The sequence below is a fragment of the Folsomia candida genome, unplaced genomic scaffold, assembly GCF_002217175.1.
Source record: "Folsomia candida strain VU population unplaced genomic scaffold, ASM221717v1 Fcan01_Sc016, whole genome shotgun sequence".
NCBI lineage: Eukaryota > Metazoa > Arthropoda > Collembola > Entomobryomorpha > Isotomidae > Folsomia > Folsomia candida.
The window spans coordinates 594,516-666,604 of NW_019091208.1; the positions used below are offsets into that span (position 1 = coordinate 594,516).

General features: G+C 36.2%; 4 protein-coding genes and 2 long non-coding RNA genes across 6 annotated transcripts in view; 3 read left to right on the forward strand and 3 right to left on the reverse strand.

The window, feature by feature from the left end:
- The first annotated feature begins 4,220 nt into the window (after positions 1-4,220).
- Positions 4,221-5,575, forward strand: LOC110856612. The gene is made up of 2 exons (XM_022105105.2): positions 4,221-4,394; positions 4,791-5,575. Exons 1-2 carry the CDS (start codon positions 4,340-4,342, stop codon positions 5,339-5,341), a joined length of 606 nt encoding a protein of 201 aa, XP_021960797.1. The 5' UTR covers positions 4,221-4,339; the 3' UTR covers positions 5,342-5,575.
- A 23,290-nt stretch (positions 5,576-28,865) lies between these two features.
- On the reverse strand, positions 28,866-38,277 carry LOC118437850. Its single transcript, XR_004836422.1, has 3 exons — positions 38,137-38,277; positions 29,910-30,008; positions 28,866-29,138 (listed from the first exon to the last, which is right to left on the reverse strand). It is a non-coding gene; the product is annotated as an uncharacterized LOC118437850 (long non-coding RNA).
- On the reverse strand, positions 32,620-34,432 carry LOC118437849. The gene is made up of 2 exons (XR_004836421.1): positions 32,929-34,432; positions 32,620-32,870 (listed from the first exon to the last, which is right to left on the reverse strand). It is a non-coding gene; the product is annotated as an uncharacterized LOC118437849 (long non-coding RNA).
- A 1,816-nt stretch (positions 38,278-40,093) lies between the features above and the next one.
- On the forward strand, positions 40,094-41,419 carry LOC110856450 (ATP-dependent DNA helicase PIF1-like). Its single transcript, XM_022104931.1, has one exon. The coding sequence runs from the start codon at positions 40,094-40,096 to the stop codon at positions 41,417-41,419; it is 1,326 nt and encodes a 441-aa protein (XP_021960623.1).
- Positions 41,420-61,930: 20,511 nt separating this feature from the next.
- LOC118437865 (zinc finger protein ubi-d4-like) lies at positions 61,931-64,139 on the forward strand. Its single transcript, XM_035857256.1, has 5 exons — positions 61,931-61,969; positions 62,585-62,832; positions 62,961-63,067; positions 63,133-63,215; positions 63,566-64,139. Exons 2-5 carry the CDS (start codon positions 62,622-62,624, stop codon positions 63,612-63,614), a joined length of 450 nt encoding a protein of 149 aa, XP_035713149.1. The 5' UTR covers positions 61,931-61,969; positions 62,585-62,621; the 3' UTR covers positions 63,615-64,139.
- Positions 64,140-70,084: 5,945 nt separating this feature from the next.
- The window catches only part of LOC118437744 (trypsin-like), a gene marked incomplete at its 5' end in the record, with an annotated part of 2,767 nt that continues 762 nt past the window's right edge, over positions 70,085-72,089 (reverse strand). The window contains 4 exons of the mRNA XM_035857067.1: positions 70,085-70,704; positions 70,779-70,857; positions 71,290-71,441; positions 72,001-72,089. The exon at positions 72,001-72,089 is cut by the window's right edge and continues 14 nt beyond it. Of these exons, the coding sequence (XP_035712960.1) occupies positions 70,625-70,704; positions 70,779-70,857; positions 71,290-71,441; positions 72,001-72,089 (400 nt within the window). The remainder of the gene's footprint in view (positions 70,705-70,778; positions 70,858-71,289; positions 71,442-72,000) is intronic.

Genomic DNA, 72,089 nt, shown 5'->3' on the forward strand with positions numbered 1-72,089 from the left:
TTGAATAAAATCGATTTCAATTTTTTAACTGATTAATTATTAAATGGTCATCTGAAACAAAATGATTAGCAAATTTTTGCCCGTTACGGTTAGAATGCATGAATTTTCAATAAATACATTTAATAATTGGATTACACGGAGTTTAGTGGAAAAATCTAAGAAAAAGTTTGCTTTATTTTGTCAACATTTCGAATGCTACATATGTACATATCTGCCACTCATCAAGACAGGTAGGAGAAGATGAGAAAATTTGTTTCATAAATACATTTACATTCTCTGTACATACTTTTGTAATGACTGAACTTCCAAGGACAATTTTTCCTAACATATGTATGTATTTAGATGCTTTTAGATGCTTGGGATATTATGAATATTTTGGGTAATGGGCCCCACTGGTTTTGCCGCTGTTTCATTTCGTCCGTAAGTTAACATGGTGGCGGGCGGATTTCAAATTCAAACAGGGGACCCATGACCCAAAAAACGCATAATAGTGAAGCTTAAACCAACAAAAACGTGACCAGCACATCTAAAGCAGTCATCCAAACCAAGAGTGAAGTCGATCTATCGAAAAAGGTCCCATTTCCCAAATGAACTTTTAAGGAAGAACATGACACAATATATTTCATTTCACATCTCGACCCCTTCTTTAATCTCCGTCTTGCTGCATTGATCAATTCGACGGATCTGGTGTATGGAAAGGACAAAATTTTAAAGAGTAGCTGAATAACGACGAACATATCGAACGCCCCGACGGAATAAAGGGCCAAAACGGGCTGGGGGATCTGATTGCTGGAGGACAGGACGACATAGAGTGATGTACTACTGAGCAAGATGGCGCAACCAACAACTAATGGCACGGCAGGGTCTTTCCAGGCATTGTTGAGTAGGCGTGATAACAATTGAAGTTTCCTATATTGAACAAGGAAAATCCTGCGGAAGCATTTTTCTAAATCCAGATCTCTGAAAAACGATTAAATTCGTATATAAATTTATAATTTGGAGTTCAATATCAGAAACACACTTGAAAGTTCGTTACATATTTCATACTATATTTTCTGTTTAATATTTACTTGGGCCATTATTAAAGTAAAAAGTTTTCCCGAATGTTAATAAGCTTTGACCCAAGATTACAGAAATCAACATAAATGTCTGAACAAATCTATTTTTAGCCTTTTTTTTAGCCTTTTTTATGAACATGGTTTACATATGTACAATGTAAATATACGTAACAAGACTATTTAAATATATGTGTACATAAGCATACCTTTCTAATCCATCTAATAGCAACAGCTGCACTGCAACAGGATAAAGTAGAAGAACAAAAAGGCCGCATTCTGTCGTGCTGAAAACAACTAGACCCGTGTAGACGGCGAAGAGGGCCTGTGCCGTTTTTGCCAAGAAATGTCCAGGTATATCGTTCCAATCCTTGCAGGGTAATGCTGCCATAGTGAAGAAGGAAGGTGGCATGCAAGGCTTGACGAAACTAGTGATGAAAAGAGTGGATGGTGCAGCTGTTATTGTTATGATGGAAATGACCATAATCCCAATAAAATAGTACGGAACATAACCATGGACACCTATGTAATTTTAAAGAAGAAATGCCTCCTGTTATAATTATTTGCTGATTTTTAATCTTGTTGAAACAAAAAAACGCTAAAAATCAAAAGAGTACATACATACATACTTCGTCTCAACGTAGATTTTGACCTACCTTTCCTCTCATGGTTCCTTTCCATTTCCAAATGGTTAGAACAATTCAAAACGCACACGATTTCCCTCGGGAAACGAATCAGGTGCAGTAGGCCAAAGCAAGTTCCTATAAACAAAACGAGCAAGAACGTCATGAGGATGTTTTTCCAATTATCCGTAACGACACGTTCACTCGAATTGGACCTCTGATTATCAAACCATTTCAATATTAGGATCAGTTGAAGCAAGGCAAATCCGATGTCAAATATAATTTTAACAGCTGTCCATCTGGATTTGTTAAGACGGATATATTTTTTATCATCGGTGGTCAAGGGTAGGGCGTGTACCAAGAGGATGCTGTCGAGAAAGACATGGGTAACCGAGGTATACGACGAAACTTTTTCCTTGATTGACACCTTATTAGGGTGGAATGTGATTTTCTTGAGGAGAGCAGCCAGATTGGGTACAATTCCCATAACTTGTAAGTATTGGGAGAGTATTTTTGCTATCATGGCTGCTTCTACCTTCCAAAAATATGAAAATTTAAGTCACTACTCTCTTTACTATCAAGTTGTCAGGTAAGCTTCGAAATTCAACAATATATAATTGAGTTACACAAAACAGGGAAAGAAAACTAGGTACAGTTTGTTTTGCTCAGCTTGAAATTCATTTTAGACTTCCTGTGTGCAGAATGATACGTCACACCCTAAGTATATACGTAACCCGATCGATGAACAAAACTAATCAAAAACTTCATTCTTTTTTTAAATTATTTAATAGAGGTTATACAAGAGAAGAGTATATATAAAAGAAGTTATTGTGTGCAATGTAATTGTGACCAATTAAGTAGATATGTATCAAAGTAATCCTTGTTTACTCATTGGATAATAGGGTTAATCAGGTTTTCGACTGGTAAAACCAAATTGATTAGAGCGGTGGGAAAAAATAAAGTCAATTTTACCACCCACCCAAATTAGGCGGTAAATAGGAGAAACTAGGGTGTGGGGCAATCTGAAATAACTTCGTTACAAATTGCAAAGTCATAGGACTTTATGTTCGTATTCTCCATTAAATTCTAAGAAAATAAGCTGATAACACGGTTCAATTCGAGAAATCTCTAAAATTAACGCGCATGTATGTATTCAAATGGAAAAATGTAAAAACAATCAAAATTATTCAAAAGTCCAGTTCCGAAAATGTTGATTATTAAAGGAGTTAGCTCTCCCCATAACTAAAGATATGGGCACCCATATTTTCACTTTTCGAAAGGGAAAAGCCATTTTTCCCTGTTTTTCCCACTTTTTCCCACATGCCGTTGTAAAAAATAGTTTTTGACGGGAACAAGGAAACCTTGGGTAAATTTAGTTTCTAGAGTATATACCCCAATATTATATACATCATCATTATCTAGAAAACCCATCTGAAATTGCAAAAAAGCAATAAATAAACTATTAAAGCTTTATATATGTAGGTTAGTGACAACACAAATATGAAGTAAACGAATCCTATTGGTGATATTGCTGTTAAACATAACTGTAAGTAAATAGTTTAGCAGGATATAAATTTCCTGGAATTACGGAAACTGCCAGATTCGAAGTCTGTTAAGAGATAACAGATACATAAGTTTTTAATTCAGTTGTTCAATATATGTTTATTAGATATTGGAATATCGATTTATATCGATTAATTTATCAAACTCGATTGAACTCGACTGAATCTAATCGTGCTTCCCTTACGAAGTTGTTTGTTATCATTTAAATTTCAAAACAAATTACATAAAATGAAGCACATAAATTTTGAAAAGTCTCTATTTGTGGGAAATCATGGAGACGTTGTGTCACCAACAGGAAAATAAATTAGCAATTCGTATACCAAACACACATGGCGTCACGAAAAATCTATACGTTCACGTTGAAAATCTTAAATTCAGCTCAGATTATGTATCCTGTAATGTGATGTGTAAAATATGTAGGGAAATTCCATAATCATGATGGAAAATGTTAATTGTTTTAATAACGACGTTATGTCACGATTTTTTTTACTTGTTTCCCGTATGTGACAGAATGTTCCCTCCGTCATTTCACAAAAACAGGGCACTAAAACACCTCCTAGATTTGTCTCCATGTTATCTGTTACACGAATAAATATGCATGTATATGTTCAAGTATGTACATATGCATTTGTTTAAACATTTACACGCATAAACATAAACTCTTATCACATGTGCAAACTAAATGTGATAATCCTTATTGTGCTTTTGGATAGTCACCAAAGTGTAAATATTTCGTGGATTAAGCCCTCAACTGTGCCATTAAATAATAATTAGTCGCCTGCATTTATCCAGTCACGAATTGAGGTCAATTAAATTTAAAAGCTTAATAGTAACACAAAAATATATGTACGCGTAGATATGCAATACAATGCATGCTTTTGCGACACTAATTTCCTTATTGTTTTTGGCAAGAGATAAGCATGCAGATGTAGAAAACGCCTCTCCAAATCTGTTGAAATTTATTGGAAAACGGCTCTCTAAATCGTGGTAAAACACGCGTCAGAATTGTGAATAAAAAGGACACACGACTGCATCATTCAAGAGGAAATTACGTTCATAAATTGCTAAATATCGATATCATCATATGTAGTTAAAATCATGAAGGGATTGTCTTTTCTAATTTTTTTGGCGGGCTTCATTTCTCGAGGGGAGGGTAAGTTAACCATTGCGCTTACCTTTATCCTTTTGTTTATGATGGAAAAATCATAATTTACAGCCTAACTTGGAGTTTTATCAAATTTGTATTTTTTGTGTTCCTGGCATTTTGAATTGAAGTTTTTTTGATAAATCTTGATCAAATTCATTAATTTAACAAATTGACGTAGCATTATGAGTTTTATTACTTCACCCCAACCATTGACTAAAACCCAGTAAAACCCCGGGGTAGTTGTTTTCAGGGTGAAACCCTGGGTTTTTCCGAACAATGGTTACAATAAGTAGATTTGCTAAAGAATACCAGCCATCCACCATTTTGTTACGTAATACCTGGACGCTCACTACAAGAACTTCCTTACACCTATATATTGAATTCCATAATTCCCTTATTTAGGCATCTCTTGCTATCAGTGTCTGAACTTCCGAGGCGTCACGCCAGACATGACTTTTCCTGCGTTCGGTTACGGCCCTGGGTGCGAAGCCGACAGCCTCAGCACTGCCTTCATAGCACCCTGCGTCGTTTCGGATCCAGAAGACCCTCCATTAGACGCTTGCCTCAATGTCGAAATGGTGCTGGATAACAATATTACAATCATTGCCCGAACCTGTGCAAACCTTGAACAGTTGGGCGGGGCGAAGTGCGCCGTTTCCGACGAATTTGTCCGAGACGGCCTATGGCTTGCCCTGAAACTATACGAACGTTTCTTTTTCGAAAATCCCGTTCTTCCAGAACGAGCCCCCGCCGGGATCCCGATGAATCTGTGTAGCTGCAAGGGAGACGATTGTAATGGGAACTGCACTTGTGGCGGGATTGGAGATCCCGACCCGTCGACGAGTCCTCCACCCGAGGCAAGCTTTGCGGGGAAAGGGGTCACCAAATCGGAAGTACTGGTGTTTTCAGCAATGATCATTTCCTTAGCGAGAATGCTTTACTCGAATCTATAAGTCATAAATTAATGGGGGTATCTGTTATTTATTTTCATCGTATTTTTTTTCAAATTTATTTCATTTATTTATTTTTCAAATTGTAAAATAGCGAACGAAATTTAAGCGATTTTAGAAATGGGGTAAGTAAGATTTTGCCATAAAAATCACGTTACTAGCCTTATAACTTTTATGAAAGGTTTCTTCGTGTACTATTTTATGGTCTTTTAGATCTAATAAAAGAGTAGAAAGAAATCTGAACAAAGGCGATTAATTTTTTAGCAGTTACTTTTTGAACGACTCTGTAAAACACGAGTAATGACTAATTCATATTTGTCAGATAAACCTGACATAAGTGCATGAATTTTTTATGCATTCATTTAGATTCCCTGGTTATGACTGGATTTGCAATGACAATTTTATGAACATGGCTAGGTATATATACGATTAGAATAATTTTGCTTAGAGTAATAAAACCGTGACGAGCAAATCCAAAGCAGTATTGCAAACTAAGAATGGAGTCGATCTATCGAAAAAAAGTATCATTTCCCAAAAGAACGTTTAAAGGGTAGCATGACACAATATATTTAATTTCGCATCTCGTCACTTTCTTTAATCTACGTCTTGCCGGAGTAATCAATTCGAAGGATCTGGTGTATGGATACGACAAAATTTTGAAGAGATGTTGAATCACATATCGAAGACACACACGGAATAGAGGGCCAAAACAGACAAGTTGATCTTCTCGCTGACAATAGGACGGCATGTGTAGGGTGACGTTGACCATATATTATACTCTTGATAGCTATGATAGCCTTGATGTGGGACCGTGCAATTGTCATATGTATTTTAATTATGATAAAGTGCCAAATATGAGAAATATAACAAATATTAGATATCAGTTCGACACGTGCAACCTTCATCCATACGGAACTATCTCTAATTAATTTCGTTGCCTATGTACTTATGTACGTGCAAAAACGATCGATCGTCATTCGTAACCACTTCAATAGAGTAAAAGCACCATATTTGCAAATTTGTCGCGTCAAACCACAAAGTCGCCTAGTATAATGGAAATTTGCTGCCACAGAATTGTATCGAACAGTCAAAAACATTTGAAAAAATAAAACCATACAAAATAAAACCATTTCAATAACAAGTCCAAAAGCTGTTTGCAACTATATTCGTAATAACAAAGCCCAAGATCCATTTTGCAGCCGTGCTAAATTCTAGCTCGATTCCTCCTACTTTCGAAACAAATAAAAAACAAAAGTATTTTAAAAATCCACCATTAGAAAATCGTACTAGTTAACTTCAACTATATTTTCGACAAATGCTTTTATAATTGGTTATTATATTTAGCTATAAAACACGTGTAATTAATTACCTAACAGACCATAACTGAACCAACTAAGATGCTAGCAAAATATTTATAATTCAACCCCAATTCAAAATGCTAAGTAGTTTGTATAAAATAAGTTTGTGGTTCATTGTTTTTCATCTTTCTCATACCTTAACCACTGTTAAATGTAAAATGATGTAGTTATGAAATTGTTTTATGTATTTTTGTAAATTGTTGAGTACGCGTCTATAATTGCCCCGAGACGTGGTGGTGGTTGCCATGGTGACGTCAGGGTGGGATTTTTGGGTGCGCGTCCCTCTTTGTTAAGTCGTAGTAAGTAAGTAGGTAGAAGAATTCTACACAGTCGAGTTTTAGTCGTTGTCAAAGTCAGACATTTTGGATTTTTGTCGTCGTGGTAGGAAATCAAGAGTAAGAATTGTTAATTCTTTGTTATTGATGTCCACGATTAATTTGTTAATAGTAAGTCACCAATCAACTCGTGTTAGTACAGAGCTCTGAATTGTGTTGACAATTAGTAATTTGTTGGAAATAAAATCTAGTTTAAGCAGATAAAATAATCCTATATTCACTCACAATGCGATGGTGTGAAGTGTAACCCTCCGATTTGGCTGAAATTTTGAAATTATGTGATCCATGTCAATACAACCAAAGTTTCCTGTGGCAGCTTGTCCGACGGTATGAATTTGACAAAGTATTTGAAGTCAAAGTTAAAAAAATGGGCAATTTTTACCAGGCGAGAGAAGTAAACTAAACTTACATTCTTTTTCCTATCTGAAAATTGCATATTTTTTAACTTTGACCTCAAATATTTTGCCAAACTCCGACCATCGCACAAACTGCCTCAAGAAACTTTCGTTGTATTGACATGGACCACATAATTTCAAAATTTCAGCCAAATCGCAGAGTTACACTTCACAAAAGCGCGTTGTTAGTCCGGATGGTTTCCTTAATTTAGAATGTGGGCTCCATTTTTCAAAAGGGGAACATATTTATATAATTTTCAAGCCTTTATCGCTTTTTAATTAAACACTTACCCCGCATGACGTACGCTATTACCGCGTGACCCAGCTCGTGTCCCACGGTAACGCCTAACTTGGAATATTTGAAGACGTCCCAGAATCCGGGATGAAATCGGGGCATGTGCACGAACCCGGGTGAAATGACGACCATATCATTGACCGGGTAGTAGCTCGCATTCGCCAGTAGGGTTTGTTTCGCCGCGGTTATCGTGTTCCCCAGGGCGGGCACTGATTCCAGGAAGTTATTAAATTTATCGACTTTTTCCAAATTTCCGAGTAAATCGTTTGAATCGAGGGGAAGATATGAGTACAAATCGTTGAGATAGTTCGGGTCGAGCAAGGCATCGGAACCGAATCCGATCCGGGTATTCATAGAAATTTGGGTTGGACTCCAGTCGGAGGCTGATTTGACCGATTGTTTAACCGTTTGAAGGACGCGGTTCGAAATTTCGGAAGCATTGGAAATAGTTTCGAAATGAATGAACGCGTTAGTGAGTAATTTATTGAATGAATAATGAATGAATGAATAATTCAACATTTGAAGACCATAGATCGGAGTCCTCCGGGCTTGGAGTACGTACTCTGGCCTCCGGAGGCCGGAGTACGCAGCTTTTTCTGGAGGCCGGAGTACGCGGAGGCCGGAGTACGCGGAGGCCGGAGTACGCACGGCCGGCCGGAGGCCGGAGTACGGAGGCCGGAGTACGCAAAATTTCCGATCGCATAGATAGGAGAATTCCGGGCTTGGAGTACGTACTCCGGCCTCCGGAGCAACCCTGGAAAATCTTACAAAATTTTCGAAGTGTACTACTAACACGTTAGTAGTGTACTAGCGTGAAAAGTAGTATTTCTTGGCTAAAAATTCAATTTACGGCCATGTAAGAGTGCGGAACAATGCACCCGTGGTGTTCCATATTTTCCTAACGACAGAATTTTTTAGACTCATTCTTGCCACTTATGGCCACAAATGAATGGTCCTACGAATGTTTCCAACGCGTGGAACTTTGGTGTGTAAATGGGTACAAAAGTTAATCTCTAAGCTGAGGAGTCACCGTTAGGCATCCCCGAAGCATGAGCTTCATAATTTGTCGTAAGACTGGCTTATTGCGTTGGGTTTAGACTTACATATGTAGGAGGTGGATACTACTGTGAAGTCCTTCCTAAGATGCTTCTACAAACTTTTTACATAAATATTTATATCCGATATTGTGAGGACCTACACGCCAGCATTTACATTTTCATTTAAAAAATTGACACAATTCTTTTTGCTTCCGTAAACTGCAAAGTTTCCACAAACGTTCGTTCCATGAATTTGTGCAAACCGATTGGATCGCAGTAACGTTCACTATTGGAACTAATTAAAACAAGCGTAGAGTTCTGATAGCTCAATTCAATAGGTTTCCGAAAATGCTTCAAATATTATATTGTACATTGAATCGTGAAATAGATTTGAGAGGGCAACATTTAAAATAGTAATTTATTGATTGAGAAGGAGAATTTTTATTGACTCCTTATTTTATTAAGCACGGGAGAAGTTAAATTACAAGTATTATTTCTTTCGTTTAAAACGAAAGGGTGTCCGAATAGTCAGCCCTCGTAACACATAAAGATATGAAAAACATAAAGATGCAGAAGTGATGAACGTCATTTATTAATGTAAAATCTTCAAATATGTATGATCCGAATGTTTGGGATTTTTCATATTCCCAGCCTCAAGACAAGATCTTTTGAAAATTTCTAGGAGTCAGCCACGGAATCGACAAATACCAGCGAGGGTTATTTTGAAAAAACTTGTATTTGAATTATTTTCTTCAAGCCAATACTTCATGCGATTGGGAAGTGTCCCGGTGTAGCTTGATAAAGGGTTCCATCGAAAGTGAAATTTCGAAACAGTCAAGTCAACTCGAATCCATTCGTACGGTCCCTCAATAAACCGAACTCGCCCAATTCAGTTCTTCAATTCCTATTTCCTACTCGTCGAATCGATTTCATGAATACATTGACGCGCAATAACCCAGAAATGGATTGCGTAATTGTAAACAAATCAATCAATACTCGAACTCGTCGAATTGACTGTGCAACTCGATTCGAACTGGCTTCGACTTGAATTTACGGTGAACTCGAACTCGACTTGATCGACTTGAATTTCTATTCTGCTTTTTAGATTTGAATCCCCGGAATATGAAAGATGGTAAAACTTGGAGGCCAAGGTGTGTTCGAAGCCTCATAAAAATATAGAGGCTTTAAGAAAAATCTTACTGACTACGAGGCAATTTATCCAGGGATTCTGTGCGCACTTAAGTCTAGGTCTCGAGTCCGCTTCCTTAGCACTGCATTAATGTAGGATTTGGAAATTTTGAAAACTAAAAATTGTTCTCTACTCAAACATTAACTGGCTTTCCATTAAAATTTACTCAAAATGTGTAAAACGAAAACTGTGGTAGCTACAGCGTTTCATTTCACTACCAGTTTGCCTGGGCCACATGGTACTACTCCTTGAGGTGTAAGTTCATATACATTTGGGAGTCTCATTGAAATAAATCAGGGTATTCCGACCTGGGTTTTAATGGGTTGGGTTTTATTGGGTTTTAATGGGTTTTAATGGGTTGTAAATGAATAAAACCCACTGGGTTTTACCATGTTAAGTGGGGTTTATTTGGGTTTTAATGGGTTTTATTGGGTTTTAATTGAGTTTTACCTTGAAACTAAATTCTAAAAGTTAAATACATCTCCTATACGTTAGAAGACGTTTTCTCAATTCATTCTAAAGCAGTTTATTTCATTACTATTCTAATATATGAAAATCCGGAACAAATCAACAATTGACTCCATCCTTTAGCATCACAGATTTCAAGTGTTATAAAATAAAAATAATTCCCGAATAGATACAAATTCCTAATTAGTTTTGTAAGTTATTACCTAAAACCTAATAAAACCCAATAAAACCCAATAAAATCCATTAAAACCCAAATAAAACCCAATTAACATGGTAAAACCCATTAAAACCCAAGGGTTTTATAATTTGTGAATAAAACCCTGGGTTTTTCCGAACCCTGAAATAAATCTATCTTCTATTTATCAGCATCGGCACACATATGTAGGACGGAGTACAAAGTCCTAATTAGTGATAAGGAGGATGTCTCAGTTACAGGATGTAACTGAGAAATCAGATAATTAGATAAAGTTTGAATGAGAGTTTTGTGCTCCTCATTCTGCACTTTAAGTAAAATTTTAGTCACTGGAAGAATAGTTTTAGATTCGGGAAGTCATACTTTCCATGACTCCCTAAATACACCTAAATTTAGTCACAAATAAAAATTCATGCTACAGCTTCCGAGTTCTTCAGTCTACTCGTTTCTGCTGTTCCACAATTCCTGAGCATTTTTCTCCACTTTTTATGGAACGTATCAGGTTATAGTAGTCAGAATAATATTTCGAAAAATAACACTTACAATGCACATGTCCGACATGTTTCTCACGAATCATCTTGCAACCAGCACTAAAATATCAAGGAACTAAACACTATATAGAGTTAACCTCTCCGCTTTCCGATTTTATCTCTCGCTTCTCCTCAGGTCATCCGTTTTCGCATTTGGTTCAAAATTGACTATTAATTTCCCAAACAAGTTCTCACTCGATTTATTAACTTATTAACTTCGAACTTATTAACAATTTTTAACATTTTAAATGGATTCAATTAACTTCTCAAATGGAAATTATTACAGAATTTCTGAACTTCAGAATAGTCGACTCGATTTTTTTAAATTTTTTTCACAATGCATGTTTTCATTTGGAAATAAAACCAAATATACCAAGTTTCCTGTGTGATAAGGGCTAACATTACAGAAATTCATACGAGTTTTGTCATTCAAATCTATAAAAAAACACAACGCGATGCAAACAAAATCGAATCCACAATTCTGAACCAGTTCTTTTCAATTCCCACTGATAAGAAGCTAATTGAGTCCCTTTGAAATATTAAAATGTGTTAAAATATTATTTAAAAATCACAGACGAAAAATCGGATGGGAACTTGGTTCTGAAAATAGTAAACTACATTTTGAACGAAAGGCGAAAACCGATCACCTGGTGTAGAGAAGCACAGGAGAAAAGCGGAGAGGTGAACTCCGTATAGTTTCGCTTGGTGAAAATGCGCGTTTTTGCCAATTTAAAACCTTCGCCATTTTGCGAATTCTACCGAAGTGCTCAGGTGTCACACAAAATATTGTTTGTGTTTAGTTCTTTCATATTTTAGTGCTGGTTTGAAGAAGATCCGTGAGAAACATGTCTCACATGTGCATGGTTAGTAGTTAAGTGATCAAAAATCGTTACAAAAAAGGGGCGTAATTGGGCAGTATTTCCGAAAATTATTAATTAAGGCTTAGGAGTTATTTAGCCTCTCCAGAATGTTTCCTCCACCTGCTTTGATCGGCGCCTTTTTAATGCTATTATTTTATAATTCATTGGAGTTAGTTAAATGCAAACTTGTAAAATCCAAACAAAAAAACAATTATTCAACTTTCAAGTTATCTTGTCGTGTCGGTCTTTAACCATATGTCTACTGCTAAACATATTTTGGTGGTCAATACAAGTTTCGAGTTGTCGAGGCGTAATTTCCTCCGATTTTCGGATTGATGCGGGTACTGTTAACCACTTCAATGTTTAACAGTAAGCATTGATAACCAGGGTATCCATGAAGGGGTTTTCGTGGGTTTTGGGGTAGCAAATTAGAGCAATACCCACGGGTAGTCAGGCTAGTCTTTCATTCGGTAGTGTATTTTTTCTGATTTTGTCTTGGTCGAGGTGTACTTTAATTCGGTAGTAAATTTTTATCTGATTTTGTCTTGGTCGAGGTGTACTTCCATTCGGTAGTACATTTTTATCTGATATTGTCTTGGTCGAGGTGTACTTTCATTCGGTAGTACAGTTTTATCTAATTTTGTCTTGGTCGAGGTGTACTTTCATTCGGTAGTACATTTTTATCTGATTTTGTCTTGGTCGAGGTGTACTTTCATTCAGTAGTACATTTTTATCTGATTTTGTCTTGGTCGAGGTGTACTTTCATTCAGTAGTACATTTTTATCTGATTTTGTCTTGGTCGAGGTGTACTTTCATTCGGTAGTACATTTTTATTTGATTTTGTCTTGGTCGAGGTGTACTTTCATTCGGTAGTACATTTTTATCTGATATTGTCTTGGTCGAGGTGTACTTTCATTCGGTAGTACATTTTTATCTAATTTTGTCTTGGTCGAGGTGTACTTTCATTCGGTAGTACATTTTTATCTGATTTTGTCTTGGTCGAGGTGTACTTTCATTCGGTAGTACATTTTTATCTGATTTTGTCTTGGTCGAGGTGTACTTTCATTCAGTAGTACATTTTTATCTGATTTTGTCTTGGTCGAGGTGTACTTTCATTCAGTAGTACATTTTTATCTGATTTTGTCTTGGTCGAGGTGTACTTTCATTCGGTAGTACATTTTTATCTGATTTTGTCTTGGTCGAGGTGTACTTTCATTCGGTAGTACATTTTTATCTGATATTGTCTTGGTCGAGGTGTACTTTCATTCAGTAGTACATTTTTATCTGATTTTGTCTTGGTCGAGGTGTACTTTCATTCAGTAGTACATTTTTATCTAATTTTGTCTTGGTCGAGGTGTACTTTCATTCGGTAGTACATTTTTATCTGATTTTGTCTTGGTCGAGGTGTACTTTCATTCAGTAGTACATTTTTATCTGATTTTGTCTTGGTCGAGGTGTACTTTCATTCAGTAGTACATTTTTATCTAATTTTGTCTTGGTCGAGGTGTACTTTCATTCAGTAGTACATTTTTATCTGATTTTGTCTTGGTCGAGGTGTACTTTCATTCGGTAGTACATTTTTATCTGATTTTGTCTTGGTCGAGGTGTACTTTCATTCAGTAGTACATTTTTATCTGATATTGTCTTGGTCGAGGTGTACTTTCATTCGGTAGTACATTTTTATCTAATTTTGTCTTGGTCGAGGTGTACTTTCATTCAGTAGTACATTTTTATCTGATTTTGTCTTGGTCGAGGTGTACTTTCATTCAGTAGTACATTTTTATCTGATTTTGTCTTGGTCGAGGTGTACTTTCATTCAGTAGTACATTTTTATCTGATTTTGTCTTGGTCGAGGTGTAATGTACTTTCATTCGGGAGGTTAGTACATTTTTATCTGATTTTGTCTTGGTCGAGGTGTACTTTCATTCAGTAGTACATTTTTATCTGATTTTGTCTTGGTCGAGGTGTACTTTCATTCGTAGTACATTTTTATCTGATTTTGTCTTGGTCGAGGTGTACTTTCATTCAGTAGTACATTTTTATCTGATTTTGTCTTGGTCGAGGTGTACTTTCATTCAGTAGTACATTTTATCTGATTTTGTCTTGGTCGAGGTGTACTTTCATTCGGTAGTACATTTTTATCTGATTTTGTCTTGGTCGAGGTGTACTTTCATTCGGTGTACATTTTTATCTGATTTTGTCTTGGTCGAGGTGTACTTTCATTCGGTAGTACATTTTTATCTGATTTTGTCTTGGTCGAGGTGTACTTTCATTCGTAGTACATTTTTATCTGATTTGTCTTGGTCGAGGTGTTTTTTGTATTTTTATCTGATTTTGTCTTGGTCGAGGTGTACTTTCATTCAGTAGTACATTTTTATCTAATTTGTCTTGGTCGAGGTGTACTTTCATTCGGTAGTACATTTTTATCTGATTTTGTCTTGGTCGAGGTGTACTTTCATTCAGTAGTACATTTTTATCTGATTTTGTCTTGGTCGAGGTGTACTTTCATTCAGTAGTACATTTTTATCTAATTTTGTCTTGGTCGAGGTGTACTTTCATTCAGTAGTACATTTTTATCTGATTTTGTCTTGGTCGAGGTGTACTTTCATTCGGTAGTACATTTTTATCTGATTTTGTCTTGGTCGAGGTGTACTTTCATTCAGTAGTACATTTTTATCTGATTTGTCTTGGTCGAGGTGTACTTTCATTCAGTAGTACATTTTTATCTGATTTTGTCTTGGTCGAGGTGTACTTTCATTCGGTAGTACATTTTTATCTGATATTGTCTTGGTCGAGGTGTACTTTCATTCGGTAGTACATTTTTATCTGATTTTGTCTTGGTCGAGGTGTACTTTCATTCGGTAGTACATTTTTATCTGATTTTGTCTTGGTCGAGGTGTACTTTCATTCAGTAGTACATTTTTATCTGATTTTGTCTTGGTCGAGGTGTACTTTCATTCGGTAGTACATTTTTATCTAATTTTGTCTTGGTCGAGGTGTACTTTCATTCAGTAGTACATTTTTATCTGATTTTGTCTTGGTCGAGGTGTACTTTCATTCAGTAGTACATTTTTATCTGATTTTGTCTTGGTCGAGGTGTACTTTCATTCGGTAGTACATTTTTATCTGATATTGTCTTGGTCGAGGTGTACTTTCATTCGGTAGTACATTTTTATCTAATTTTGTCTTGGTCGAGGTGTACTTTCATTCGGTAGTACATTTTTATCTGATTTTGTCTTGGTCGAGGTGTACTTTCATTCAGTAGTACATTTTTATCTGATTTTGTCTTGGTCGAGGTGTACTTTCATTCAGTAGTACATTTTTATCTGATTTTGTCTTGGTCGAGGTGTACTTTCATTCGGTAGTACATTTTTATCTGATTTTGTCTTGGTCGAGGTGTACTTTCATTCGGTAGTACATTTTTATCTGATATTGTCTTGGTCGAGGTGTACTTTCATTCGGTAGTACATTTTTATCTAATTTTGTCTTGGTCGAGGTGTACTTTCATTCGGTAGTACATTTTTATCTGATTTTGTCTTGGTCGAGGTGTACTTTCATTCAGTAGTACATTTTTATCTGATTTTGTCTTGCTCGAGGTGTACTTTCATTCAGTAGTACATTTTTATCTGATTTTGTCTTGGTCGAGGTGTACTTTCATTCGGTAGTACATTTTTATCTGATTTTGTCTTGGTCGAGGTGTACTTTCATTCGGTAGTACATTTTTATCTGATTTTGTCTTGGTCGAGGTGTACTTTCATTCAGTAGTACATTTTTATCTGATTTTGTCTTGGTCGAGGTGTACTTTCATTCGGTAGTACATTTTTATCTGATTTTGTCTTGGTCGAGGTGTACTTTCATTCGGTAGTACATTTTTATCTAATTTTGTCTTGGTCGAGGTGTACTTTCATTCGGTAGTACATTTTTATCTGATTTTGTCTTGGTCGAGGTGTACTTTCATTCAGTAGTACATTTTTATCTGATTTTGTCTTGGTCGAGGTGTACTTTCATTCAGTAGTACATTTTTATCTGATTTTGTCTTGGTCGAGGTGTACTTTCATTCGGTAGTACATTTTTATCTGATTTTGTCTTGGTCGAGGTGTACTTTCATTCGGTAGTACATTTTTATCTGATATTGTCTTGGTCGAGGTGTACTTTCATTCGGTAGTACATTTTTATCTAATTTTGTCTTGGTCGAGGTGTACTTTCATTCGGTAGTACATTTTTATCTGATTTTGTCTTGGTCGAGGTGTACTTTCATTCAGTAGTACATTTTTATCTGATTTTGTCTTGCTCGAGGTGTACTTTCATTCAGTAGTACATTTTTATCTGATTTTGTCTTGGTCGAGGTGTACTTTCATTCGGTAGTACATTTTTATCTGATTTTGTCTTGGTCGAGGTGTACTTTCATTCGGTAGTACATTTTTATCTGATTTTGTCTTGGTCGAGGTGTACTTTCATTCAGTAGTACATTTTTATCTGATTTTGTCTTGGTCGAGGTGTACTTTCATTCGGTAGTACATTTTTATCTGATTTTGTCTTGGTCGAGGTGTACTTTCATTCGGTAGTACATTTTTATCTGATTTTGTCTTGGTCGAGGTGTACTTTCATTCGGTAGTACATTTTTATCTGATTTTGTCTTGGTCGAGGTGTACTTTCATTCAGTAGTACATTTTTATCTGATTTTGTCTTGGTCGAGGTGTACTTTCATTCAGTAGTACATTTTTATCTGATTTTGTCTTGGTCGAGGTGTACTTTCATTCGGTAGTACATTTTTATCTAATTTTGTCTTGGTCGAGGTGTACTTTCATTCAGTAGTACATTTTTATCTGATTTTGTCTTGGTCGAGGTGTACTTTCATTCAGTAGTACATTTTTATCTGATTTTGTCTTGGTCGAGGTGTACTTTCATTCGGTAGTACATTTTTATCTGATATTGTCTTGGTCGAGGTGTACTTTCATTCGGTAGTACATTTTTATCTAATTTTGTCTTGGTCGAGGTGTACTTTCATTCGGTAGTACATTTTTATCTGATTTTGTCTTGGTCGAGGTGTACTTTCATTCAGTAGTACATTTTTATCTGATTTTGTCTTGGTCGAGGTGTACTTTCATTCAGTAGTACATTTTTATCTGATTTTGTCTTGGTCGAGGTGTACTTTCATTCGGTAGTACATTTTTATCTGATTTTGTCTTGGTCGAGGTGTACTTTCATTCGGTAGTACATTTTTATCTGATATTGTCTTGGTCGAGGTGTACTTTCATTCGGTAGTACATTTTTATCTAATTTTGTCTTGGTCGAGGTGTACTTTCATTCGGTAGTACATTTTTATCTGATTTTGTCTTGGTCGAGGTGTACTTTCATTCAGTAGTACATTTTTATCTGATTTTGTCTTGCTCGAGGTGTACTTTCATTCAGTAGTACATTTTTATCTGATTTTGTCTTGGTCGAGGTGTACTTTCATTCGGTAGTACATTTTTATCTGATTTTGTCTTGGTCGAGGTGTACTTTCATTCGGTAGTACATTTTTATCTGATTTTGTCTTGGTCGAGGTGTACTTTCATTCAGTAGTACATTTTTATCTGATTTTGTCTTGGTCGAGGTGTACTTTCATTCGGTAGTACATTTTTATCTGATTTTGTCTTGGTCGAGGTGTACTTTCATTCGGTAGTACATTTTTATCTGATTTTGTCTTGGTCGAGGTGTACTTTCATTCGGTAGTACATTTTTATCTGATTTTGTCTTGGTCGAGGTGTACTTTCATTCAGTAGTACATTTTTATCTGATTTTGTCTTGGTCGAGGTGTACTTTCATTCAGTAGTACATTTTTATCTGATTTTGTCTTGGTCGAGGTGTACTTTCATTCGGTAGTACATTTTTATCTAATTTTGTCTTGGTCGAGGTGTACTTTCATTCAGTAGTACATTTTTATCTGATTTTGTCTTGGTCGAGGTGTACTTTCATTCAGTAGTACATTTTTATCTGATTTTGTCTTGGTCGAGGTGTACTTTCATTCGGTGGTACATTTTTATCTGATATTGTCTTGGTCGAGGTGTACTTTCATTCGGTAGTACATTTTTATCTAATTTTGTCTTGGTCGAGGTGTACTTTCATTCGGTAGTACATTTTTATCTGATTTTGTCTTGGTCGAGGTGTACTTTCATTCAGTAGTACATTTTTATCTGATTTTGTCTTGGTCGAGGTGTACTTTCATTCAGTAGTACATTTTTATCTGATTTTGTCTTGGTCGAGGTGTACTTTCATTCGGTAGTACATTTTTATCTAATTTTGTCTTGGTCGAGGTGTACTTTCATTCGGTAGTACATTTTTATCTGATTTTGTCTTGGTCGAGGTGTACTTTCATTCAGTAGTACATTTTTATCTGATTTTGTCTTGCTCGAGGTGTACTTTCATTCAGTAGTACATTTTTATCTGATTTTGTCTTGGTCGAGGTGTACTTTCATTCGGTAGTACATTTTTATCTGATTTTGTCTTGGTCGAGGTGTACTTTCATTCAGTAGTACATTTTTATCTGATTTTGTCTTGGTCGAGGTGTACTTTCATTCAGTAGTACATTTTTATCTGATTTTGTCTTGGTCGAGGTGTACTTTCATTCGGTAGTACATTTTTATCTAATTTTGTCTTGGTCGAGGTGTACTTTCATTCAGTAGTACATTTTTATCTGATTTTGTCTTGGTCGAGGTGTACTTTCATTCAGTAGTACATTTTTATCTGATTTGTCTTGGTCGAGGTGTACTTTCATTCGGTAGTACATTTTTATCTAATTTTGTCTTGGTCGAGGTGTACTTTCATTCGGTAGTACATTTTTATCTGATTTTGTCTTGGTCGAGGTGTACTTTCATTCAGTAGTACATTTTTATCTGATTTTGTCTTGGTCGAGGTGTACTTTCATTCAGTAGTACATTTTTATCTGATTTTGTCTTGGTCGAGGTGTACTTTCATTCGGTAGTACATTTTTATCTAATTTTGTCTTGGTCGAGGTGTACTTTCATTCGGTAGTACATTTTTATCTGATTTTGTCTTGGTCGAGGTGTACTTTCATTCAGTAGTACATTTTTATCTGATTTTGTCTTGCTCGAGGTGTACTTTCATTCAGTAGTACATTTTTATCTGATTTTGTCTTGGTCGAGGTGTACTTTCATTCAGTAGTACATTTTTATCTGATTTTGTCTTGCTCGAGGTGTACTTTCATTCGGTAGTACATTTTTATCTGATTTTGTCTTGGTCGAGGTGTACTTTCATTCAGTAGTACATTTTTATCTGATTTTGTCTTGCTCGAGGTGTACTTTCATTCGGTAGTACATTTTTATCTGATTTTGTCTTGGTCGAGGTGTACTTTCATTCGGTAGTACATTTTTATCTGATTTTGTCTTGGTCGAGGTGTACTTTTATTCGGTCGTTTATTTTATCCTGTTTTTGTGTTCGACGTGTAATTTCTGCTGAATTTATCTTAAGCGTAGTGTACTACGTCTATCAAGCCATGTGCATTTATATCGTTATATCGAAAGAAGTGTACTACATTTAACGACCTTCTACTAATTTTATAATCTTTGAAATGTATGTACTACTCAAATTTAGTAGTGTGTATGTATCTTCCAAAATTTGTGTATACTAGTAAACAAGTGCTAGATTAGGTCAAAGTCATAGTCAAAGTGTACTTCCAACTGGTCTTGTATAATTTATCCTACTATTTTAAACTTCTCTGAAGGTAATTTCGTCCGGCCTACGGCCGGTCGAAATGTACTACCTTGGGTCTAGGTGTACTACTAACCTAGTTCGTAGGTAGGTAAGACTTTCCAGGGTTGCACATCTCCTTACGCTACGTTTATAGTTCAACTTTTCCGAGACTTTGACCTTCCCCTTTCCCTCGAGCTTTCACTTTTGGCGTTTAAAGTTAAAAATGAAAAGCAAAGGCATTCCCGTGGTAAATCCTTTACCTTGACTTTGCTTTTGAGAACATTTTAAGTTTCCTTTTACCCTGACCTTTCTTCGACTTTGCAGGTACTTTAGAAAGTAGGATCCAGTTCTACTTCTCCGAGGAAAGTTGACGGTACAAAAATTGTTCTCTGAGCAAAATGTTAAAAATTGTTCAAAAAAAATTCTACGGGAAGAAACCTACAGTGCAGACTCCATATAGCCCGAGTCATGGACATAGTCCCTGACATACTTTCCCACCACCCCAAAGGCTAGGTAGGTCTAACGCTGACCTCATATGCAGGTCAAACCAAGCCGAGCACATGTGCGCGAAGCGCACATGTGCTCCGTCCACTTCGTCACTGACCCTTGGAGACAAGTTTTTTCTTTAGATTTTTTTTGGATTTTATTTTTAAATTATAAAAATTGTAAAAAATTCAAAATATTCCCGTATTCTTCTAAATTTTAATGAGCGTTTTTAATAAGGTAACAGTTTTAATTTAGCAATATCCCGAAATTCATTCTCGGTGTAATTATTCTTAGGGTCGTACACTCAAAACAAAACGGTGTCAATATATGACTTAACCGCCTTGGTTACAATTGTGATTCCGAGTAGCAATGAATTTTTTCGGTCCGGTCATAACATTATAACTGCCGGTATCAAAATCATCATAACTCGGATTCAACATTGTAACCAAGGCGGTTAAGTCATATATTGACACTGGAGGTGTTGATTTGACAAATTTTTGTTTTGAGTGTAGGTAATTTTTTATCACGAACAACCAGTTTTTGAATTTCGTAATCATTTGGTTAGTTAGGCACGGAATCCTTTTCCCTGATTTCGACTAATTTTTAATTCTTCCCTCACGGAAATAAGCTGACCTTATTTTGGCGATTTATTGAACTGAATTGAGTTTTGTCGCTTGTAAATTTAGTTGATTTTCTGAATACATATTCAGCCGAAATCAGAATTTTTTAAGACGCTGTAACGTTTAAAGTTTTTATCCGATTTCAAAAATCAAAGAACGTGTTTGTTAAAAATTACTTACAAGTACATATAATACACAAGGTCTCAAAAAATAAGAAATGCTACAATGGAGGTCTCCCAACGTATTCTCGTATACTTCTACCAAACTGGTGCTAATTTATCACAGATTAATTAGTACGAAATTTGCAAATGGTACTATCTGCCAATGAGCAGATTTGGCGGAGATATTAGCATAAATGAGAATAAAACGCGACCCACGGTCGACAAACTTTATTAGTTATTATTTAGTTGGTTTGAGAACCGAATAAATTAAAAATAATCTCTATTCACGAAACTAATCCGGATTATTTAATATTCATCCTTAATCCAGGCTGTTCCTCCAAAATATTAAGTAATCTCGGAAAAATGACTAAGTAGTCATTTTAAGAATTAGAAGTATTTCTAATCCTAATCAAACAATCCGGAGAAACTTATCCTTAACCCCTAATCCGGAGTAAAACAAAAACATTTAAGCCGGTTTTTGTGTTTTGCAAAACTCGATTCACAAGCTTTTCATTTTCATCCCGATTTCTATTAAATTTTGTCATTTTAGAAAATGAAAATGCTTTACATACGCTCGTTGCCCATGTAATTGTGTTTGGAAAAATACAACTCAGAAATGACAATCTCCACTAACTGCGTCGAATAGCTTAAGCTCCCTCGGTCTAACTTAATAGTAGATGTACCTTATGTCACATTTTTGGGTGGGATACTTACAACGCGACGGTGTGGTATTACTCCGATTTGGTTGAAATGTACACATTGTGTGATCCAAGTACCTTGGACCACATAATTTTTAAATTTCAAGTCAATGCAACCAAGGTTCCTTGAGGCAGGTTGTGCAATAGTTGGAATTTGTCAAAATATTTGAGGTCAGAGTTGAAAAAATGGGCGATTCCTACCAAACGGAGGAAGAAAAACCCCACTCTCATTCCATTCGAAGGGGAAAATCATCCATTTTACAACTTTGACCTCCAATATTTTGACAAATTCCAACTATCGCCCAAATTGCCTCAAGAAACCTTGGTTGCATTGACTTGGACCACATAATTTTAAAATTTCAACCAAATCCGAACTTCACACCATCGCATTGTTAGTAAATTTATTTCCCTGTTAGGTATTTGCCTCACTGACACTTGTAAGAAAAATATGCCTCGAAAAACTTTGTTCTTATTTTTAAGCTAAATACTTCGGAATTTTATAGGTTCAAAAAAACGAGAAATTTTGGGAAACTAATTTTTCTAAATCACTCCACGTAATCTTAGTACACATGTTGTTCAAGTTTTCAAATCAGGTTACAATTGGGGAAGCTACAGCGTCATGAAAACCTCTCGATCTTGGCAGAAAATTAGCATATTTAACAAAATTCCATCACAGGCATAAAACGAATAAGGATCGGTCACGATAGTATGACACTCAAGTAATAAAATGCTCATAACTTTACACACAGTTAATGCAATTTCAAAAAAGTTGCATATGTTTACTACCAAAGAGTCTGGATTGCCATACAGTTCAAATTTTAATGATTCAATTCCGCTATCTGCTACATATTGCATTTTCTTCTTCAGATTTCGTATCAAATTCCGCCCATAGACTGCACCTATTTTCAAGCTGATTTTCCTCCATTTGTTCTTTAATTTTCGTAAGGTGTCTGGCGTTTCTGAAAGCTTAGAATATTTGGACATAGTCAGCGCTCAGAATTTCTCAATTGGTCGCAGTTGAGGAAAATTTGGTGGGTTTCCATTTTTTGGCACAAATTCAATTTTTTTCAGATGCCGGTACTGAGTGACCTTTTTGAGTGACCTTACGAGGTCAGGTAAAAAGAAAACTTTATGTTTTTATCATCGTAGGTAATAAACGATTCCAATCCCCCTTTAATGCATGATTCAAGATAAACCTCCTGGTTTACAGTGCCCTCGGAAATGACGGGATCGGAAACATGACCAATGCTAGACATGCGTTGCCAATTTCTTCATTTTTTTGGGAATTGGTCTTTCTTTTGGACTTTGTCTTCATATTTTACTTCACAGGGATTGGGACTATGGAAAAAATGCCTTCCTGGAAGATTTGAAGTGTCATCTGTGACGTCGGGCTCATCGTCCGTGATGACCACGTTTCCCCGAATCTTCTTTAACAATTTCTTGCAGAACGCATGAATCCTTTCCTGTTGTGTCGGTTTGTAATTCGGTGCTGGTTTTTTTGCCCTGGCTATAATCCCTACTTTATGGACTTTGATTTTGCACAGATAGCTTTTTGAAATCTCGACCTTACTTGCGGCGCCAGCCGTTGTCGTTGATGGATGATTTTTGAAGATTTTTTTTATCCGATTTTTGACTTTTGTCGTCGCTAGCTTTGCAGGTCGACCAGTGGGGACTTTGAATTTGAGTTCATTGGATTCCTCGTACTTTTTTTATGTAAGAGTTGACATTTGAATGAGGAATACCTTCTTGCTTGAAAAAGTGCCAAGTGATTTTAGAATCATAGTTTGTTCGATTTTTGTGAAACTCAATCACTCTTTTTTTCAACTCTTGCCTTTCAACCCAAGTTTTTATACTCTTAGCCATGACTCAATAATTGGTGACATATATCAATGGAAAGCTTATAACTTGGCCTATTCAAAAATAATTTTTTCAAAATTTAATTTCGCTGCGTTCCCGCCTAGTGCGCCTTTGACGGGGCAGTGTCACACTATCGTGACCGATCTTTATTCAAAAAATCGCAAAAATATAGGTCAGCTTTTTTCTGTGTCCCACAAATTTAAAATTATTCGGTTGGGATAAATGTTAGTGTTGAGATAAATACAACTTTTAATGTATTAATCTAAAGCTAGTTTTTGGTACTATTCACAAATAAGTAAGTCGATGGGGAAAAAATGAGCAAATTCGCTTGCCATTTTTTCACAATAAAATTCCTCAAAAATGAATTCGACTTTAGAAATTGGATTTGAAGACATTGAGCAAGGGTTGAGTGAGGCTAAAAGCTCTATGACGAAGATATGCGGCCTTAAACTTTGTTTGTTACGCATAAGTGACGATTGACAGTCGGACTTGCAGGTCGCCGCAGGTGACCTGCCCGACACTGCAGGCCACCTTCGGGGAACTGCAGGTCCAACTTTGCCCTGCCAGTCACCTTCGGCGACCTGCAGGTCTAGCTCCAATTTTTTCCGTATGCAGGTCTACGCTTGCCGTGCGGGTGGGTGGTGGGAAAGTATGGTCCCTGACTCAATAAGTCAGAGTCCGCTTCTAAATTTTTGTCCGAATTGACCGACATAAAGCTGTATCTAATCCAGAAGTGGTTTTTAGCCTCCATACCAAATTTCAGATGAAAATAACAACTTTTAAAAAGGGTATGGGTCCCCCAGTGTCATTTTGGTTGCACTTTGCAAACTTTTAACTTCATATTATTTCATGAGAAACCATTAAGTATCACCGTATTGAATTTCATCAATCGGTATGGGTCACCCCATAGAGTCACTCCAGATAAAAATTTTACCAATTTCTTTTCATATTCTTCCATTAGGACCCATAAGCAACATCTCTACCAAATTTCAGCTCGAGATGATGATTTTGAAAAATCGGTATGGGTCACCCCATAGGGTCACTCCAGATAAAAATTTTTCCAATCTGAAGTCATATTCTTGCATTATGTAGGTGCCATTAGCAACCACTGTACCAAATTTGAATTTTCTACGACAATTTTGAAATTTTGATGCATATTACCCACCTACTCCGATGACCCCCACCGGTCAACCACTGGACCGATTTCGCCCATCTTCGAACTCGTTTCCTAACTTTGTCCAATATGCATATGGTACAAATTTCAAGTCAATCGGTTCAGCCGTTTTGGCTCTATCGTGCCGGACAGACAGACGGACGGACAGACAGACGGACGGACCTGACGCTTCCATAAGCCCTGACTCGAGCTAAAAACCTATCAGTACAGCTTTGCTTAGCCCGAATTCATTAGTTTTCCTATATTTTGGAGGGCAATCTTCTTCAACTCCTCTTGAAGTTTTTTTCCGAAACGCCAAAAAAAACTGGAGCTCGTCTGAGATCCAGCTATGGTTTTAGTAGTCTAAACAAACCCATTAAAAATCTAAAGGAGTGGCATCAAGACTTGTCACAGGTATCTGAGAATTAGGAATGATTGTAATCCCTAACTTTTGTTAAAACTCGGCTGCATACTGGGTCGTTTTCCCAGAGATTTTCGTGGTGAAGTTTGTTTTCGAAATTTTCAAAATTTCATCAAAATTATTTTATTCATACAATAACTATGTAATATCTAAGTTTAGTGTGAATTGTATTTCGAGTATGTAAGAAATAATGTTTTTGGAGAAAAATTTCACCTTAAATAGCGATGATGATATTCTGCATCCATTTTCAGTTCATCGACAAGAAATGATTCAAAATACACTACGCAATTACGAAAAATTTGCCGGGTATACATTGTTCGTTGACGGCGGCGTCGATTTTTACAAATTTGTCCCAAAATTAATAGTTTTAATAATTTCGAAGGATGCATTTTTTACCGAATTAAAAATGCAACTTCAGAGAATGGATATGTTTCAAGTTGTGGAGGAAAAGCAAAGTTTGGTACAGGGAAAGTTCGAGGTCATTAAACTTTGGTCCAAACTTAAAATTGACCCAGGTAAAGTCTTCGGCATGGAAAGGGAACGCTCGGGTCAAAGTAAAGTTAAAAGTTGAACTATAAACGTAGCGTTATCCTAGCCCTGTTAAACTTGACGCGATTGATATACTACACTCTTAGAAATTAAGTTACGATTACTACCAAAATGTAATCGTATATGACTCTACCGCTGTGATTATGAATTTACGACTAACTGGTTATAAATTTATTAGATCTGGTGACAATTCAATACCAAGTCGGTGAAACTTGATAATTAGTCGGTGACAATGGTAACCACTCGATGACAAATTTATAACCACGGCGGTAGAGTCATATACGTTTACTTTTTGGTTACAATCGTAACCCCATTTCTAAGAGTGTACTACCAAAAAGCATCGACCCACTTTTGTCTGCACGTAATATCTGGACGCTCGTCTGTATAATTTTTTTAACCTAAAATTTCCTTCTAAATGCTTACATCCCTCCTTTCTTTAGGCATCTCTTGCTACAAGTGTCTCAACTTAAGGGGCATCACGCCCGACAAGCCTTTTCCTGGGATGTTGTACGGCCCTGGCTGCGAAGCTGGCAACCTCGACAAGGATTTTCTAGCCCCCTGTGTCGCCGACCCCAGCGAGCCTTCGCTAGACTCGTGTTACGACATGGAAATGGTGCTGAACAATGCAGAGAATGCAGGAACCTTGAAGAGTTGGGCGGGGTCAGGTGCTTCGCTGGTCCAACTTGTCCGAGGAACCCTTTGGAATGGCCTTAAACTCTTCGAAGGATATTTGTTCAATAATCCCGTCCTTCCGGAACGACCTCCGGCCGAGATCCCGATGAATCTGTGTAGCTGCAAGCGAGACGATTGTAACGGGAATTGTAAGTGCGGCGGGATTGGAGATCCGGACCCGTCGACGAGTCCTTCGCCCGGGGGAAATTTTGCGGGGAAAGGTGTCACCACATCGGTGCTGCTGATCCCTTCATCAATCATCATTTCCTTGACGATAAAGCTTTACTTATAAATGTATAAGTATATTCGTTGTTAATTTTCATCCTAGGTTTCAAACGCTATTAATTTGAATTCGCTGATAACTCATTTGTATCTGAGGACAATCCGAAATAATATAACGAAGTTGTACTCTTATTATGAAATTCCTTTTGTCCTGACTTGATATACATACATATGTATTTGCATAATTAAATATTTATTTTGCATGACTTCTCAAATTTTCACAGTAGTAATTAACTTGTCAAATGCTAGATATAATGTGATACATATGTACCTTCGGTGTGAATGTTGCTTAGTTGCATGTTCCACCCACTTAACATAAGTACGTATTTGCCAACGATGCCTTTATTAACTGGAATATTTATTGCGCTAATTTCTTATAGTAAATACGTAATACGCTTCGTTAACTCTGACATAGTGGACATAACTATAGAGTTGCCTCATTGCATAACATTGCATATTGTTAGTATGAGTTGAAAAATTATGATGAAGCAATTTCAGACTTCACAAATCTTATGGTAAACTTTGTCGCGCAATTATATTGATTATTTGAAAACAAAGTATTTGGATAAATATGCGTGTTCAGAAAAAGCTTGGGTCAAATTTTTAAAAGTGCCTCTCTACTTTTTTTGGATAGGTCACCATAGTAAATAAAACATACAAATACAGACAGGAAATATTGAATTATTCCAGCGCTGTAAAGTTTATGTAATAAATCTATTTATGCTTCCTTTCATTTAAATTAGTTTTGGTCAATTGAGTACATATTCATCTACTCAATAAATTAATACTCAATTAGTTACAGATTATACATATTATTAGTTTTAATACTATTAACATGCAGAAGTTCGTTGGTCATGCCGTTCATGTAAGTTCAGTTGTGTGAGAATGCTGTCGTTTTACCTCGTTTAGACAGTCGACGGGTTATCGTAGGTCAAGCCAGTTTTCACAAGATGGTGGAGGATACGAAATTCTAATAAGTTTAAGGTTGACTAAATAAAAATTGAAACATTTATAAAGTTTTTTTAAATTTCAGATTTTAATCTGATTCTAACGCGTATATGGAAAATGGAAAAATGGAGTAATAATCTTTATTATGAACAACGAAGTACTTTATCCTAGTGAAAGGAAATATTTGAAGAAAGTATTAGTGATGGTCGGATGTAGTATCAAATTATGGTACATTGAATATTGCCATTTCCATTTCTTGAATTCATTAATTTTTGAAACCATGCTTATAATTGTTATGCTACATCATTTATATTTAAAGTTTAATTGCGATGTCCTTACTTTCTGCTATCACCAAAATTATCAATTATATCTAGTGCTTAGCGGGGCACCTGCCGGCGCCCCCTCAAATTCTGGCGCCCCGGGCAATTGCCCTGCTTGCCCACCCCCAGTTTAGGGCCTGCTCATTCGACACATACATAGGTACATATATACATACACGCATCTATTATTTATTTCTAACTATTTGGGGAGTATTGTTTTAGTGTCTTGGGCACGTGTTATGCGCTTATACTCTGACTGGGACAAAAAATTATGATTTGCAATTTGCTTATACATAATACCTCGGTTCAGGAATCTACCAATTTGAAGTCCATTTAAAATTATTTTTTCAGAAATCCAAATTTTATTTTTAGATGTAGATAGCTTAGAACACAGCACATAGTTTATAGTAACAAAAACGTGACGAGCAAATCCAAAGCAGTGCTACAAGCTACGAGTGAAGTTGATCTATCGAAAAAGGTACCATTTCCCATATGAACTTTCAAGGGGAAACATGACACAATATATTTCACTTCCCATCTCGACGCCTTCTTTAATCCACGTCTTGCCGCATTGATAAAGTCAACGGATCTGGTGTATGGGTAGGAGACAATTTTGAAGAGATGTTGAATCATTACGAATGTATCGACTGCTCCGACGGAATAGATTGCAAAAACAGGCAAGGGGATCTTCTCGCTGGACGATAGGACGACATAGAGTGACGTACTATTCAACACGAGTATGCCACCAACAACGAACGGCATAGCTGGGTCTCTCCAGGCATTGTTAAGTAGGCGTGACAACAATTGGAATTTCCTATATTGAACAAGTAAAATCATACGGAGCTATGATTAGCTTTTTTCTTGGTCCAGATATCTGAAAAATGGATCAATTAGTACTTAATTTTATGCAAACATAAAAGGGAAATACTGCGAATTCAACATCGGTATGACTATCAGGGAACGGATACCTTTTTAAGCCATCTAAGAGCAGAAGCTGCACAGCAACTGGATAATATAGAAGTACAAATAGGCCAAATGTTAACGTGCTAAAAATAACTAGACCGGTGTAAGCAGCGAACACTGCTTGTAACGTCTTTGCCAAGAAATTTCCGCGTATGTCGTCCCAATCCTTGCAGGGTAATGTTGTCATGGTAAAGAAAGAAGGTGGCATGCAAGGTTTGAGAAAACTAGTGGCGCAAAGAGTAACTGGTGCAGCTGTTATTGTTATGATAGCGAGGACCCCAATTCCAATAAAATAGTTCGGAACGTAGCCATCGACACCTAGTTTTAAAGAATACAATGTTTACAATCAAAATTATTAGAGTAATTTATTAGAGCAATTTATTATTTATTAGAGCAATTTGCGTGGAGCAATTTATTAAGCATTATTTTTTTAAATAAGAAAATTTTGTGATTTTGACTATGTATGTATGTATACCTACTCTTAGCAAATAACTCTTTGTGTGAATGCAGAGTACCGCGTACTCTGTATTCACACGTCAACGTCCGGGCGAATTCTGAGCACTATTGATGTAAACCGCATGTCGAAATTCGCATCCGTTTTCAAGAAATCATGATGCGGGCGGACGGGGTTTGACCCTTTAATAAAAGGTAAGCAGCGAAAGATATTTTAAAATTGTATAGAGAAAATATTTTTTTATTAATATTTTCTAAAATATGCCGAGGTTTCAATTTGTTGTTTTCATGTACTCTTTGGATGCCACATGGTGCCGAAAATTTGCTTCACCCCGCGTACTCTGCATTCACACAAAGAGTTGGTGGCTAAGGGTACTTTCCATGGCTAAGAGTATGGGTTGAATATTTTATATCTTGCACAAATAATGGAAACGGTATTTTACTTAGCTTAACCCGGAAAGCCTAAAATTATTCCACTGCCAATAAGAACATACGTAACGGCCCACTTCGTCATCAATCAATTCACCTTTTACACATTTGGCGCCTTTTATTTATATATTGTCGGACAACTAGATACTTACACATATAATAGTCGAGAACCTCCGTCAGTACTTGTGAATTCAAATATTTACTAACCTTTTCTCTGAGGGTCCCTTTCCAAATAGCTCGAGCAATTCAAAACGAACACGGTTTACCTCGGTACACGAATCAAGTGCAGCAGCCCAAAACAAGCTCCTATAAACAAGTCGAGAAAGAACGTCATGAGGATTTGTTTCCAACTATCTGTGAAAACACCTGCACTAGAATTTGACTTCTGAATATGAAACCATTTCAATATCAGGATACCCAAAATCGGTTTCGACCGCAGAAAACCTCCAGAAACTTAATGACCCAATTATTAGAGATCCACGATTGAAACTGTCCTATTTAGCAGATGAGATGGGTGTTCCAAAACCAATAATTTGTTCCATGTTAACTGAAGACTTAGGTATGAAAATGGATTCCTTCTGTTGGGTATCAAAATTGTTTTTGGCATCTCAAAAACAAGATCGAGTTGCTTTTGCAATGCAAATTTTGAGCTTTTAAATGAAAACTGGAACCTGTATCATATTTTAGTAGTTGAATATGATACTTGGGTTTACTATTATGACCCGACGACCACACAATAATTCATGCATTGGAAGCACGGGGGATTTCCACCACACATAAAAGGAAAAGTGCAAAAATCTGCCAAAAAATTGATGATGACCATTTTCAAGGATACCAAAGGTCTCCTCCTTATAAAATTTATTGCTAGAAATACTACGATAAATGGGGTCGCGTATGCAGGAACCCAAAAGGAGCTGCGTTCTGCGGTTGAAAAGAAACGCGGGGTCAAAATAAAGAGTTGGCCTTTTTTTAGACGACAACGCGCCACCAAATACCTCACTGTTTTAGAGAGCTGATGCAGACGAAAATCGCTTTACCTGCACAGACCACCCCCCGTGCAGTCCAGGACCCTTAGTGATTATTATCCGTTTCAAACGTTGAAGAAAAACATCAGGGGGAAACGATTTTAGGATGATAATGGAATCAAGTCGTAAGTTTTTGCATATTTTCGAGGTAAATTTGGATGATTTGTTGCGGGTGTTTCTTTTAACCGATTGAGCTGAAAAAAATCACGACCTCCAAAATGTTTTTGAAGTTCGTTATTTCATCAAAATTTTGGTCAGAAACAGTGCGGAACATACCTTTTGAAAATCAATAATAAAACACCCACGTACATTAATTTTAGAAAAATTAAGTAACTTATCGTCGTACTAATTCTAAAAAGGCCTAAGTGCAGTCAATAATAAATTTTAGAAAGGCCTATCTGCAGCCAATGCTAAATTTTAGAAAGGCCTATGTGCAGTCAATGTTTAATTTTAAAAAGGCCTAAGTGCACAATAAAAACTAGAAAAAGGCCTAACTGCAATTCCAAAATTATAAATGGTTAATTAATTATGTAAAATCATACTGTAACCTGAAATGTGAGTATAATATTCGGACGAGGCCAGTCCTGATATAATACTTGAATTTCAAAACCACACCCTCGAGGGGTGTGGTTCTGCTGACCTAAATTTGCTTAATAAAATCCTAGCGTGCAATATGTCGTATTACTCAAATTAATGAGGCAATTCCAAAAAGAATATTACAAATTTGAAAAACACACCCCCAGGGGGTGTGGTCATCGGCATCAAATTTAATTTTAAAAAATCCTGGCATGTGATACTTCATTTTTATCAGCCCAATAAAGCAATCCGAAAGGAATATTGCACATTTGAAAAACACACCCCCAGGGGGTGTGTTCATTAGCAGCAAATTGAAGTTATATGTAATCATCATTTGTCTCACTCAAGTGAAACATTCTCGAAGCGACGTTTGAAACTCTATAGCTAAACAAAAGTTTGGAGTACTGGACACTTTTTTCTTCACGATGAAGCTATACCGTCAAACATGAAATATTTAAAAACCGCACCGTTGGGTGGTGTTTTTTTGGCCGCTCACCACCTGCAATTTATACGCTATGGTTGTCTTGCGCATTTTTTTCATTCATCTGTAATCCAAGATTTTGACTGCTGGGGATGCTGTGATGCCCGATTTAGATTTGACCACATTAATTGAGTATGTATATAGCATTCCTTCAGTAAGTAACTAGCCTTACTGCAGAAGTATATACATACATAGTTAGATAAGTTGTTAAACTCATTTGTGGAGATTTTTCACAGTGTTAAGTTTGAAAGATGATATAATAAAGTTATAATGTGCCCGTGAAATGTTCCCGGGAAAGATTTATAAAAACGAAATTTGCCAACCACCTCATAATTTCGATTGGTTGAATCATCTACATAACTCCACATAATTTGTTCGAAATCGGACCGAGGTCTCTGGCGTTGTCCCGTTGTATTAGCATTAGGAACCCATATACAAACCTGTAATTCCATATACTAAACTGCAGCAAACGAAATGTATCAAAGGGGTGAAACCACAGGGAATTGACCTTATGGCGCACCCACTTCGTTCCCACACTTCTCCGTCAGTTTCGAACATATCGCATATCGCGCTACTCACGTAGCAGTATGGCTCGCTTTGACACCCCACATTGTCGCAACTCGAATCTGTTCCGCATTTTTGGTGGATTTAGAGGTTCCGAAGGACAATGTATTTCAATAAAGAGATTCTGCCTCTCTTAACCCCGTAATAACGGATCAATTATTCACTCAGGCCGAAGGATTATAATGTGTGAATACGAATATCTTGGGGTGATTATCATACTCGTAAATTGAAAAAAAAACTCAAGCATTGCAAGTCATAGTTGGTACATGAATTAAGTATCAAAAATTGCTGGTTTTATTAGATGACAATGAAAATACTAGTAAGTAAACCTACATTACACATTTTTCGCATATTTTTTACGCATTTCACATGTTTTATTTTGGCAAATTGATATAAAAATCATGAAATTGCTGAGGAATTACTTGAAGAAGATCCTGAAGGTCGTCGTATTTTCGTTTTGGAATTTTTAATCTGCATTCGTACAGGGCCGGGAAAACAATGTCTTCCAGAGTTCTTGGATTTCTTGGTAGGTTTAGCCAGGTTAGTAATGGTAATTTTTTTGCACGTATTAAAAATTTACCGAAATCAACACCCGTGGCTGCCACAACTTCGTCTACTGAAAATACGTCGTCCCCTTCACTTTCTTCTTCTTCAGTCGTCCCTTGGTACGACCAGTCAGATGAATCCGTCTCTATTTCGGAGTCTGACATTGATGATAACTTTGATTTTTACAAAATTTCACAAAAAAATGCAACAACAACACATGCGAATTTCTAGAACACTCCAAAGTATTCCAGTTGACTCTCCCAACAAACCCGCTAAAAAATGTCCTTTCGTGCCCCAAAGCATTCTCAATTACGCGACGAAAATTTCAATTCCATGCGTGACTCAACTTGTCCAGATATAATTGCACTGATTAATGATATTTTGTAATTTTGTAGTTTAACTTGGGCTTATCTCAAGATACAATTGATTTATAATTAGGCCAACTTATTTGCACCCTATCAGTATTAGAATTATAATTGCATGGCAAAGCGGCTTATACCTACATAGTTTGCCAAATTAATAATTTACATAAGTAAAATAATCATTTTATCTGTAATTATCATAACCGTATTCTGTCAAAGTACGCACGCTTTTATGAATATTTCGTTGGCACCTATAATATTTCGATCATTTGCCATTTTAGGTTGCCATTTGCAACACACGACTGAAATAAAATTTCATAAGCATTTCCTCCTGAAAACTACGAAACTGCTTCCCCTGTTCATTCTTCGCAACACTGTCATGATGTGGAACAGTAAATAGTTCTTGTTTATAATTCTAAATGCAGTTTTGTTTTTGAACTTGTTTTAATTACACATTTAAACACACACTTCATGCCTTCGATGGCTGTATTCAGCTAAATTTATGTAGGTAGGTGTAAAGAACACTCTCCTACAGAGGGGAGGTTCTTCAATTGCTGTAGACTCTGCCACAATTTCGTAATCGGGCAAAGATAAGTGGCATGGCATATTACAGGATGTTATTAACTTTATTTAGGCGTCAGGAACCACGCACCACCAAGTTTTTCAGATTGATTTGTTTGGCGGATAAAAATGAAGTATCACATGCCAGGCTTTTTTAAAATTAAATTTGATGCCGATGACCACACCCCCTGGGGGTGTGTTTTTCAAATGTGCAATATTCCTTTCGGATTGCTTTATTGGGCTGATAAAAATGAAGTATCACATGCCAGGATTTTTTAAAATTAAATTTGATGCCGATGACCACACCCCCTGGGGGTGTGTTTTTCAAATTTGTAATATTCTTTTTGGAATTGCCTCATTAATTTGAGTAATACGACATATTGCACGCTAGGATTTTATTAAGCAAATTTAGGTCAGCAGAACCACACCCCTCGAGGGTGTGGTTTTGAAATTCAAGTATTATATCAGGACTGGCCTCGTCCGAATATTATACTCACATTTCAGGTTACAGTATGATTTTACATAATTAATTAACCATTTATAATTTTGGAATTGCAGTTAGGCCTTTTTCTAGTTTTTATTGTGCACTTAGGCCTTTTTAAAATTAAACATTGACTGCACATAGGCCTTTCTAAAATTTAGCATTGGCTGCAGATAGGCCTTTCTAAAATTTATTATTGACTGCACTTAGGCCTTTTTAGAATTAGTACGACGTTATGAAAAAAAACACTTTTCAAAAATTATTATTTTTCAAAATTCAAAATTCCGAAATCACATGAAAATTTCAAATTTTAAAAGTTTTTAGGAACGTATTTTTTATAACTTCATTGAAGCAATTTTTAGCAAAAGCGTTCTTCATTTTTTAAATCGGGTCGAAATTAGAAAACTTACATCATTTTGAAAAATTCTGATTTTGGTTTAAAATATATTCGAAAATTTCGCTACAGTTGAAAAGGCTAAAAACTCGGAAAACGCAAAAAATATGGGTCCACTTGCTTCCTTGTGTGAACAATTTATGTATTTTTCTATCTCGCGAGAAAACTCTCGCTGTAAAATGCCCATTCTCGCTTATGAATTTCATCATAATTTCGTTTAAGCTGAGCATTATGAAAAATCCTGAAACACGTGTTTAATTATTTACATAAGGCTACATATTTTTCGTCGTTTCGTCAAAATCGGAGCGAGACCGCTGGCGTCATCGTATTGTCAGTTTTTGCACCTTCACAAATTTGCAAATCTCTGCCTAAGAATTTGTAGATAAAGTCCTTTGCAAATTCCATATTAATTAAATTTCTACAAACTTTTCTCTGATTTTAGTGCCAAGCTGGTTGGCGACCTCCTCTCCAATAAACCCGATTTTACCGAAGATATCCTGGTTATCATTCCTCCAAAAGGGAAAAAATCTGTGGGTGTCGATCAACTCCTAAGCTTGACGAAACGATCTCCCCCGCAATGCCTGGATCTTCACCGGTTAGGAATTTACGCCCGTCTCCACGGTCTTCCAACAGAATTAAAGAGTCCTCTCCTGAAAAAGTTTCGTGATAAGGACTCATCCAAACATGAAAAACTTGTTTTGGCTCAAATTCTCAAATACTGCGCAAAGAAGGAATCCACCGAACCATTTCTATCCACAACAGAAGTCTCCAACTTGTTGCAATCCCTCGAAACGACCAACTCCACCCCGACAATAAATGATGACCCGTACGACCCTGATCTTTTCTTTAATTTGGGAACAAGGTCAGAACTTTGCCTTCCTTTTGGCATCATTCTGCATCAATCCATAGTAAAAGGGGCCCGTGTTTTGGAAGGCGATTGGAAAATTTTGTTATATTACGAGTCTAGGATAAGTAATATAAATACATATGAAGGGAACGTTCATATATTACGTCGTCAAAAAATATCGATTTTAGCCCACCATTTCCATCTCCTACTCGTGTTTAACTTACAATGGAACCTTTTTTCAAGCTACATCGGGATTGACTAGCGAGTTATGTCAAAAAATCAAGGCAAAAATTAGGGGTCACGTGACACTTCTCTTTCCGTTGAATGGCCCTTTTGAAGAAAAATATTGGAGGTCAAAGTTCACACGAGCCCCTTGGTTTTCGCCCAGTGGAGGAAAATGCAAGAGAAAATTTGCTCAAAAATTGAACTCAACTGAAAGTATTTTTCTTCAAAGGGGCCATTCAACGGAAAGAGAAGTGTCACGTGACCCCTAATTTTTGCCTTGATTTTTTGACATAATTCGCTAGTCAATCCCGGTGTGGCTTGAAAAAAGGTTCAATCGTTAGTACGAATAACATTGGTGACCGAGAACCACTAACGCCACTTTTTGATGACGTAATATATGGACCTTTCCACATGGGAAATATGCTCTTAGAAAGCTGGTAGTAAATTTTTACTGGCCACACGTATCTATGTATACATAGTACTACCGGGACTATGATAACGAGCATTACGGTCCAGTAATGTCGGCGTAATGAAAAATTTACGAAATATGTAAACTGTGACCAATCCGGTTGGAACTTATTACCAGTACGGAGTGAATATATTTATGACTCTACCAGCTTTTTAAGAGTATATTTTGCTGGCAAAAATAACAAAACAATTAATAAATAGTCTTGTCCAGTCTTCTTCCATCATTTGTAAATATCAAGGTTTTGTTAAATTTCAACCATTTTAAAATGTGCACTTCCGCAGATTCAAATTATTACCTTTATCATTACCCAAATTGTGGATAGGACTAGGGTTGCCGCGGGTAACGGGTCGGGTACCCGTTACCCGCATACCCGCACGATTCTTGCGGGTACCCGTTATCTGCGGGTAGCGAGAACTACCCGCACGGGTAACGGGTAGTTCAGTTTTTATTTAATTTTCGACATAAATCAGTTCACAAAGAAAGTTAGCAGCAAGTTACCAACAAAAGCGTCAATTTAGTCTTTATCCATTTCAAAACTTGTCATTTGCCAGTAATTAACGTTTATAGCGAGCGTCTTTTCGGAAGCCACAGAAACCTACGGCAACCTCAAATACCTTACACGTCCCGAAAATTCGGAGAACTTATTGTTACTCAAGTATAATTTGCCTGATCTAAAATATCAGTAATAAATACGTTAACTTGTATTTGTGTTTATTTATGTATGTAAGACTGACAAGATTTTAATTTGAAGGTGGAAAACCAGAATCAAATGGAAAGCAAAAATTTTATTTGTAGACAATTCTTTTAAATCAAAATTTCATTTAAATCAAAATTTCAAAAAATCATACTAAAAATTAACCTTTTTTCAAGCACACCAAGCTACACCACGATTGTCTAGGGAGTGTATCAAAAAGTCAAGCCAAACATTAGGAATCGCGTGATACTTTCCGTGGAATGACTTTGAAGAAATGACTTCGAAAGAAACGACTTTGATGGAATGATTTCCACTTTGAAGAAAAATATTGGTGGGAAAGTTCAATTTTTAAGTTATTTTTCTGCATCTTATTCCTCCACTGGACGAAAACTATGATGGACTTTCAACTCTGTCCCCAATAGTTTTCGTTAATCGGACTATTCAACCGAAAGATAAGTGCTAATTCCTAATTTTTAGCTTGATTGTTTTTACATAAATCGCTAAGAAATTTCGGTGTAGCTTGAAAAAGGTTCCATTGTCTGCCTAAAAGTCTGGTTTCAGAAACATCTAATGAGATCTAGCAAAATATGGCATTCGGAACTGGCACAGCATTATTCCAAACTGCTTATCAACCCAAATGATCAAATAATGATTACATCAAATTTACTCCGAAGGTTGGTTAGGTTTTAACTTAATTCTCATAACGGGTAGCGGGTAACGGGTACCCGCACGGGTAGCGGGTAACGGGTACCCGCACGGGTACCCGTGCGGGTACGGGTAGTTGTGCTGCGGGTAGCGGGTCGGGTAACGGGTAGCATTTTCGCTACCCGCGGCAACCCTAGATAGGACCATAATAAATTTCTGTCTATTTAATTGCGAATTAATGATTCACTGCACATTAAACTGGCTACAATAACGATTTTAGAAATATTATAAAAAATCAGACCATTAGATTCTGCATATTTAGGTACACGGCAGGTTCACAGGGTAAATTTTACACACCATACATAAATATATACACAAGCCAAAATTTCTCGGTGAACTGAAACATGACCAAGACATGGCCAGTGGCGGCGGAAGTTGGGGGGGCATATGGGGACTTTTATAATTGGGAGATATGAGAAGGAGAGGCTTATTAATAAGGTAAATAGATAAATTCGAATGGTATATTCGTACCCTAAAATATGTACAAAGGTTCAATGAACTTACGTGCATGGGATTTCCAACGGTTGTAAAAATATATATGTATAATCCCCACGTGCGTAATGGGCCAATTTATTTTGCCAAGGTAAAGAAATACTTTTCAGTGGAAGAGATGTGACTTTGCATTTGCATATAAAGTGATGATCCTTATCGTAATCTGGGATAATCTGACAAAATCCCTGGATTATGCCGGCCCCCGTGCTATTTACACCTTAATAATCCGTCCGTTTATTTCGAAGTATTTTTCCAGCCTTGCATGCAAACACCGACCAGCGGTTAAGGTATGCCCATGAGGGAGGGTATCTGGGGAAGGATGAAAGCTACATTGAAGTTTAAAGAATCTTGTTTCAATCTGCCCCAACACCTTACAAAAACCCGGAAGAACCCCATTGGGCATTCTAGTTTTCCCGGAAATCCGACCCCAAAAACTACAGCCCATAAAAACCCGGGGTAGCGTACCCTTATCAATTGGGAGTAAAAATTTTCAGAGAAAATGAATTCCCTGACACGTGACATGCGACTCTACATTTTCTGCATACATACGTACGTGCACACATAAATGACTAATCATACATAACTCGCACATATAAAAATGATGATAATAATGCTTGGATAAGCATGATATCGTGCTTTGGCCTGTTGTAACCAAAGCCCAAACCTGATATTGATACGTCAGTGATAGTGATAGTGATATTGATACATATGTAATTCGCCACTTTCATTTATCCAGGCATCAATTGCGTTCAATTATTTATATTTATGACCCCACTAAATATTTACATACGTATCAACAAAAATTATGCAGGCTTAACTGGAATTTGCTGAATCATTCGGTGAAAAACTTTTAGCAAAAGATAACCTCCTTATCTATATGTAGAACCCTTCTCCAAGTCGAACTCAACCGTGCGTCAGAATTTTACATAAAACGGACACAGGTCTGACCAGGTTTAATCATTCAGGAGTAAAATAACATTCATCAATTGCAAAATATCTTCATCATCAAAAGTAGTTACAACAATGAAGGGATTATCCTTGCTAATTTTTCTGGCTGGCTTCGTTTCTCGAGGGGAAGGCAAGTAACTCATTCTTTCCTTCCATAGCTCGGCGGATATCGGGTTAAAACCTCCAAATATCCGGATCAGAATCTATATTCATTAAAAATTCCCGTCCTCCAACCTCCAAAATCCACGGGAAATCCACGGGATTGTAACGGGAAATGTACTTGCGGCGGGACTGGAAATGCGAGGAAAGGGGTCATCATATCGGAGTTTCTGGTCCCTGCAGCAATGATCATTTCGTTGGCGAGAACGCGAGAACTTGAGTCGATTATAAATTAATAAACCGTTGTAGCGGTAGAAGAAGCTCGCCCTGTTATACTTAAGTGGGTGGACTCGGTACACAATTTTGACATAATCATGGCTCAAATTTTTATAGACTTGTGTATAAAAATGGATATTAGGAAATAAATTCTAGAAATGCATCATTTAATTTAAATTTTTGCAGCTATGGTCCGGCAAATCAGACATAGAAACAATAGAAAACTCTGTGAATTAGAAAACATCCGTATTTTTAATAATGCCGAATTATTAAAAATTCTTGGTCGCTGTTTTTTTGAATTGCATACCCAATTATTTACTCGAGAAGAAGAGCAACTTATCAAGAGGGAGAGCAACTTATCAAGAGGGAGAGCAAGTTATCAAGAGGGAGAGCAACTTATCAAGAGGGAGAGCAACTTATCCAGAGGGAGAGCAACTTATCCACAGGGAGAGCAACTTATCCAGAGGAGAGCTCAGACGATTACCTCAAGTTAATGAAGACTTTGAACGAATCTCAAAGAAGATATTTATTGAACCTTTTGCATAATTTGAAAGCAAGATCGGGACAAAATTTCCACGTAATTCATGGGCAGGCCGGTGTAGGAAAGAGTAGATTAATTACTGCAATAGTTCAGTGCATATTAAGGATGTCGGACAAGGAACCTGGATTAAGTGGTGAAGCAATTCCTGTGCTAGTAGCAGCAGCAACAGGGAAAGCTGCATTTAACGTTTTTGGTATGACATTGCACTCGGCATTTAGACTCCCACCCAATCAATACGCAGGAAAAATGACTCCACTGGATCATGGTTCATGCAATACCTTGCGATGTAAGTTTGAGGCTTTAAAAGTTTTGATAATCGATGAGATTTCGTTAGTTAGCTTGAAAATGTTCACCCAAATTGATCAAAGATTGAGACAAATTTTAGGCGTCGATGAATTATTCGGAGGGGTTAGCCTCTTGGTCGTAGGCGATTTCTATCAGCTTAGTCCGGTGTTTGGACAATTTGTTTTTGAGGATAGCAAAGAAATTTTAGGCCCGATCATTGGAAATCCACTCTGGAATAGATTTAGTCTATTTGAGCTTAAGGAAATCATGAGGCAAAAAGATGACGCCAAGTTTGCAACTGCACTAAATAGACTGTCCATGGGAATGCTTGAAGAAGAAGATATCCAAATGTTCAAGAGTAGAGAAATTGGAAAAAACTTAATTGTTCCAGATGATGCAACATGGTTGTTTTACAGCCACGCAGATTGCGATAAATTTAATCGCGAAGCGATAAATCGAGCAAAGGGGCCATTGTACAATTCATATGCCATAGATAGAGTGCAGGGTGGAAAGATTCTAGCCTCCCAACAAGCAATGTTGGAGTCCGCCGAATATTTAAGTTTGCAGCAAACCGGAGGAATGCCATACCACGTTGCTTTGAGAGTCGGCCTTCGTTATATGATTACAACAAATATTGACGTATCTGATGGATTGTTTAATGGTGCTACAGGAAAATTAATTAGGGTAATTGAAAAGCCATTAACTAACGGGCAGAAAGCTGTTAAGATTGTATTTATGGAATTCTCGGAGAAATTGGTAGGACAACTGGCAAGAGCAAATAACTTAGGATTACTCAAAAAATTAGAAATTCCGCTGCATTGGACCCCGATCTTCTCGGAAACCAAGGCATTAAATAGTTTTGGGCACTATCAAGGAATGCAAATTGTTCGCCGTCAAATTCCCCTGGTTGCTGCTAATGCTATTTCCATCCATAAATCACAGAGTCTGTCTATCCCAAACACAGTTGCCAATATTCCAACTCGAGGATTGAGAAGGGATGCGATATATGTAGCTATGAGTCGGGCACCTTCGTTATCAGGATTATTTATTGGCGGTACTTTAAATGCTCCACGTGCAATCGATACTTTAGGGCATCCTGTAGCATTAGAGCTTTCCAGGTTGCGAAAATTATCATTCCCATATTAACTCAGATATTTACCAGACCTAGATGATCCCAATAAACTCGTATTCCACAACATTCAGTCTTTCCGAGCACACTATGACGATATTGTTGCTGATAGAAACTACATGGAAGCTGATATGCAATGCTTTTGTGAAACTCGGACATTGATTTCAGATATGGTAGAACTGCCTGGATTTACACTTTTGCATGGAATAGATTCACCGTCTATGCAGTCATCTATTGGAACACTGGTGTTTAGAAGTGACTCATTCTCTGCGAGCATATCAGATTTTCAATACTCACATCGAAATTTAAGTGTCACTAAACATTTGCAAATAGTTCGATGGATTCCAAACGGTGTAAGGATTTGCATGTTATACCGTAGTCCTCAGTATAGGACGATGAGTTTTCTACAGGACATCAGAAATCTTTTAACTAGCACAAAAGGCTCTCCAATGATTGTTTTCGGCGACTTCAACCTGAATTTTCTAACCCAAGATGGATGTCAAATGAGGCAAATTTTTTCTTCAATGGGTTTCAGATTAATAACTCCTTTAGAAAGTAGTACGGATGGGAATACATCGATAGATGCATGTCTTTCTAATGTGAATGGCGTTTCAGCTTGGTTCTACGAAAGCTATTTTAGCTATCATAAACCAATTTGTGTGACTTGGCCAAATGATGTAGATATATTGCCTTCACATGTGGAATTAGAAGATTGCCACACCGAATTAATGGAGGTAGATGTAAGCGAAAATGACATAGGCGACGAACCCGAGGAGTCGGAAATGGACATAGAGAACGAAGCTTTATCTGTAGACATTGTAATTTCCGAACCAACCCCTTCAATTCATATCGGAATTCCAAATTTAGGAAATACATGCTACATTAGCACAATTCTTCACGTAATCTATGAATCTCCTTCCATTCAAGCATTTCTGAAATGTAATGAAGATCGTCTATCTCGTTGTCTAATAGGATTCTTTCACGCATTAGTCACCCCAGTTTCACTTAGCCACCTTAGAAGCACCAGGCTGGAGTTAGTTGAATGCATGCCATCATACTCAATTGGAATGCAAGATGACCCCCATCTATTTCTCCTTGACCTACTGCAGAACTTACGCAACTCTGGTTTATCTCTAGAGGAATATATTTCCAATATAGAAACTGAGGTTACGTGCACTTGTAAAAGTAAAGGAACGAGAAATGAATCGTGTACTTCCCTATCCATCGGAAGGTCAACGCAAAATTTACAAGAGTGCGTTAATAATCACTTCACCGGGCAGCAGGAATATCTCTGTGAGAACTGTAAGTTCTCAGGATTGGTTAATTTCAAATCTAACCATTTCAATCTATCTTGGCGCCAAGATATTGGCGCCAAGAACGTTAGTGGTTAATCTGAAAATTTTTACAAATCAAGGTACAAAAATTACGGAGAAGTCGTATGCATCAGATGTTCTTACGTTACCTGGCTCGGATAATGTATACGCTTTGACACTTATAGTTAGTCATTTGGGCAATTCCTTAAACTCAGGACATTATGGTGTTAATTATAGACGTGAAAATGATTGGATAATCTATGATGATAACAATGTTTATGTTTCGACGGACTGCGTTGGCGATAGCTATATTTTCTTATACAAATTTACATAATTCCACCTTCAAAACTATCTAACCTCTCGTAAAGTCACCATTGTCATAACACGTAGTTAATATGCATCTCTTATAAACCTTGATTCATACAGTGCATACAATCATCAAGCTATCCTGATAATGTTGAAATACACATTACCAGGGCACATGGCTCATACAATGATACTAACCAAAACTAGCTTCACGAAAGGTCACAAAAATGGTAAACAAAACTTGATTCATACATGGCATTCTACCATCATCACGCTGCCCTGATAATGTTGGAATACACATTACCAGAACTAGCTCATAAAAATATGCATCATTATCATAATCACTGAAAACGACAATAAAATTATTTGCATTACCTCTCCCTGTATGCCACTACCAGCCCTTATATAATTTTAGGGTCATATATGTATTTAATCTAAGTTTATTCAATTTTCAGATCTTCATCTTTTTGGTTCAATCGGAATATCCAAGTTATTTGATTGGTTCACTAATTGATTTTTTCAGATTCAAACGATACATCAAGGTTCAAAGTTACCCAAGTTCGTTTAAAAAAGGTAGGTGTATTTTATTGCATTTTTGCAATGAAGTCATCGAGATTAGGGTGTCCCAAGTCATTAATAGTGTCTCATTTGAGTGCACTCCTGGTCGGAGTTAAGTACAAGGAAATTATTTCCCAAATGAGATACTGACTGGGACAGGTAGTGGCATCTAATGGCGAGTGGTAAGGGGGTTCATAAATAGAAATAAAATTATCATTTCAAATGGTCTGGTAATGTTGACATTACCAGGGCCCAGATGCGATGTAAGATGTCATGGGTTCATAAACAGAAATCGCACTGGGTCGTAACCTGGCTGGTTACCTGATGAACGGGAGTAGCGACCTGTCTTGGGCTTATAGAGAGCCGAAACCCAGTTGGTGTTGTGTAAAACCATGCAAGTAATTTGAAGTGAAAAGTACGTTTGACGATCACCAATGGTACAGAAAAATCGGATAAAATAGAACCATGCTATTCATATATAATTGCACTAATGGTACAGAAGAAATGGGGCAAACTGTAGTAACGTTAGAAGTAGCTCACCCTGTAATAATGATTTGGTTGTAACTTGCCCCAAAGGTGCACAAAAATGCAACAAAATAGACACATTAGTTTTTGGCAATTATGCACCAATGGTGCAGAAAAATCCAACAAAGTAGAGCAATAATGTTTATGCAACATTGCACCAATGGTGCAGAAATATTGAACAACATAGATCAATAATTATTATGCATCGAGGAAAGTCCAAAAATTATGCATCACTGGTGCAGAATTACCTACCAACGTTCACCGATAATTTTGAAAAATTTATGTCAGAATTGTCAAATAAAATCCGCCGAGTAGTATGCACTATTGGTGCGTTATGCATCAAAGCCCCCAATTCTTTCGCATCATTTGGTGTTTCCGATTGTTAGATACCAACGGTGCTATTAATTTATGAAAAAATGGACCTGATCCATTCTAGTGAGTATCAATTGATGCTCATCCAATTGTTTCGCATCAGCTTGGATAACCAACTGTTCAATACGAACGGTGCTACTTATTCCAAAATTTTAGTGCTTTCTAAATCCATTTGCACAATTAATTCGCACCATTTGCGCCACGGATTGTTCGATACCAATGGTGCCGCTAATTTATTCTATAATGGTCAAGGGGATTATTAATTAGCATCAATTGATGCAAAAAACTCGTGAACACACAGACAGACGGACGGACGGACAAGAGGAATTCAATAGCTCTCGTGCTACGCAGGGCGAGCTAATGAGGGACCATCCATATATTTCATTATCAAAAATTCTCGATTTTAGCACGGACCAACCAAACGTGAGTATGCCTTAATAAATAAGGATTTTTAACATGGGAAAAATATGATCACCCGCCCAATAAAATTATTACGTAATATATCGACGTTCACTTAAAATTTTCGTTACTTCTTTGTATCCTAAGTATTTTTCACATCGCAAAATAACCTACGAAGTGATTTTATAAGGCTGAGGCTGAGACATAAGCAAAATTTTGCTCTGAAAATCATGTTATTACACTTACGATTTTTACAAGCCTTCTTTTTTCTTCATATAAAGATCGCTCACGATGGTATCGGACTGCCCCGCAAAGAGTGCGCTAGGCGGGAACACAGCTAAATTAAAAAAAATTATTTTTGAATAGACCAAAGTATAAGCTTTCCATCGATATATGTCAACAATTATTGAGTCACGGCTAAAAGTAGAATAACTTGGGTTGAAAGGGAAGAGTTGGAAAAACGAGGAATTGAGTTTCATAAAAATGAAGCAAACAGTGATTCCAAAACTACTCGGCATTTTTTTAAAGAAGAAGGTAGTTCTGAACCCAACATCAACTAACGAGGGAACCTTTTATAGTGCCCTGAGCTCCCAGCATATCCAATGTATATATTAGACGCAGTTTTTAATACTAGTCCTATGATGTGACAAAATCTCCGTGTCAAAATGACATTTGGTCAAGTGGTGACGATTTTAGTGACGCGAGGAACGGTCACTTTCTCCCATGATTTCAATAGTGCAGCTACTATTGAAATCATGGGAGAAAGTGACCGTTTCGTGATCGGGCTGAAATTACGCGGACGGATACATAAATATTTTTTCAATATTCTATAAAGTTCATTTCATCATTCTAAACGCTGGGGGCTATGTTACAAGCATTGCGAAAATGCAGGTTTTGGTGCAGCTCTCGCCAAATATTTCGCGAAAACGTGATTTTGCACCGCATGTTCTATGACAAAGTTTTAGTTTCATTAATTATCTGTCGATTAAGGCTATTACGAAGGAAATCGAGATGGGACAGTAGTTAAGGTTCCCTTGTAAGTCCAAATATTCTAAGCTATCAGAAACGCCAGACACCTTAATTAAATTTAAGAACAGATGGAAGAAAATCACCTTGAAAGTAGGTGCAGCCTATGGGCGGAATTTGACGCGAAATCTGAAGAAGAAAATGCTAACTGTAGCAGACAGCGGAATTGAATCATTAAAATTTGAACTGTATGGCAATCCATACCCTTTGGTAGTAAACATATGCAACTTTTTTGAAATTACATTGAAACTGTGTGTAAAGTTATGAGCTTTTTATTACATTAGTGTCATACAATCGTGACCGATCTTTATCAGGAGGATCATTAAGGATGGGATCGATTAAGGTTGACCACAGGGGGGAGAGACTGGTGGGGGATTTTATTAACGCAGCCTCCAAGATTTGAATATTGTCCCAGTTATTTTGATGGGTTCCTTGGTGCTTGTTATGGAGTTTTGTGGAAATTTTCCTGACACTCACAGGCATGGAAGAACCACATAATTGAAAATCATTCGATTAATTAGGCAAGGAAATGAGACTAAAGTAGCATGGGCTCCAAATTTGATGAATAGAAAATGCAAAATAATTATTATTTATCCACATATGTACCCTCCACATCCGCTGAAAAATGTAGATTATTACGTACATTGGTATTGAAATTACATGTTATTATGATTATATAAAATTACACGGACAATGACACACATTAACTCATTTACATCTCAACAGTATGTATTAAGGGAAATGTGCCATTCCGCGTTGCATCAATTTCACCGAATTAAATATAAAAATTAGGAAGCAAACTTTCAGGTATAACCATTAACGTAGCATAGCTATTTTAGAATTATATGCAACCACTCCCCCGCAAAAAATTGTATAAAGAAACTAGAAAAAATAAGAAACTATGTAATATACACTCGGTAACATCATAATTAGACCATGCATAACTTGCGTTGATATTTGCCTTGTCATATTAATACGAATGTTCTGATGCATCAAAAGTTTCAAAATTCGAAAATTTGCGGTTGTTTGACCTATACATAAATCATTAAACAACTGATGGTTCCCGCACCTCTACTTCTACCAGTCTGATGTCCGGTCTTTCTCCTCGAGAAAGTTGAAAGTAAAAATGATCTCGCTGGAAGATATTTTTAGACTGATGGTGATTTTTATTAAACAACTTGGTTTTAAGGTTTTGACAGTACATAGGAGACATTCATACATATGTAATAATATGTGGTCAGAAGTGACCATACAAACTACGCAGAGTTATGCTCAAACGAAGTGTCCCTTCTAATGAGGCATAGAAACAAAAGGACCCTTTTAATCCCTTGTCCTGGGAAAAAGGTTGGAAAATGCTCAGCCCTCATAAAAGTCGACAAACTTCAAAATTGATAAATATGGAAAACTTTGTTAACATGCATATTTTAACAAAAGTGTGGGTAGCAAGAAATTTTTAGGGCAAAAATTCCTGAAGGAGTGACTTATATGGCAGGAGCCGTAACAAAATAGTCACTAAGCAATAGAGAGCGAAGTGAGACATAATTCTAATACGACCCTGACGCGCGATGGTGGTGGATACCAGGTGGTCGAGGATCCGAGTCCCTGTCTGCCTCTCGATAAGTATAGAAACGGTTTCGTAGCACACTTCCCCCGGTATCCCTCACCTCTTGAAAATATTCATGAAAGTACTCCCTGGATGGATTGCATTTCACTATTTTTATATTTTGCGGATTTGGTGCATGTTTATATCCTTTGTCTTGTATTACCCACTCAATATTTTCTTTCCTTCCAGCGTTTCCCAAATTAACATCTCACTCAAAAATTTGGCTTTGCATTTTTAATCGTAAAACAAATGATGAACGAATTTTTGTTTTTTTCAAATCTTGAACGCGTGATTTTACATTTAGGTATTGTTATGACGGAGTTTACAACGGCAACATACACATAGATAGCTTAGAATATTGTAGCTTATAGTAACAAAAACGTGACGAGCAAATCTAAAGCAGTATTACAAACTACGAGGGAAGTTGATCTATCGAAAAAGGTACCATTTCCCATATGAACTTTCAAGGGGAAACATGACACAATATATTTCACTTCCCATCTCGACGCCTTCTTTAATCCACGTCTTGCCGCATTGATAAAGTCAACGGATCTGGTGTATGGATAGGAGACAATTTTGAAGAGATGTTGAATCATTACTAATGTATCGACTGCTCCGACGGAATAGATTGCCAAAACAGGCAAGGGGATCTTCTCGCTGGACGATAGGACGACATAGAGTGACGTACTATTCAACACGAGTATGCCACCAACAACGAACGGCATAGCTGGGTCTCTCCAGGCATTGTTAAGTAGGCGCGACAACAATTGGAGTTTCCTATATTGAACAAGTAAAATCATACGGAAGCTTTTTTCTTGGTCCAGATATCTGAAAAACGGATCAATCAATACTTAATTCTATGCAAATATAAAAGGGAAATACTGCGAATTCAACATCGGTATGACTATCAGGGAACGGATACCTTTTTAAGCCATCTAAGAGCAGAAGCTGCACAGCAACTGGATAATATAGAAGTACAAATAGGCCAAATGCTAGTGTGCTGAAAATAACTAGTCCGGTGTAGGCGGCGAACACTGCTTGTACCGTCTTTGCCAAGAAATATCCGCGTATGTCGTTCCAATCCTTGCAGGGTAATGTTGCCATGGTAAAGAAAGAAGGTGGCATGCAAGGTTTGAGAAAACCAGTGGCGCAAAGAGTGACTGGTGCAGCTGTTACTGTTATTATAGCGAGGACCGCAATCCCAATAAAATAGTTTGGAACGTAGCCATGGACACCTACTTTTAAAGAATAAATGCTTACGATCAAAATTATTAGATGTTCTTAAGTGATGATTGATTGATTGATTTATTAATTTAATAAAACCCTTTCGGGCAAAATCTGCCCATAGAGTACATAAAATACATAATTATAAAGAATTTAGTTAAGATATTGAGCTGGTTTCGTTAGTGCCATGATTAGTTAGTGAAAGCAATATAATATATATTTAATATTAAAATCTTGTGAAACGGTTTAAAATTATTTATGTTTTTAAGTGTTGTTAGGCAAACCATAAGATTACAGATAGACCCAGGAATGTCATTTTTTTAATAAGTAAAATCTTATGGAGAAAATTATTATTATCTTTCAAATAAGAGGATTTTGTGATTTTGAATAATGTCCATGCTGAATGTATTTGGTATCCCTGCTGAGTATTGAATATTGGGTTGGATATTTTACATCTTGTACAAATAATGGAAACGGTGTTTTAGTTTAACCCGGAAGGCCTAAAATTTTTCTTCTGCGAATAACAACATACGTAACGGTATACTTGGTTATCAATCAATTCACCTTATCCCAGTTTGGCGCCTTTTATTGATATATTGTCGCACAACTAGATACTTGTGTAATAGTGAAATCGTCAGTACATATGTACTGTATTAATGAAAATATTTACCAACCTTTCCCCTGATGGTCCCTTTCCAAATAGTTCGAGCAATTCAGAAGGAACACGATTTCCCTCGGGACACGAAGCAAGTGCAGCAGCCCAAAACAAGCTCCTATAAACAAGTCGAGAAAGAAGGTCATGAGGATTTGTCTCCAACTATCTGTGAACACAACTGCTCTGGATTTTGACTTCTGAATTTGAAACCATTTCAATATCAGGGTCAATTGAATCACGAGAGATCCGATGGCACAGATAGTTTTAACGGCTGTCCACCTGGATGTGTTAAGCCGAAGATATTTTTTATCATCGATGATAAACGGGACTGCGTGCACCCAAAGGGTGCTTTCGACAACGACATGATTAACCGTAGTATATGACGAAACTTTTTCTCTGATGGAAACCTTGTAACTCTTGAAGTAGAATTGGACTTTCTTGCAGAGAGAAGCTAGATTGGGAACAATTCCTAGCATTTGTAAGTATTTAAAGAATTTTGCTACCATGGTCCAAAAATATTAACACCGCAGTGCATTTTTTCCGGTAGATTTGTAACGTTTTGCAATTCAAAAATAGTTCAGACATGCAAAACTCAAACAAATCTTATGCGTTCTGCTTGTCGACTGAACGCCATATCCCACGTAACCCGACAATTGAACAAAACTAATCAAAAACTATTGATTATTATTTAATTATTTTTGACTTACTGCAGAAACGCTATGTATGTATTGTGAGTGTATGTTGATATTGGATTAACCCTAGCTTATTTATTTAGAGTACTGGTTGATTTTGTAGCTATGTGCCTACTTATATATTAAATAGATCAACATTTAGAAAAGTTATCTCAAATGAAAAAATAGAGTAAACTATATAAAGTTTACATAGTTCCACCAGTAGTAAACCAAATATAAATTAACAAACCCAAATTGGTTTATTATTTCACATATGTAACTGGAAATAAATAATTTAGCAGGCGACATATTTACAATGCGATGGTGTGAAGTGTAACCCTCCGAACTGGCTGAAATTTTGAAATTAGGTGGTCCGAGTCAATACAACTAACGTTTCTTCAGCCAGTTTGTGCGATGGTTAGAGTTACTCAAAATATTTGAGGTCAAAGTTGAAAAAACGGCCGACTTTTTTCAGGCTGAGTGAGAAAACTCCACTTCCATTCTCTTCCGCTCGCTTTGATTTTCACTCCGAAAAATAACTCATTTCAACATTTTAAATTTCATTTATTATAGAAAAATGTTAATTATTCATTGCACATGTGACCATATGATTATTTTCATAAAAATCCACAAAACAATACGATAAACTGCACCAGCTGCATCTGATGAATGTTGGATTGCCACAATTCAGGGTGCAACTAATATTTTTTTCTCTAAAACAAACTTCGCTTACATTTTTAAACTCGGGCTTTTCGTCATCACCCCATAATCCGCTGGAGTACCAACAATATCGAATCATTGGAACAAACACAGGAGCACTTAAAATATAATGAGCCAAAGAGTTTAATTTTAAAGCACCGTTACGCGAATTTAATTTAGACGCTTCTCCTGTTTCGTTTAAAGCTTCATAAAAGTAAAATTTTTTTGACAAGGAATTTAAGTTGCCTATGAAAGTAAGTGTCCAATGGTTGGCACAAATCCGTACAGCTCTCAGGAATAAATTTTACGTCGAAGTCAAATGTTTCTTGGTCTTCAAATCTGTCGTCGTAAATTTGCATATTAGTTTGTCCTGTCCAATTATCCAATAAATACAGTACTTGGTTGTATTCTGCACTAGGGGCAATAATTTCATCGAGAAAATCTTCAACTAATTTTGTACTCAATTTTCCGGATTTGCTGGCAACAACAACGATATTTGGTGCAACGAAAAGGTTTTTTTGGACATTTGGGCCAAATGATCCTCCCGGTTCCTATTCATTCAGTTTATTAATTGCTACAAAATTTTTGTTATGAAATTGTATTTTATATACTGTGTACAAAAGCAAACATACCTGTAAGCAAATAAATACTTTCGGTAGGATTGATCCGTCATACCCGATTGTATATTGTACGGTATACGAATGGGTAGCTTTATTTTTAGGAGAGAAAGCAGTACCAAAAGTGGACCTTTCACCTTTCCAAGTCAAAGTTCGACTAGGTACCATTTCGTACTTAAAGCCTGTCTGATCAGTGTTCCATATATTTGATGGTTCGTAAGCTGGAATAATTTGCTTGATTTCGTCCCGAAATTTAATTGTATTCGATAAAACATCTTGCATGTTCTTACAATGCGTTCTTTTAACTAATTTTTGAATTTTTCTGGAAGATATTCTATTTCTTTTCTTAAAAATTGTTATCCAAGTATCACAGGCTTTGAAATTGAAATCAGGATAGTCTCTTGCTTTAAGTAATGCCCATCTTCAGATGTCGTTCGTTTGAATTGGTAAAAACATCTCCCTAGATTCCCGAAATTGTTTCATCACATACTCCTCAATGTCTCTCATGATTGTAAATTTTGTTCCACCTACCGCAAATTAAAATTGAAATCAGCATTTGAAATTTATATGAAGATTATTGAATCGTTACCCTGTGAAATCTGCTTTCTCCATCGGCTAATATAATTTTTATGCTTGACCTTCCAGAATCTGCTTTTAAAGCTCGAATATTTCCATTTTTTATTAGAATCGAAAGCATCTACTGCCTTAATCTTGTAATCCATGGGGACCTCGTCTTGCACAATATCGTTTCCGTGCTCGTCTGCATATAATTCGAAACTTCCAACCACGTTTTCATCTATTTTGAATGTTTTTCATCGTATTAATGCAGAATAAAAACAATAATAAGCGCAAAATTATGTATCCACACTACCTTCGATAAATTCTTCCTCTTCAACAAATAAATAGTCGTGCACAATTTCAGACAATTTATCCAATAAAATTTCGGCAATTAAGTATTCCTCCTCACATGGGTCTTGGTCTTGGTCTTCGTTTTCAAATGAATTGGATATCAGAATAACCAACGCCTTCGAAATGGAAAGCAAGTTAAGTTTTTCCATGTTTATTAAGTAGCTTCAGCTACTTTATGTGAAGACTTTGTCTGTCTGTCTGTCTGTCTGTCTGTCTGTCTGTCTGTCTGTCTGTCTGTCTGTCTGTTAGCAGGATATCAGGAGAACGGATCGAGATAATCGAAATCGGTTTTCGCCATCATACATAGGACCCCAGGGGGAGGATCCTATCAACTTTTGGGGGCAACCGGACCACACCCCCTTTGGCGACAGGGGGTGTGGTCGGGGCAAAATGAGATTTTTAGTGCAATTTAGTCTATAGGTGAAATAGAGTAAAATTATGTGTTCCGGAGTTGTGCCACACCCCCTCGGCGCCTGGGGGTGTGGTTGGGGCAAAATGAGATTTTTAGTGCAATTTAATCTATGGGTAAAATTAGGTGAAATTGAGTGAAATTAAATGAAATTAAGTGAAATTAAGTGAAATTAAGTGCTTCCCCGATTGTGCCACACCCCCTCGGCCCCAGGGGGTGTGGTTGGGGCAAAATGAGATTTTTAGTGCAATTTATTCTATGGGTAAAATTAAGTGAAATTGAGTGACATTAAATGAAATTAAGTGAAATTAAGTGAAATTAAATGAAATTAAGTGAAATTAAGTGAAATTAAGTGCTTCCCCGATTGTGCCACACCCCTTCGGCGCCAGCGGGTGTGGTTGGGGCAAAATGAGATTTTTAGTGCAATTTAATCTATAGGTGAAATAGAGTAAAATTATGTGTTCCGGAGTTGTGCCACACCCCCTAGGCGCCAGGAGTGTGGTTGGGGCAAAATGAGATTTTTATAAAAAATTAATCTATAGATGAAATAGAGTGAAATTAAGTGTTCCCGAGTTGTTCCACACCCCCTCGTCGCCAGGGGGTGTGGTCGGGGCAAAATGAGATTTCTACAAAAAATTAATCTATAGGTGAAATAGAGTGAAATTAAGTGTTCCCGAGTTGTGGTGGGACCGTTTGGGGTGAAGTACGTCTGAAGCTACTTCCGTATGCGCGTTTGCGACGGTTTATTTGCCATTGGGGAATTTATAAATTAACTTTTATATAAATTCGTACTGCAAATAAGTAAAAATCTAACTTATTTAATTATGAATTAAGTTAAGCGTGTATAGTGCGTGTTAATTGCTTTTTAAGCTGTAATTAATAATGTTATAATGTTAATAATTAGTTTTCATCACTGCTTGTGCATGAAGGCGTATGTGTGAGCGAGACACCTGAATAAAATCAAAGCGAGCGGAAGAGAATGGAAGTGGAGTTTTCTCACTCCGCCTGAAAAAAGTCGGCCGTTTTTCAACTTTGACCTCAAATATTTTGAGTAACTCTAACCATCGCACAAACTGGCTGAAGAAACGTTAGTTGTATTGACTTGGACCACCTAATTTCAAAATTTCAGCCAATTCGGAGGGTTACACTTCACACCATCGCATTGTTAGATTTACTGGAAGTAAGTAAACTTTGAAATCTATGTACATCTGTAGGTCGAAGTCTGTTAAGATAAAGTAAACGCATAATTTATTGGATTTATTTTTTGGACTAATTTATTAGTTTGGTGAACGATATTATTGGATATTTTTACTTCGATTTGAGGTTCAAAAAACTAAATATGAGTCTGGGCAATAGGTAATATAATTAGTATTTCCCACTTATTTGGGTATTTTTTATTATTTATTTTATTTGGTCGATTTATAATATAATCTTACTAATTTATTATTTTTGTTTAAAATGTATTCTCTGAAAATTAGGATATTGATTTATTTATTGAATTTGTTTAAGAGGTAAAATAGTCTATAGAGTTTCACCTTATGAAGTTATATGTTATTAAAATTTCAAAATACGTAAATAAATAGATGTTAAAATAAAGTAAGTTTCGAAAATTTGAACATTGCTCCTATTGGAGAATTTTGAAAAGTCGTTAAGATCCGACTAATTAAAAAATTACAATTCTAATTAATAAATTCAACCTTTTTGAAAAGTCGTAGGGAAGCGCGCAATTTGTACAAACCTTAAGAATGCGTTGGGCTATCAACACAAGCATAAAACGAAGGAAAAACATTAATAATGGTAGAAAAAAATAAGCTTTTAATCCACTAATTATTAAAAATTCCCGTTTTGAATTTTTTCCAAACAGGAAAGACTACCGACCACAATCCTGAAGGGCTTCTACTATGCAAGAATTTATGAATATGCTTTATGACATTTGGCCCCTCCCCCTAGGGCAACAGGAAGACTAAAACAACTTATAATGCGATGACGCCAGCGGTCTCCCTCCGATTTTGATGAAAATTTGATAATTATGTAACCTTAGGTAAATAAGTAAACGTTCCAGGATTTTTCATAATGCTCAGCTTAAACAAAGTTATGATGGTATAAGTCGTCGAAAATTCGCACTTTTTTCTTTTTGAGGTAGAAAAATGCGAATTTTCGACTACTTATACTATCACATTGTTAATTGTACCGCGGAACGAAAAACATCAGCTTTACAAAATGTTCATATCTCGACAAAATCAAATTTTTTGTCCCCCGAACTTGCGGTTTTGATTATGTATGTATTGTTACTCGTCAACCCTTACGCAATTTTAATATAGTTGCGGATTTTTTATTAATATTATTAATTCGAGATTTCTACATATATACATATGTATGTACATACTGATTAATATTGTTAGCTTCTAAGTTAATGTAATTATTTTTGGACTTAATTTTTTTGCAGGAATTTTCAATAAATGTGATTCATTTCATTGATTTTACTAAGAATGCAAAGGTGTGAGGTGGTTATCATATTTCGGTTGGATTCTAAAGATGCGATAAAAAATGGTTATGAGGAAGTATGTACATGCGTATGACGTGCACACAATTGAAAGATACTTTCCTACATATGTACGAATAATTTTGATTCCATGTCAAAATTGACAAAGTCAGATTAATCCACGACACCAATTAAGATAAATTCGTATGGTAAATTCTTGTGTTCATCGTACCCTAAAATATGTATATATTAATACCGTCTGGTACTGTTTTAATACTGAATTTCCAAGAGTGTATGTATGTACGCGTTAAAGAATAGGGATTTTTAACATGGGAAAGATATGACCCAAATTATGACCTAAATTACCCCAATAAAAAGATTACGTAATATATGGACTTTCTCTTCAGATTTTCATTATCTCTTTGTATCGAAAGTATTTTTCATATCGCAAAATAAGTACGGATTGATTTTACAAAGGTATAAGCAAAATTTTGCCCAAAAAATCATATTAAAAATTATGCCAAAAATTATGCCCAAAAGTTATTTTACGATACGAAGGATATGAAAATAATTTTAGTTATTGTTGCAATTATCGACCGACTTTATAAATTAGACATGTTTTAGAAACTTTGGAATCTTTTAAATATAATAAATGATTTTAAATACATGATTTCAAATTTTTAAATACATTTTCCGCCCATGGAAATTTTTTTCGGAATGCGTGAACTTTTCGAACTGAGAAAAATACATATTTGTTCAGAATTGTAACGAATAAATAACAAAATTCTACCTTCCAAAAATTAATTTTTTGAATTTATGCTCTCCTGTACTTTAATTTACCCGTGTGTCTGTGTAAATTTTTTGCTACTTTTCGACAACTTTTTTATTTATATTAATTTTAGTTCTACTTAGATATGTAGTTTAAATAATTATAAACAAAAATATCCCTTGTAACTTTGTTTTATGTATATTAGTGTTTTTGATGTTACAAAAGACTTGCGCGAAATTAGTGCACAAAATCTGGTTAAGCATAATAAAAACTCCAGAAAACGACATTAAAATGCACGGAATTAGATAACTGATCGTTACCCTCATTTGAAAGGGTTGCCGGTAGGACAATACTGTACATGTGCCTTGAGGGTAGTGTAGTTTAAAGTAATAAAAAAGTGACGAGCAAATCTAAAGCAGTTTTCCAAACTACGAGTGAAGTCGATCTGTCGAAAAGGTCCCATTTCCCAAATGAACTTTTAAGGGGGAACATGACACAACATATTTGATTTCACATCTCGAACCCTCCTTTAATCCCCGTCTTGCTGCAGTGATCAATTCGACGGACCTGGTGTACGGGTAGGAAAAAATTTTAAAGAGAAATTGAATTATAACGAACGTATCGAGGGCTGCAACAGAATAGAATACCAGAACAGGCAAGGGGATATGCTTGCTGGATGACAGGACGACATAGAGTGATGTACTATTCAACAATATTACGCAACCAACAACGAATGGCACCGCAGGGTCTTTCCAGGCATTGTTGAGTAGGCGTGATAACAATTGGAGTTTCCTATATTGAACAAGCAAAATCCTGCGAAAGCATTTTTCTGATTCCAGATCCCTGAAAAATGCTCCAATTAGTATAAATATTAAATTTAAATCAGTCGTACTATGAACTACGACTACCAAGGTAAGCATACCTTCTTAATCCATCTAGGAGCAGAAGCTGCACTGTAACAGGATACTGTAGAAGTACAGTCAGTCCAAATATTGTCGTGCTGAACACAACTAGACCAGTGTAGACTGCCACGAGCGCTTGTACCGCCTTTACCAAAAACTGCCCTGGTGTGTCGTTCCAATCGTTGCACGGCAATAGAGCCATGGTGAAGAAGGAAGGTGGCATGCAAGGTTTAACGAAACTAGTGACGAAAAGAGTGGCTGGTGCAGCTGTAATTGTTATGATGGCGAGGAGCGTCAAACCAATAAAATAGTGCGGAACGTGACCAGGGGAACCTATGTAAAAGTACAAATGTTTACTGCTATACATAATTATTAAATGATTTTTAGTGTTGGTAGACAAATGATTTGCCTACCAACACAACACTTAAAATATCTATACATTTGTCACAAATGTGAAAGTTAAAAAAATAACAGACTGCGCGTACAGAAATCAAGGAATGTGACTATTTAAAAAAGGAGTTAGAATGCTGTGGAACAAATGGCAAAATCATAATTTTCTGCTAAACAAGAACATTTATTCAATATAATTACTTTTCTTGCAAAATATAATATTTTTTGCCCATTCTGGCTATATTTTGTGAGATCAATATTCTGTAGCTTATAAGAAATGCAAACAGTAAGTTTTGTAACGTTTATTGATAGGTATATAGTCGGATCAATAATTATTAATCCAGTCGAACAGGATCCAGTAGTTCTTAATGTAAATTTTTACGAACCTTTTCCCCGATGGTTCCTTTCCGAATAGTTCGAACAATTCAAAACGCACGCGATTTCACTCGGGACACGAAACTGTTGCAGCAGGCCAAAACAAGTTCCTATAAACATGACGAGAAAGAACGTCATGAGGATTTGTTTCCAACTATCTATGAATACATGTTCAGTCGAATTTGATGTCGGAACTTTAAACCATTTCAATATCAGGATCAGCTGAAGCAGGATAGATCCGATGGCATAGATAGTTTTAACGACTACCCATCTTGATGTGTTAGGACGGATATATTTTTTATCATCGATGACCAGCGAGAGGGTTTGGACCCAGAGGGTACTTTCGACAACGACATGGGTGACTGTGGTATATGACGAAGCTTTCTGCCTAATGGATACCAGATATTGCCTGATGGAAGCCTCATAATTCTTGGTGTGAAATGCTCCTCAAGAGAGAAGCTAGATTGGAAATTATTCCCATAATTTGTTTGCTAACATGACACTTCTTTAGGAATAGGGATCGGCAAGGTAACGTGTGTATTGTTGTAAAATATCAAATCTGTCGTTTTACCGATCAAGCTGTTACGCTTTACATATAAATTACAGCTAGTTACTTTGTATCAAACCGCTCCGGAAAACAAAGCTAGGGTTTGCCAACGCTGAATGTAATTTTAAGCTTTCTGAGTAAGAACGATATGTAATACCCCACGAAACCCGATCGATGACCAAATCAAATTAATCAAAAACGTCTTTCTTTTTTTTAATTATTGATGTGAATTAATGAATGTACGTAGATATTAGAGTAATAAAACTTTAATATTTTGAGTAGAAATACAGTTTACAGGGTATGAGTTAGTATTTTATATAATTATTTAGGAAGCCAGTCTGAAATTGGAAAATAATAAATAAGCTATTTTCCCTTAACATACACCCGGTAGACAAAAGTATTGGTCGTTTTTTATACATCACATCTTCATATGCATGTAAAACCTTCATATGTCACTGACATTGGTCAATTTTTTTCTCGATGGCACATAACTTCATTACCTTCAAAATAGGGTATTTCAACATCTTAACATTCAAGTATTTTTGACACAATTAATTACAAACCATTAGAAAATGTGTGATGGAGTCGGTCATAAGTATTGGTCACTCTCAAAATTCATAATTAATATTCAAAATGGAAATTTGTGGCAGCAGCAACTTTTGTTATATTTGATGGCCAAGCATTCCCAATATTAGAAATTAAATTAACTTATGTTGACTGTCACTTTTGCTCGAAAAATTCGCCAACTCACTACCATTATGCACAGTAGTGTGTTTTTGTCAAAGAATTTTGTTGTAATGGCTCGCTAATTTTTCAATCTGCAGGGGGACCATATTAAATGTTCTATAACATATAGGTCTGAAGGTTTGAACGCATTACTATGCCACCTGGGCGATATGCTTGGGTAATCATTTCACAATAGCGTAAATAAGTTCAGAAATAACTATCTTGTACTGATTGGTTTAAACCTTTTGTACGAAAATGGATGTGGACTTCATGTTTTTTGCTTTAGATAAGTTGGGGGGTCCATCTACACAAATTTAGGTCATTAAACTCGAAATCATATGGGGACATCAAAAGTTAGGAATGGGTATTAGTAATGATAAACAAAAACAAGCTTAGCAAATTCATCGTCTTGTTGATTTTTCACTGTGCTATGTAGGAATTAATTTTTTGCTTCATTTCCTGGCCGTCACCTAGTCAACCTGGACCCATTGTTCCTAAAAAAGATGAAATTTAATTTCATCTAGGTAACGTACCTTAAAGCAACACTTAATTATTCAGGTATGGTTTTAAATTTGACCATCTCAAATTATTGATATTTGCTTTCCTGGTACTTAACTTATTTTGTGGCAGTCGTTTAAACTTCAAATAAGCATCAGACAATCTTCGACCAATTAGCTTCGAGGTAAACTACTGCTTTTCTAAGTACTTACGTTTTTGATCCGATTCAGGGCAGTGATTTCATAACCAGCTGTAGAAATATTCACAATATTCGTATTCTAGCGTGGTTTTGTTACGTTCATATGTCCAGACTATGGTTTATTAGCGACCAAACCTGTTTCTGGTCTTGTTTTGGTCACATTTACAGTTTTTTTATTTTCAGATGGAAGTTTTGGTAAAAATCCGTGAGCACTTCAACCTCTGTGTAGACACCTCGTTTCTGTTCACATTTGACAATGTCCAATTCCAGCACTTTCATAATTTTTTATCCGCAAATGATTTAAATCTAACAGCAAAGAAGTATTGAATTAAAAAATTAGTTTACATGTCGGATATGTAAGTTTATCTTCAAGTTATAACAGTGAAAACTGAAATGACCAATACTTATGACCGACTCCATCACACGTTTTCTAATGGTTTGTAATTAATTGTGTCAAAAATACTTGAATGTTAGAATGTTCAAATACCCTATTTTGAAGGTAATGAAGTTGTGTGCCATCGAGAAAAAATTTGACCAATATCAGTAACATATGAAGGTTTTACATGCATATGAAGATGTGACCTAAAAAACAACCAATACTTTTGTCTACCGGGTGTAAGTAAATGGTAAGAATAATAAATACAAATATTTAAGAGGTTGCACGCTGGTTCGGAGTTACTGAACTTCTTGGCCAAAACCTATTTTCACCGATTCGAAGGCAACTTACAGATTTACTCTCCGCATATAAGCATGCTACCCTTGGGTGATAAATTATTACCAACGCGGTAGAATTGCATAATAACGGTGACAGTCGCGTAAAAAAAGTATTCATACCGCAGGATCTACATATGTTCTCATGTATATACCTATGTATTTACTTATTTTACATTTTAGTATAGAATCATGTTCACTCAATCCTCTGCCTGAATTAAACGATGAATTTCATATTTTACAATGGTTCCATGTGTGCACAATTGATCAGTATTTATTTATCCTTTCTGTGTTAAATACCTTATAGACACTTATTCTTCTGTCAACAGAATTCCAAGATTCTGGCTGGTTGAACATTTTTTCTGCCTATGTTACAGCATCGGCATGATAAAATTAAATTACCATCCTCAAATTTATTACCCAACAGGCATCTTACGATTAAAGATACATAAATATGCAAATCTTGAGTACCCGTCCTCATCCTACTCGAGGAGGAGGTTTTCCAGTTATTGATTTAGTTATCTTTATTGAATTTGGAAAAGGTTTATGCAATCCGTTTAGTGAGGTAAATAAAAGCTGTGCTAAATTAACATAGGGTTCAGTAAAAAAGAGAGGACGACACAACCATTATGTTAAATTATCCAACCGTTTCGCAAATTATTTTAGCCACTTGTTCAGTCATACTTTTTCACTCAACGTTGGGTAAATTTAGCACAAATTTAGCTTAGCGTGTGCAGATACATCTACATGGTCTAAACCATTCATACATACATTGTGTTATGTAAGTACGTATGTATGTAGATATATATGTAAGTATGTACATGTAAGTATACACATACAATTAATGAACACATACAGGGTGATTTAAACGTCAGGTCACAATGGGAAAAATTCGTAAATTTCCATTAGTTACGGATTTTTATGAATTTTTATGAACGTTGGGATTTTTATGAATTTTTATCAAAATTTATGGAATACTGATGACAAAATTCTTAAAATATTGAATTTCAGAGGTAAAATTTTCAGTAACTAATGGAAATTTGCGAATTGTTTCCTTTTAAAATTTCCATTGTTTCCATTTGTTCCCATTTCCATTTTGGAATCGCTGTTTGGTTTTTTTTATGAAACTCAATCAGTCTTTTTCCTCACTCTTGCCTGTCAACCCAAGTTTTTCTAGTGTTTACCATGACTCAATAATTGGTGACATACATATATCACTGGAAAGCTTATAACTTGGTCTATTCAAAAATAATTTTGTCGAAATTTAATTTCGCTGTGTTCCCGCCTAGCGCCCCTTTTACGGGGCAGGCCGCGACGTTAGTGGATATCCTTTAAAAAATTCCCATTGTAACCTGATATTTAAACCACCCTGTACATACTTCTCTGCAAATACATCATGCATGTATAATCTATACTACAATTACTAAATATACGTAGATGTGTTGACGTGTCCGCCATGCAGAAAACAACAATGTAATTATGTACACGTCATGCTTATTTATTCTAGTATGTGTGCAAGAATAAATCTGCATGATGTGGAAATACATTCCACCGATTTTAGACATGGTCTTATACATATTTAGGTTTACGCAGAAATCTCATATGTATTCTCATTTAATGCCCAGTTGTGCTTTATAGTTTTGTCTAGACACAGCTCATTCTTTAACAAAGCAGCTCACCAGGTACTGTTTGGTATGATTGAGTTTATTATTATTACCGTGAACTGTGTAGGATATAATATGTAGATTTACATACCTGGCTAAACTTCAAATATTCTGTGCTTTGTCCACCTCCAGTTTCTTGGACATAAAACGTCTGTATCGAATCATTTAAAACACATTTTCTTGAACCAAATAGATCAACTAGCATCTCATCAACTTCTTGTCTCTTGTCTCATCCTTATATTCAGAGTAGGGGAAAACCCCGGGTAGTCGAAGAAACTATTACTGAACTTCTATTGAAACTGGGTTTTGCGGGTAGTCGAAGTTTTGGGGACAAACTGAGTCATCTACTTTTTCAACAATTTCGCAGCAAAATAGTTTATTTATTTCATTTTAATATTTAATAAATTATTAAACTAATGTTATAATATACATATTATGCACATTTTTAAATTTGAAAACACCGGCTACCCGTGGGTATTACACAAATTTGCTAAATCCCGGAAAATTTTCCAAAAACAGGAAAACCCTAATACCCCAAATACCCTGGGTACATAGCATACCCCGTTCATTCATCTGACATATTTACTTATAAATATGTACAAGTTTATTAATATTCCACCTTTTCATGTACAGATCAAGTGTAGGAAACCATTCTTCTCAACTGCTAGGAATGAATCATCCCTCTCAAGCGGGTGTGTCTTCTTCTGGGCCTTCAAATTCAGAAGGACTAGATGACCCTAATTTCCTTAGAAAAATGGATACCTTAAAGTTTCAGGTGCCACGATCTACTTATTGCGATGTTTGTTTAGGAGACGCAATTGAAAATATAAAATCTGGAATTCCCGAAGATCTCCTGTCCTGTTCAGATTGTGGACGGTCGGGTAATTTCAGCTATACCAATTTGTCATAATTTTGACAATTTTCCATTAGTAATTTTAATTATTAATTCGAATGAAGAAAATACATTAATATTAACAATATTTAACCTAAGATTAAAAAATGCTTGTAGGTCATCCGACTTGTATGGAATTTACAAACAACATGATCATTTCCGTCAAAAAGTATCGTTGCAATGAGTGGAAGTGCTACTCAATATGTGGCAGCTCAGACAATGACGTAAATTATTAGCAAAAATAGTCGTTTTGGTAAAGTTTTGCGTTTATAATTATGTACATTTTCAGGATCAATTATTGTACTGTGGCGATTGTGATCGCGGTTATCATATGTACTGTTTAGTACCCAAGTTGGATGCATATCCCGAAGGGTATGTCCTAATAATCGTAATTTTCCATGTGTTATACTGTTAAACGAATGTAACGATATTAACATTTGATGACGTGTTGGGACCCCTGAGGTCATAATAGAAATCACTTATGAATACAGGGTTAAATCTCTTATCAAATTGACGTATGTGTCAAATTTAATATTTGGTGACCCTTTTGTGACCATTTTGACCTTGACATGTGTAACGTACAGTGCTCGAACTTGACGTTTGTCAAAATTTTAAACTGTTATTGATATATCGCGCGGACAGGTGGACAAACACAAAGACACGGACATACGAATCTTATAAAAGGGACACACCTTAATAAATGTGGTTTTCCTTACATTTAGGCCTTGGAGTTGCACCCTATGCCTTGGAGAATTTCACAACAATCACTAAAATAGCTTGAGTCCAAAAAATATGCGCACTGTATTTGTTTATGTCCGTTTGCAAATTGCGAATTTTGCGTTTATCGTTATCCAAATTGTGACGAGAACGTAGGTAGTGTCAATAATTTTCGGTCCAATTAACAAATACATAAACACATGGTTAGTTCGGCATTAAACTGGTTACTGTTGCAAGAACGGTTTATCAAATATGATGCAAAATAAGACGATTAGTTTGTTTATTTTAATTTAAATACACTGCACGTTCAAATTGCCAATTTTACAAATTCATAAATACATAGATATATATTTAAATAAAGATTAATCTTAGATCCGAAACATGAAATGCATGACAAGGAATGCACTAGGGTCAAATGTTTTAAACTATGCCAAAATATACTCAAATCACTATTTCTGAAATAAAGTTAGGGGTTCTGTGCATGATTTAATTTTGGTTGTGCATTTATGACAAGCGTAATAATAATAATACAAATCAATATTGAAGGGAACTGTAATAAAGGTGATATGTTCATTTTTATTTTTATGTTTTACATAATTATTAGTGACACGTATACATATTCTTCGCTTGACAAGCTATTCTTAAATTTTACTTATATTTTTACGTAAGTGTAAATATTTGTGTTGGGTCATGCATATGTTTCATTGGGTGATTTCTGGAATTCAACTAACGGGCGGCATGTATACCTTAACCATTTATAAAGAATGACCTGCCACTTACGCCTTAGAACAGAGAAGTAACCGAACTAACGTTTTCATACAGAAGCTCGTCATTACCAGTGGTGTTGAAGTATCGATAAAATTGCTTCCGAACCGGATCTTAATTGGACCGCAGGCATGGATCATTCGTCTCATGTACCTTGTATCTTCTCGCATTTCCCCAGTTTGCATGACCACATCAAACAGGGCTACCTTCATTTTAGTCACAATCACCTTGCTCGTCTTGTTGATAAGACCAGCTGTTGTTCCCATAATCACCAAGAACGTCTCAAATGCAAGAAACGGGTAGAGCAAGTTGCCAACGTTAGAGACCAGCTTACTTTTCAACGTCACTGTGAGGTATGTTGTCAAGATGTTTATTGTAATGCCGTACATTAGAATGGCGGGAAGAACGATCTGGCGGAAACAATAGTTGATCTGTCCAACGAGAACGGATAGTTGTCTATACAGGGTTACCGCAACGGTCAGATTGTCCGAGTATTTAAACTCCTTCAAGATCCGTGATCTTTAATTTGTATTTCAACACATGTAATTCAATACAAACGTTTTCATGTAACGGTTCGAGAATTAATTGAATTAATTAAATTTAGTTAAATAATTAATTAAGGATCATCAAAACTTACTTTTTCAAGCAGGAGAAATATCCGGCCACCGATATCAAAGTCCCGCAGCACACTTGGCCAACCATAATGCTGAATGCAGCCGGAACTGCAGTCACGATGAAGCCTTGCAAGACCAAGGAGACAGCAAAGATGACCCCGTGTACCCAGCCCGACTGTACATTTACTGGGATTGAACCAATAAACGTCGGAATGTTTGCTTCGCGCAGTACTATTGCAAATTCTGTAATTGGTCCTACAACAGATACGACCGCTGCTGCAACACTGCACAATTTTACTCGAACTTGCCAACACCGGATGCATTTGATGGAACAACCTATATGAGAATCACAAAAGTTTCCAAAAATCATGGTTCCATTGCTGATTAATTAACTTACTCAGCGGTTCAAGGTACCGATGTTCAAAGTGTCCGATCAAGTTCAACAAATCCACAACCGTCTTTGTGCCATTAAGAATGGGAAAGGCAATCGGATATCCTGTGCACCAACCGACCAAAAATGTAACTATGAACGCTTTCGTGCTCATAGTTAGACCCGTGGAAAAGGTGAGAGTATGAATTCCATTAATCAACAGAACAACAACCGTGCTCGAGACGACGATAACATTAAACTTGCTCTGACTCCGATATGCGAATTGTTTACTTTCCGTGTCGTAGAATAACGGTTTGAACTGAAAAATGCCTAAGAGCCGTAGGTTCCAAATCAACAGTTGATGACCTGCTTGAAAAATCATGATTGTTACAGTAAAACGTAACGACCGTATCTTAATGCATCTAGTCAGCCAGTGACCACAGTTGATTACGTGCATCGACTCGAAATGAATTGATATAATTAGATATTTAACGATCCACGCGCTACATATTTCTAGATTATTCGATTATGTAGCCAAAGTTTCCTCGTGGGCTTCGGTAAATAATTGCACTACAAGTGTACGTCCAGGTGTGACCTACAAGTTAGTAAACTTTGCCAAAGTTTAGCTGCTTGCACCCCTTTGCACATATATTGTAGTTGATTGGGTACCTTAAAACTTTCAGAGCCCAAATACCAACTTATGTAAATTCCTATACATATTTACTCTTTAAACTTAAATGTGAAATCAACTCGCGTGTATATATACATATTCAGTTAATGCACGTTTGTCAAAATTAAAATGAGGATGAATTACTTGCTTGATGTACCTTGAATAATGTTCTTCGTTTTGTGTGTACCTTCAAACTTTGAAAGGCCAAACTCCACTTACCTAAACTCTCAAAGACCCTGATTTACTTTTTAAAAGTTTAATGTGGAATATATGTGTATTCACTTAAGTTAAGGAATGATACCAAAGAACACAAATAATTTGGGCTAAATTGGTTTCGATATTTTACGGATATTAAATGTAGCTACTAGCGTATGCCTAACCACCATATTTACTTTTTTAAATGACTTATTTTGGTTGATATACCATTGTATTTCAAGACTCAATTTTCAATTTTCAATTTTGGACAATACAAGCACCCCAGAGCAAATACAAGTCGAATTCCTACTAGCTAAACGTTTTAGATACGTTTTCCAGAGTTCTAATTATTAGCCTCGTTCGAGGATGTAAAAATCTACTGTAACTAGGCGCAAAAGTAATGGAAATATGTATGCAGTTGGTTTGGCAGCAAGTATAATCCTCATCGAACTTACATCTTTTACTTTATACAGGGTTTTATGATTACAAGTGTGTGTTTTTGCATAAGCACGTGATGGCAATTTTGAGTCAAATACTATCAAATCTAATTAATCCATTAATAAAATTAATCAACTCGCATCATTTCCACAGTTTCGTAAGTGACTATGAAGTATTTCTAGATTTATTGTAAAGTTTGAACATCCCAAAATTTTCTTATGTATCGTGCATGAAGCCGAACGCATCTGCATAAATGTTTCGACATGCCTAAATTATTTACATACAGATGCATGGAAGTGACGAAAAACTCATTACACATATGTATAGTGCACCATTTTATGCAAGATGTTTGGGGTACCAAGATAATCTTGGCAAAATTGTCGATCATCAATCCAATTTCGAACTATTTATATCAAAATATACCAAAAGGTATAATGACATAATTGCATTACTCCAATCTACAGAGGATTACTTGATCACTAAGAGTGGAATTCTCAGAAGACATGGCCTTATGCACGTATGCAGAAAATTACTTGCAAACCTTCGATTTTTCAGTCAAGCAATATGTATCTATGAGTAACTTTTAAAAGTAATGCTTCAAGATATCGGCAGCATAATCTAGGATAGATGGCTAGTCAAAAGTTGTTGCCTGTCTGCTCACATTCATATAATTATATTCAGTTCAACTCTATGAGTTGGACTTGCAACAAAAGTTCTTTGACAAGGTTATCTCTTAAAATTGGACAAATCAACCCCTCTTAAATGCCAATAATAAATATTTAAATAGTACACCAACAGAAATGCAACCATTTCTAAAGATATTTTCAGCATGTATGTAAAATTCCATATCTATTCCCATTTAATTAAATCCAAATAATCTAATTATTTATTTATATGACAAAGTTATATGACAGAAGACCTACAGTATGTAAAAAATTTAATGCTACGATGACATAATTTTTATATCGACATGATCGCATAAATTTTAAAATTTCAAACTCCGCACAAAAATCTCAAAAGTATATACGGACAATTTCCTCGTCGCCGATTTTTAATATCGCACAAAGGTCAAAGGTCACCATTATTTTTGTGAACAAATTTGAGGCGTCGAAAAAAAAACTTCGTGGATATTTTTTTTTGAACTTTGCAATATTTTTTACTGGATGCGGCATGCGTTTTGAAGAATAATGAATGCATATTACAGAATAAAAAATGCATATTAACAGTCCCGACATGCAAACGTATATTTCAGTTTTCGAATTTTCGCCGCGGTGGCGATTTCAGGCCTTCAACCTGTCCTTGGCGAAAAATTCCTGTGGGCGTCAAAAAAATCGTACACGGTCCGACCAAAGCTCATTTTTCTTCAAAACGCATGTCGCATCCGATAAAAAATACTAGAAAGTTCAAAAAAATTATCCACGAAGTTATTTTTTCGACGCCTCAAATTTGTTCACAAAAATAATGGTGACCTTTGACCTTTGTGCGATATTAAAAATCGGCGATGAGGAAATTGTCCGTATATACTTTTCAGATTATTGTGCGGAGTTTGAAATTTTAAAATTTACGCGATCATGTCGATATAAAAATTATGTCATCGTAGCATTAAATTTGTTGCATACTGTAATTGGTTAACAGGATTATGCTGCGGCATGAAGTAACTGTGCGCTCACAAATACACATAAGGTTTCACTGGGTAAATCCGCCTCAGGAATTAAAGAACGCAAAAATATTTTATAGCACTAAATCAACATAATTGGTTGAAATGTCAAAAACTTAGGAATAAGGCTAGTTGTACTGTAGTCCATTTTGGAGAAACTTTACCCTGTTGTAGACTGTTGGGTCCACAAACTATTTAAAACCGCACCGATATGAGTTATTCGAGCAGTTTAAAGCACATTTTCTCAAAAGGCCAAAAATTCTCCTTAACAAGATAACTGCTGTTTCATATATGATGATACACCACAACAATAAACGTTCCCAGGCAGGACAAGAAGTCCCCTTCTGCGATGTTCGAAGACTTATATATCTACCATATCCGACGCATTGTCGACATCTTAAAACGCGGCTTTTTCAACCAAGCATGTTTCCTTTCGTGGGATGAGAAAACGAAGAAGGCAACCGCCTTGAGTAATGGGAGGAAATATCGTCTTTTTCAAATCATCTATGCCTCCTTCACCTTCCCGGTTTTACCCTTTTTAATATTTCAAAGCTTCAAAGTTACCGTAGAAGAAGGTCACCAAGACAAACAAACAATCCTGCTGGCCTATGTCTTCACATTGTTCATATGGGCATTTGTACCATACACTTGGGTACTAATGAGGTATTCCGGAGCTTATAAAATTGTTCAGGTTGCTGAAGCTACATTAAATCTGGATAAACAATTTACAGGTGAGCAAAACAATTGAATTATTTAAAGATAGCAAAATCATTAAAATTGTGGTAACATCTGAAACTAGACCAAGTCTACACGGAAAGCTACTCCATCGAGGCCGACATTAATGCAGCAATATCACAACTTAACCGTATGTCCAAAAATGTTTACTACTGGTTTGATTATGTTATGCCCGTCCTAGCTTTATTTGCCAGTTTCTCTGAGTCAAATCCAGTTTTCGGTATTGTCGTAAGCATTCGTCAATTCTTCATACCTGGTCAAGTGGGTGTGCTCCACCACTATGCGGGCTTGATTATATCTGGATTTTGCACATGGGTGGGGGCCTTGATTCTATTTGCAGGCTTGGGGACCAGCGTAATAATACCGGCGTTAGGACTTGCAGTTGTACATGGATGGACGAAGTTTTTGGTACCTGACAAGTATGATGGTAAACTTCGCCGTGGGCTGAGTTTCGAGCAGGGAATCAAAATGTACAACTGTATTAGTATAATTTGTAAAATACATTCAGAGCTGGCCCGAGAATGCGTAACAACTTGCATGCACCATTTCTATCTTGTGGTATGTTGCAGTATGGGGATATGGGTGTTAATCAAACAGATTGTTGATCAAGAGGAGCTTTCAGTTTTCTTATGTGTCGGGTCTTTTGCTATTGTTGGCGTGCTATCTTTCTTGGAATGGTTCATAGTTAACTTTATCTCTATGTCGGCCACAGAATCTATGGAGTTCCTATATCGTATGCAGAAATACAATGAAAACAGTAAATACAGAAAAAAAGTACTTATTGCTCTTTTGCCAAATTCAATAAATCTGGAAATAACTGGATCGGTCGACACCATGAGGTATGGAATGCAAAGAAATTGCTTTCTGAATTTTGTGTCCAGAGTTACAGACTGCACGATTAGGTTATTGTTTGCAAAAAATAAAACTGACATATTTTTAAATTACTTATCTGCCTAGATAATCGTTCATTTGAAATGAAATATATTTATATGGAAAATGTTATTTGGAAAATTTGTGGTTTATGTTGAAGCACGATTGTTTAATTATCGATGAAGGTCCTGATTTCTTAATTCCAATTACTTCATACATATACCAATAGTTGTATTCAGTTTCAATTTCAAATATTTCTTTTTCCAGTAATTAAGTGTAATTATTAATTTCATGTACTTCACAAAAGTTGAATTTTAATTGCTAATTAAATAAACTAGTTATTAATTCACTGCCACTAACTAATTTCGAATTTATTAATTCTAGTAAGATTAATTCTACTAATTAAATTATATTTTATTATAAATTTGATATTCGACCAAAAATGCATTTGTATAAAACCCCAAACCTATGAGAACATCAATTTCGCAACTTAATAATACATTCTATATGATAAATATATAGAACTAGGTATAAGTAAGTAACTTTACTTACTTGTGTACAGTAGATAGTTACAATACAATTTCTTTTAAACAAATGTAGGTACATATGCAAAAGACATGTTTACATAATTGAAGGAATTTCGGTGCAATTATTTAACGGTTACGAATCGCCTACAGATATAGTAAATTACAAACGTCCATGTACATACTAATTACATAATAAGTTAAGTTTGTATATTGATATTTTTTACTAAGAAATAATTCCTTTCCAAATGAACTGGCTTATAAAACTATGGTACTTTGATAATTTTGTATAAACCCCATGATAATCTAGGGAACAAAAGTAGCACTTTTTTTAGTTCGTAATCTCCAAAAATCTAGAATGTGAAGTTTGCGCGTCTTACCTGGATGATCGCAGCCATAGCCCCAGCTATAAATTCCATATGCTACTCCATTAACCAGAAGAGCCCCGCCTGAATCTACCTGAATAAATTTATAACGATATAATTCTAGACTAATAAATGAGTAAAGGGCCATACCTGTTCGAAAAACTTCAATCATTCAAACTTCAGTCATCCCGGTACCTGACTGAAGGGAAAGTCATTTTCTTTCAAACTCATTTCCTTTCATTTCTTGCCTCGCCACATGTACATACATGTTATGCATAAGCTGAAAAATTGAAAGGAGAGAAATCCTTTCATTCACATTCACTCATCTGAAAGGACGGAATCTTTCACTCATTTTCATTCAGATCACAGGAAATTCATTTTCATTCACAATCATTCTCTGTCACAGTCACTGACTATTAGTCAGTCACATGAATGAAAGTGAACAGGTATGCTCATATCCATGTCGAACTTGCACCAAGTCTCTAATGTATGTATAGAACCGTTAATTTCCAAGAGTCACACATACCTGACACCCACCAACTCCTTCTCCAACGGCACAGAACATGTTATCAGTGATTGCATGGGTTGGATAAGCCCGTCTACAATCGCTGATCGAGACGATTTTGACTAGCCCCGCGTAAAGTTGATTCCGACTTGAGCTACCGGATTTCAAGGCGCCTAAGTCCAAAAAAGCCCGTTTACCTAATATTTTTTTTTTATTTTGGCCAGGTCTCAACCGAGTTAAGCAGGGACACTCAAGGGTACTCTATTTTTTCTAAGCTTATCTCAAAGTACTCTAAACCTTTATAACTTGTACCTTAAGCGTAAGATAAAAAGCTACGTCTAAAGGTACCAGCGGAAATTTAAAATTTGTAATCATTTTTGTTTAAATGCGAAACTCGAAGTCTGTTTTACAAAGTGAATTGCCAATTTTAACGGCACTAAATATGTATAAATTTAATCAGTTTTTTTAGAAATTCAATAGGAAAGACAGTTTTATGAACGTCTTCCCATATATATTATTTAACATAATTTAGTTTGATGTACATACAATTAATTTAAAGTAATGTGATTAATGGATATAGTCGATTCATAAAATTATTAATCATTAATAACTCGAAAGATTTCCAACTTCTAAACACTTTGAATCATACATATTTCATGAATTTCTTACAAATTCATTTCACTGTATGCACGTCCCTTAACCTTATAAATATTTTTGAATATGAAAACCTACCCCATCCCGTGATAGTGGCGAGCGTTCCGGCCGGCAGTTCTGAACCCGGCGCAGCAGTTGCAATTGGTTGCGCGCCTCGGCCAAAGGAA

Coding starts and splice junctions, on each gene's coding strand:
- LOC110856612 (XM_022105105.2), top strand. CDS start 4,340: ATGAAGGGATTGTCTTTTCTAATTTTTTTGGCGGGCTTCATTTCTCGA. Junction 4,395..4,790: donor CTTCATTTCTCGAGGGGAGG/GTAAGTTAACCA, acceptor TCCCTTATTTAG/GCATCTCTTGCTATCAGTGT.
- LOC110856450 (XM_022104931.1), top strand. CDS start 40,094: ATGTCGGACAAGGAACCTGGATTAAGTGGTGAAGCAATTCCTGTGCTA.
- LOC118437865 (XM_035857256.1), top strand. CDS start 62,622: ATGAATCATCCCTCTCAAGCGGGTGTGTCTTCTTCTGGGCCTTCAAAT. Junction 63,068..63,132: donor GTGGCAGCTCAGACAATGAC/GTAAATTATTAG, acceptor GTACATTTTCAG/GATCAATTATTGTACTGTGG. Junction 63,216..63,565: donor TTGGATGCATATCCCGAAGG/GTATGTCCTAAT, acceptor CCTTACATTTAG/GCCTTGGAGTTGCACCCTAT.